Here is a 72089-nt window from a genome sequence, read left to right as displayed (position 1 = left end):
AGGTGCAGCACAGCCTTAGCTCCTGGCATGGTTCTTGCCTGTGACTAAGGTAGAACCTTCTGTACTGTTTACTGAATGCCCTGCCTGCTTGGTGAGGTCTTCTGCCTGGCTGGGCAGAACCCTGTGTTCTAGCAACTGTCCAACATACTGACTGCCACAGAGTTCTTCCCTCCATAGGTAGATCCTGGGATGTCCAGCACAGTGACAGGGTGGCCCAAGTGGCTCCGGGCCCATAAAGCCCTTCGCTTTGAGAAAGTTGAGCCATAAAGCTGCAGGTAACAATGTTAGACTCTTGCAATTTTCCATACCAAACCAGACATTCAGTGCTGGCGTATGAGATTATATATATATATATATATATATATATAAAATATGATGACTGTTTTGATCCTCTAAGCAGTTCTAATCATTGCTGCTGCCGCTGCTTTAAAGGACATTAATAATGTAAACAGAAGGCCCAGCAGTGAAGAGCACTGACTGCTCATCCCCATTCAGGTACCACACAGCAGCCCACAACCATCTCTAAACTCCAGTTCCAGGGGGTTAGGATGCTTTCTTCTGGCTTCTGCAGACACTACACACATGTAGTACCTAAACATACATGCAGGCAAAACATCCATCCATACAATAATTTAAAATGATGAAAGAGGTGAAGAGGTGGTAGAGGGCTGGCTGAGTTCTCTGGAAGAAGAAACTTTCTGGCCAGTCAGCACTGGCTGTGGCCAGTTCTTCACATTAGAACAGTGGTTCTCAACCTGTGGGGTTGGCCCTTTCACAGATATCTACATTATGATTTTAACAGTAGCAAAATTACAGTTATGAAGTAGCAATGAAAATAATTTTATGGTTGGGGGTCACCACAACACGAGGAACTGTATTAAAGGGTCACAGCATTAGAAAGGTCGAGAACTGCTGCTTTAGAACATAACCACTATTTAGACCTCTCAGTGTAGACAGCCCAGCCGCATGTTCTGCCCATCCTCTCTCACTCCTTTCTCCTTTCTTTTCTTCCACGTCCCTTTCTTTCTCTTCACACCCTGCCCAATGCCGTGTTTAGTGTACCCACCCCTGCCCCTTTGACTGGCCACCAGGGATGTGATGGGTAGGAGAGCCAGACAGAGCCTCACCCAGAGTCTTCTGGGGAGACAATTTAAGGCGATAGTCTTTGCGTAAGAGACAAAAAATAGAAAGTGAGGTCACTTCCCATGGAGCTAGAAGGGCTTTACAAGCAGAGTTGACCAAGGCCAAGGCTGGCGAGGTACCCTAGGGAGCTGTAGGAGAAGTAGTCACCCACAGGAGGGTGGGAGTAGATGGAAGAAGAGCCATCTCCGTGGTGGTGACTGCCTCCTTTGGCCTTCAGGGTGGAGTCTGAGGCCAGAGAATATGGCTTCCAGGGCTTGGTGTTCTCAGCTCTCAAATGTGACTCTTGTGGCTTCACCTGGTCCCCTTAGGAGGCCCTGCTCTGGAAGAGGCATGCAGGATGACAGACATGGCTTTGGTTCCTGTGTTACTTGTTAACAAATTCAAGACATTTCTTATTGAGTGGCTGGAGTCGCTCCAGGCACCATACAGGACTGTATGTAGGCTGACTTCCATAGAGGTGCTGGGACCCCTTACACAGCCCATCTAACTTCTGATGCAGCCCCCTTCAGACACTTTAGGCTTCACAAATCATTGGTGGAAAATCTAGTATATTGTAAAGCCTCACACTACATGAAATATACCTCCTTTAAGATAGATTAGAGCTGCGATAAAGATTTGTGTGAGAGAGATCCCGATTCCCAATTCACCCTCAGAGCCTTAATGCAAGGCTGACAAGCCCCAGAGTTACAGCTCTTCGAAAGTGCACAGCTGTTCCCTTGGCTGTGCAGAAAATATAGATCAAAAGTACTTAGGATGATTTAAAAAATACTGTCTTGTGCAGTCGTTAAAGGGATGCTGAGCCTGAAACTATTCTCCAATAATTTCTAATGAAAGACTGAGCCAGGAGTCATGCATTTTGAGTTTCTTCTCTCAGAAACAGCGGAAATTTTACTTTTTTTTTTTTGACTATTTTTCCAAAGATAAGCACAATAATTTTTCCCTCGTACATTATAGCCCAGGCTGGATGATCTCCAATGTGCTCAGGACAGGCATTATATTGTAATAAGGGGACATTTGAAGGCTGCAGTGTCCAGCTGTATCTCTTTAAGACTAAAGATCTTCCAATTAAGATTCCATAGTTAATGTAAAGAACATGGAAGGGAGGTGGGGAGAACGCTTTTAAGTTCATGTTTGAAATAATTTAGCAGGGCCTGCTGGCACAGGATTGTAATCCCAGCCCTCAAGAGGCTGAGGCAGAAGGATGGCTGAGAGTCAAGGATGCCTGGGCTGTAAAAATAGAAAATCAAATTTCTGTTGAAATGTCTATTAGTTAATGGTTTCTTGGTCTTTGGGAAATTGTCACATTAGACAAATTTCCCCAGAAAATATCCCTAAAACCTTCTTCAGTGAGTGGCCCAGCAGAGAAGTTCATGGGTAGTTTGTGTCGGAGGTGACAAAGTGCCAGGCTCTGAAGAGGCTGGCTTCTGTCACAAAGAGGGCCTGCCGCGGAGCTGAGAGCATCATGGGGACAGGAAGCAGCCTCCCTCACAGACTGGATGTCCATGGAGGGGGTTGTGCCGACGTCCTGTGTGCCTTAGACACCTGTTCAGTGGCTTGGAGAGTTTTCCCAGCTGCCCTACTGCTGGGGAGGGGGCCTTTTTCCCCCTGGAGGACCTAGTTAGGAGACAATCCAGCATGCGTTCTCGGACCCGGAGGATACCCGGTAAAGAACTTGAAGAAAGGCCACCTGGCTCTCCGTGCCATGAAGAACATGAGCAGAGCGAGGTCTGCCTGGGGACACGTTTTTGGAGCTGTTTGTTGATAGCAAAGGCAGGCTGAGCCCAAGACTGGGACTTTGGCTGCCTGCTAATGGACCGAGCACATTTGGTGATTGTATATGTTCTTCTCTTGTGTCTTGGGTTTTTGTTTTTAATACATTTGGGGGCTGGCAAGATGACAGGTAAAGACGCTTGTCACCAAGCCTGACAACCCGGCTTTGATCCACGTGCTGGAAGGAGAGAACAGACTCCTGAAAATTGTCCTGTGTTCTCCATGTGTGTGATGTGGCACAAGCTGTCTAGATTAATTAATTAAATAATTTAAAATACACATTTATATATAAAAGCCTTTTTTTTTCCATTTGTATACTAGGCAGGATGGAGCTTGCCTATAGATGCAGCACTCAGGGAACCTGAGGCAGGAGGATTGCTTAAGGTCAGAAGATAGAGACCAGCCTGGGTAACACACTGACATGCCGTCTGAAATAAATAAATGAACAAAGAAAAAGAACAAAGAAACAAATGGGCATGGAATAAAATAAAAGTAAAAACGCATTTTGCTTTTGTTGGGAATCCCTCAAGATGTCTCAGGTACCTCTTTCCTTTTTGTGTGACCTGGACAGGAACAATTAAAAATCACACATTGTTCTCGACAGTCACAGTGAAACCATGAGTTCTGACCTCTGGCCACAATTGGATTCAGTTCTCAGGCCTCGTTCATCTTCTGGTTCACGCTTCCCAAACATGTGAACTCTCTTCTCTCCTGGTTGGCCAGGGAAGCCGATTTGTCCTGCTGCCCCCTGGCCCCCAGGTCTTCCCTTCCACACGTGCAGAATCCCTAGTAGTTTGTGGTGACATTCTGAACCTATGCTCCTGCCTGAGAGGCTCTGACAACCCCAGCTACCCACTGCATGGCCCTGCCAGCTGCGATGCCATGGGGCCTTGGCAGAGCCTCTGTGGCACAGTCCCTGCTTCCTTGGGAAGGACAGATGGGGCTCCTGTCTGGAGGTGCCCAGCCACCTCCACCATGGAAGGAAGCCATACCCTGTGGATGAACGAGAAACAGAAGGCTGGCCCCTTAATCCAGACCACTCACCCTCAGAGGCAACCAGTTAGTTGAGAAAAATGTGTCCTTTCATTCACACAGCTGCTCTGGGTACCAGTGCCATCCTGACAGCTGGCAGAGGGCGTTCTCCATGGGCAGGGGGCACAGATGTATGGATGGAAAGTCAGGGGTGCAGGTGGACTCAGCCATCATGAAGCCTAGATGCTTCCAGCTGCGTCTAACTTCAGCTGGCTGTACAACCAGGGAGACAGTAACCTTTCTCCCCACACCTCTGCCTCTTCCCCAGCCCTCGGCTAGCAGCCAAGATTTGTGGATGCTGAATCTGTTTGAGTCTCTAAAAAGCTGTGAGTATCCTCAGAAGACAGAGACCAATGTAATATAAAATTTAGCATAAAATGTGTGCACCATTTGGGGGTTTTGCAGACCCCTGAAAGCCATGCACGGGCCCTGGATGGGAGAATAAAGAGCCTTGTTCTAGGCGAATACGCTTGATTTTGATTATCTGTGGGTAGCTGCCCGCTTGGTTGATTAGCAGCATGTAAATTAGATACTTTGATTTTTAATTTTGCAAATTGGGGTATTCGTTCTATTTCTTGGGTACTTAGAGCCAATTGCAAATTGCTGTCATTTCATAAATTACTATCTGCCGTATCTGTAGGATTAGGGAAATAGCATTGGCTCAGAGTAAGAAACTAAGGAGCACAAAGAAGGTACAAAGGAGGCTGGCTCCCCTCAAGATGCTAGTCTCCCACCAGGGCCGAGTATCGCAGAGGCCCAGGGCCCATATGTGTTCCTTTTTTATATGCGTGAGTTTTATACTTAACGCTGGATTAGTTCCTCTACTATATCTCGGTGAACACTGACTCCACACCCTTTCCTTGTCATTGCCAAACTGTCCTGTGGGCACAACTGTGTCCTGTGGGCACAAACATGCCACAGCCAGTTTTCTTACCCAGCTATGGGTGGATGACATGCTCCCCCAAGTCCTAGGAAGTCCCCTCAGCTCAGGCAGCCTTATGGCTGTCTCCTTGTCAGCCACCAGAGTGTGTGGACAGACATTAAATCTGCCCCACCAGAGGAAACTAAAGTCAAAAAAGCCAGGGGCCTGGAGAGATGCCTGAGTGGTTAAGAGTGCTTGCTACTCTTGCAGAGGACTGACATTTGATTTCCAGCACCCATATGATGGCTCACAGCTGCCCGTAACTCCAGGTCCAGGGGACCCAATGCCTCTTCTGACCTCCCTCGGCACCAGGCACATGTGTGGGGCACAGGTGCACATGCAGGCAAAGCACAATAAAATAAATTAAAAAAAATAAAATTAAAAAGCCTATGGTAAACCCTTCTTTGGGGCTGAACTAGATGATTCAGTAAGTAAAGGTTTGGACTGTGTAAGTCTGGCAACCTGGGTTTGATTCCGAGGATCCCACACAATGGTGGCACATGTGCACGCACACACCTCCCAATAATAAGTAGAAACTAAAAAACCCTTCTCTGCTTCCCCTTCACATAAAGCATACCAAAGCTGGATATTGCCATTTGCCATCTACCTTGCCTTTACCTTTGCATGAAGCACTTTTTGTTTGGTTTTGTGACTGTGTGTATGTGTGTGTGTCTGCTTGCGTGTGTGTGTGTGTGTGTGTGTGTGTGTGCCTGTGTGTGCCATCTATGTGTTTCTGTGTGTGCCTGTGTGTGTCGTCTGTGTGTTTGTGTGTGTGTCTGTGTGCCTGTGTGTGCCATCTATGTGTTTCTGTGTGTGCCTGTGTGTGTCGTCTGTGTGTTTGTGTGTGTGTCTGTGTGCCTGTGTGTGTGTCTGTGTGCCTGTGTGTATGTGCATGTGTCTGTGTGTCTGTCTGTGTGTACATGTGTGTGTGCATATGTGTGGATGTGTCTTGACGTTGGTATTAGGTACCTTCCTCTGTCACTTTCCACCTTCCATATTAAGTCAGGCAGGGTCTTTCAGTTGAACCTAGGGCTCAGCCAGTCCTGCTAGCCAGCTTGCTCCAGGCATTCCGTCTCCACCACCTTTGAAGGGAGAGGCCAGGTGAGCAGCCATGCCCTCCCAGCTTTTTATGGGAGCACTGGAGAGCCAACTCCAATCTTCCCGCTTGTGTGGCAAGCACTTTGCTCAAGGGCTTCTGGATCACCAGAAGCCTGAGCACGCTGGCTGTGGTGCTTTGAGTAAGAATGGCCCCTGTCGGCTCATGTATTCCAATGCCTGGTCACCAGCGGGTGGAACTGTTGGAAGGATTGCACGGATTAGGAGGCGTGGCCTTGTTGGAGGACGCTGATCTGGGGGTGGGCGTTGAGGTTTCAAAAGCCTAAGCCAGGCCCACTGTCTCTCTCTCTGCCTGCAGATCAGGATGTGGAGCTCTCAGCTTCCTCTTCAGCACCATGTCTGCCTGCATGCCGCCATGTTCCCTACCACGATGACAATGGACTAAACCTCTGAAACTGTAAGTCAGCTCCCTGTTAAATGCTTCCTTTTGGAAGAGTTGCCATGGTCATGGTGTCTCTTCACAGGAATAGAACAACAGTGACTGAGACCCTGAGAAAGGAATGCAGCATGCTGTGGGAGACAGGCTGTCCACGTTTGAACTCCAATGCCATACTTTCTAGCTGTGTGAGCTTGGGAAAATTGCTTAGCCTCTCTGTTTCCTTTCTTACTTATGAAACAGGGACAATAATTGTGCCTACCACATAGGACATTGTTAGGATCCAATTAGCGAATGTCTCTGAAGTGCCGTGGCCAAGGATGGGCATTAAGTAAATACTAAGTAAGTGTTTGAAGTTTGTATTAGTCTGGGTGACTGTGAATAAAACTAAGAGGGGTATAGGGGAGAAGGTAGGAGAAAATGTAGGCATGCCTGCTTGGCACACTGTGCTTCTAAATAAGAAGCATGGCACACCATGCTCCTGACACTGGAACACTGAGTTCTGAAATAGTGTAAGTGGCTGGTAGCTGGCCTGTTAACGAATCTGCACTCTCTACATCTCTCTTAATGTGTTTCTTCCACATAGAGACCCCGGTGGTATGCGCGCTCACTGTCCAATCCGAGATAATGTGCTCACCACTCATAGTTGATAGGTGTCCACTATATAAGTGGTTGCTCATGTGAAATAAGGAGGATGCTGTTCCCCTAAACTACCTCTGGAGTAGTTTATCTCCTTGCTCTTTACCAACACATGGGAATTGCTGTCTTTTGTCGGGGGATGCACATTCTGAAGCAAGTGAAGCCAGTTTGCCTTGAGCCGTCCTGCAGAGCTGCACAGACCAGTTCCTTCCTGAAACCAAAGGCCCGCTGAGCCTGCCTCACTGTGGGGAAGTCCTTCCTTCCACAGAGCCCCAGGTGCAGACTGGTCCACATCAATTTCTAGACCTGTACAGCTAGCTGCTCACACTGGGAATCTAGTGAGAGGCCACTGTTCCTGAAAATAGCCTGTCTGTCAGTCCTGTGTTCACACCATGTGGTGGCCTCTCTCCTCCCCTGGCTTGGCTGGAAGCTCACTGTGCTAACGGGAGTCACCAGCAAAGGCCCTGTTGCCAAACACTGGGGCCATCTCTCCCTCATATGGGGGCAGCCCCCGAGGCACAGTTATGTAGTTTGTATCAGGAAACTTTCAGAAAACAATGTCCTGGGTGTAATTAAAGCTCAGAGGCAGTGGCTGGAAGTGGGACAGGAAGAGAGGGCTGCAAGGGCTGTGGAATCAGGAATCACAACAGAGCGCGTTTCCCACCCCTACCTAGAAGCACACTCTTTAGCCTGCTTTTTTTCTTAGTACTGAGTTAAAACTAAACCTGTCCTCACACCTCAGTGCTCCTAAAAATGTGATGGAAAAACTTGCCACGTGCAGATTCCCACCCTCCCACCCCCACCAGAATCCAACGTCATTGCTTTTTCTTATGTACGTACCTCCTAATGGGCCTAATGGCCATCTGTGATCTGCACTGCTCCATTAAAAAGAGAGATAACGGTCTTGGTTGGAGTCCCTTTGTCTTCTCCAGGTTACCAGACTGGTGCCCAAACCTGACTCCTCCCACAGCTGCGAGAAGAAACTATCATAATTACATTTTATATCTAGCCAGACATCTGTTGTCATATGAATATTTAGCAAAGTAAGACCAGATACTGTAAGCGGTTTTTGTTTGCTTTTGAGACAGGGTCTCTGGATGTAGCCCTGGCTATCCTAGAATTCCTACCACACTAGCCTTGACCTCACAGACATCCACCCACCCCTGCCTTCCAGAGTGCTGGGATTAACCCTTGTGTCACCATGTTTGGCCTTATATGCAGGCCTTTTAATAATTTAAATAATGTAATTTAAATAAGCATTTAATTTAAGTAAGCATTTAAATAATGCAAAGAGAGGTAGTGTGTGCTGACTGCATCTTGAAACAATCCTATCAATAACTACAGAAAAAAGCTGTCTGTTGGAAGCACCACATGAGTGCAAGGCAAAGCTCACCACTTTGACCTTCTCAAAGTTACCCAGTAATATTTCAAGCAGAATTCTGGAATATAGTGCATGCGTGACAAAACTGAGTTCCTTTGATTAGTATCAATTTCTGGTTTTGATTTGAGAGCTTTTATATCTGAAGTATTCATTCTCTATTTAACAGGATCGACAAAGTGCTAAGGGGGCATCTCTGCCAGAGACCCTCCCTCTAGCAAGCCTTGGGTTCTTGGTAAAAGATGCATTCTCTTGATTTTCTTGAAAAACAAGGAAATATGAAGAGCAACTGCTTGCACACACATGGTCTGTGGTCTCCATTGTCCCTAAGGCTTCATGGTCATGGTCACCATCAAGCCTCATTTGGCACCAGAGAAAAAGAGCTATGATTAATGTACTGGCTAGTTTTAGCCAACCTAACACAAGCTAGAGTTGTTTTGGAAGAAGGAACCTCATCAGGGCAGAAAACACTTTGCCAGATTGGCCTGTGGAGAATTTCCTTGATGATGATTGTTGTGGGAAGGCCCAGCCCACTGTGGGTGGTGTCTTAAAAAGCAGGCTGAACAAACCATGAGGAACAGTCTAGTAAGCAGTACCCCTCTGAGGCCTGTGCATCAGCTCCTGCCTCTGGGTTATACCCTGTTTGCGTTCCTGCTCTGACTCTGGAATTGGAGAGCTTTTTCATGTGAAATATTCATTCTCAACCAATAGGCTCATGGAAGCGCTAAGGGGACACCTGTGCCGGAGAGCCGCCCTCTCGAAAGCCTCAGGCTCTTAGTAAACTATCCATTCTCTTGTTTTTCTTGAGAAACAGTGGAACCTGACTAGCGACCACCTACACATACGTGGTCTTTGGTCTCCATTGTCTCTGCCTTGATTTCCCTCAGCGAAGAACTGTTACCTGGAGGTGTAAACAGAATAAATGCTTTCCTCCCCAAGTTGCCCTTTGTCATGGTGTCTTATCACAGCACTAGGAATCCTAACTAAAACAACAGACAAGGGAAGAGGTAACAAAAGGCCTCAGTCAGTTCTGCAAAAGATGCTTGAGGCTTCATGCAAAACACATTTCCTCTTGTTTTGGTAGCTCAGGATACGTGCACACAGCACAGCGACTCTAGCCATCAGAACATCACTGTATTTTGTACAAATCTAATATTTGAGAAATGATAGTGTCTCCCATGTCCTGGAAATCATCTGTAAATCCTCAGGTCTGTGTGAATTATTTTTTAACTAGGTCAAGTACTCCGGAGTCTGTGGCACACATTCATCACCTCTTCTGCCTTCAATTTCTCAACTTATCTGTCAAATGGAGAATGTGATAATTAGGGTTACATACAGGTGTTGAAAAATGCCTCAGAGAAGGGTAGCATGATCTTCTTAAGATTTTAATGCATAATTACATTCCTAGGAATTCACTAGCTGTGTGAAGAATCCGCCTCCATAAAACACTTTGATTCTCGTGCACAGGGGTTCGTGTGTAGACGTCAATGTCACAAGTTGCAAGGCTGACTTCTCAGTGTGGACTTCACCACAAATTTATCCTGTATCTTTTTTTTTTTCCAACTAGGAATGAAACAGGAAAGAGACTAAGTTCTCTAGCTCTCTTTTTTTTCATAGACAAGAAAGCAGGCAGCCATGTTGGGGTTGCTAGGCAACTACCTGCACTCCCACCCCACCCCACCCCTATCTCCTGATTGCTTGGATGTGAGGGGTCAACACTCAGAGAGGGTTTGGCCACTCAGAGCTGACCTGAGTGGCAGGGGTTGGCCAGAGTTATCATACCTGCTGTTCACACCCCCAAAGTATAATCTGCACCCTGGGTGTGAGCTGACTTTGCACTGGGAGTGCAGAAAACTATGTGGGTGTGTGAAAACTAAAGCAAACACTTGCTATCCCAATGTGTGAACCTCAGCTGCTCTGAGCATATGCAGTATTACAGCAGAAAGACCAGGGAACCAAGACAAATAGACACAGAGTTGTATAGAAACTGTCTAGTTATCCGCACACCCCCTACACACATACACAAAACTTACACCTGTTTAACAAAACAAAAAGCACCACCAGGTGTACCCAAAGGTCTCTGGGCATGGTAAGATTTTTATTTTATTTTATTTATTGGTAAGATTAGCTAGATTGACGCATCAGTATCTAACCTCACTGTTCCTGCTGTGACTGTTCAATCATCTAAGAACTGGCCACTTGGGTGTTTAGATGTTCTGACTATCCCACTCACAATGTGGGTTGCACCAAGTTTCTGTGGAGCAGAGGCAAAAAAGCTGTGGAAAACGAAGGGAGGGACTTTAGCCTGGAAAGGGCACCACAGAAGATGCCCTCAGAGGAGCCTGACCAGCAAGGCTGAGATGGAAGCCCACAATCCACAGGCGACCCTAAAGGCAAGGGCTGACTCACACTGGACTTCCTGAAAGGACACCTCCTCATCATTTTTTTTTCAAGACAGAGTTTCTCTGTGTAGTTTTGGTGCTTGTCCTGGATCTCGCTCTGTAGACCAGGCTGGCCTCGAACTCACAGAGATTCACCTGGCTCTGCCTCCCAAGTGCTGAGATTAAAGGCGTGCACCATCACCGCCCAGCTCATCCAATTAAATAGCCAGGAAATGTCTATAACTGTCTTTGTGAGGAATGTACTTCTCTAGCAGGCCTGCCAAGCACTGGGGAAAATTGTAAATTGCCACAGTCTAGTGTGACACCATGGAAGAATCACCTCACCCCCATTGGGAAGCCAGGCACTTCTGCCAATTCACTTGCCTGCTCCTATGATTTCTGGCTTCCAAATCAGAGCTCCATACAGTGGAAGCTGGTTATTCATGTGCATTTAGCTGCAAGGGAAGCTGAGAATCTGTTTTGAGGAGTCCAGATAGAATAAGAGTGTTTGCAAGATGCAAGACATGCATACAACAGACATGATCCAGAACGCAGAGAGCTGAACGTGAGGCTTGGGGAGCCATGAAGAACCAGTTGTCCCTTCTGATGACCACAATCCAAATCTTGAAAGATGTGTGATGCCTGCCCCCAGCCAGCCTTCCACATTGCCGGGTAAGACATCAAAACAACTACCATCACTGCCACCCACTGTCAACCAACATCAGTCCCCAGTAGAAGGTATGCCATCACCAAAAATAAACAAACGAAAGGCTGCATCTCAGGATTAGGACCAATGTGTCAAAATGTGTTTCAGTGAAAATTACAGTGAGAGTCCAAACTCTCTCATTTTATGTGCACGGGTGGAAGTCACCCTGTGCCACCGGCTCCTCTGCTGGAGACGAGGGAGTGAAAAGAGGCAGAGGAACACAGGCTGATTTTCAGAAGGACCATTCTGTTAAAGAATGAGCTGAGGGGACAAGGCTGGCGTGACAGCCACAGGGAAGACGTGGTAGCTGAGAGAGAGCAGAAAGTGCAGTGGCTGATTTTGAAGCTTACCAGCTACTGTAATAGCAGTGACAAGAGAGTCCTGCACCCTACTTCCTACGCAGGGTTACTGGCTTTCTTTCGGGTCTAAAGTCTTCCAGCTTTGCTGCCCTTCAGTCTTTCAAAGTGGAGCTGAAATTCCAGATACACAACACCCCTCGTATTTATGTCTTAGCTGGATTTCCTCCCCAGCCTCTGCCTCTGGCCTCGCTGCCCCCACTTTCCAGGAAACTCTGCATTGATGCTGGGTCCCCAAGTCCTGGGACCTTGACACTCTTTCAGAGGCCCACAGCTGTCTGTCTAACGGAGCGAAGATGGAGTGGATTCTCCTCTGACTCCCATACCCTCTGAGGCTCTCCTGTTCCCAAGCCTCTCTGTCCAAACCAGGTCCTTCTTTCATAGCCTCATGGCTGCTTCTCCCTGTGAGCAGATGCTGGGCATCTGCATCTGATGTGGGAGGCCGTTCACCACTTCCAGATGTTCATCCGGCGGACTTTACTCTTTGGGGGACAGCTATGATAAAATACTGAAGACTTCCGTACAATTCTGGAGATGGAAGTTGAAGGTTAAGGAGAAGATCTGGTCTCTGCTTCCAGGATGGAGCCAGGAGCATGGTGTCCTGCAGGGGAGAAGAACACTGTTCCCACAGGCTGAAGACAGAGGGTCAAGTGAGATGAATGTTATGTGAGAAGCTCTCATGATCCAGCACTTCTTAAAGATGATTAATACTGTTACACTGGCCATTATAGTTCACATCTATTTTTTAAAATTTATAATTTTTAATCATGTGTGTGTGTGTGTGTGTATGTGTGTGTGTGTGTGTGTGTGTGTGTGTGTGTGTGTGTAGGTGCCCATGGAGTGCAGAAGAGGGTACCAGATCCCCTGGAACTGAAGTTGCAGGTTTTTGTGAGCTGCCTAATATGGGTGCTGGGAACTGAACTTGGGTCCTTTGCAAAAAGCAATATTCATTCTTAACCAGAAGGCCATCTCTTCAGCCCCATACCTGAATTAAAAAACACAACAAAACAAAGCAAAGCATTTTCTTTTTGAGATGGGGTTTCATTATTTATCCCACACCAGCCTCAGGTCCATGATCCCCCTCCTCAGCTTTCTGAATACCAAAATCACCTGCATGGACCACAGCACTTGGCCTACTGTTTGACATTTTGAGCAATGCCTTCAAACCACAACACATCACACCTTGTTTCCACTTGGCCATTTACTTACTTGTTTTTTGGTGTGTGTTCAATGTGCACGCATGTATGTGCATGTGTGTGAATTCAGGCATGTGTATTATATTTTGTGCTCACATGCATGAACTCAGGTCATCAGGTCTGGTGGCAAGTGCCTTTACTGAGCCATATTGATGGCACCATTGTTTTTAAATTCCCTTAGAACTGCTTAAAATATTATTTTTTATCTCGTGTGTATGCTCCTTGTGTGTGTATGTGTGTGTTTACATACCAGCTATGTGCAGGTACCTGCGGAGGGAAGAACAGAGTGTTGGATTCCATGGAACTAGAGTTACACGCAGTTGTGAGCAGCCATTGTGGGTGCTGGGAACTGAACCCTGGTCCTCTGAAAGGGCAGCCAGTGCACTAAGCACTGAGCCATCTCTCTACCCCCACCCTTACCCCTACCCCCCGTAACTTCTTTTTTGACCCAGAGGTTTAAATGGGATATTGTCATTTCCAAGCACTTGGATTTCTTTTACAGGTGACTTTTGCATAGTTACCTCTCAGTATCTGCAGGGGGCTGGCTCCAGGATATGACGACACTCAGACCCAGGTCTCTTCTGCAGAATGGACCAGTAATCCTAGTTGCTCAAGAAACTCAAGGCCATCCTGGGTAATTGAGTGATAACCTGTCTCAAAACAAAAAAATTAAAGTCCTAGGAAGGGGTCAGTGAGTTGCTGCCCCAGTGAGTAAAGGTGCTTGTTGTCAAGCCTGATGACCTGAGTTCGATCCCCTGGACCCAAATTCTATAAGTTGACTTCTGATGTCCACACTTAAGCCACAACACATATATCCACCAACAAGGAAACATACACATACCCATACACAACACACACACACACACACACACACACACACACACACACACACACGCACGCGCACACGCGCGCACACACACACTGTCTTGGGGTTTTTATTGCTGTGAAGAGACACCATGACCATGGCAACTCTTAGAAATAAAAACTTTAATTGGGGTGGCTCGCCTGCAGTTCAGAGATTCAGTCTATTATCATCATGACAGGGAGCACGGCATCACGTAGGCAGGCGTGGTGCTGGAGGAGCTGAGTGCTACATCTTGCAACAGGGAGTCAATTGACTGTCACACTGAGGGAAGCTTCAGCAAAGGGACCTCAAAACCCATCCCTACAATGACACACTTCCTGCAACAAGGCCACACCTCTTAATAGTGACACTGCCTTTGGGGGCCATTTTCTTTCAAACCAACACACACACACACACACACACACACACACACACACACACACACACATACCACACCACACCACACCACACACACACACACCATACACACACACACACACACACCACATACCATACACATACACACACCACACACCATACACAAACACACACCACACACCATACACAAACACACACACACACCACACCACACACCATACACACACCACACACACACATACACATGACACCACACCACACCACACCACACACACACACACCACACCACACACCATACACAAACACACACACACCACACCACACACCATACACACACCACACACCATACACAAACACACACACATCACACCACACACCATACACACACACCACACACCATACACAAACACACACCACACACCATACACAAACACACACACACACCACACCACACACCATACACACACCACACACCATACACATGACACCACACCACACCACACCACACACACACACACCACACCACACACCATACACAAACACACACACACCACACCACACACCATACACACACCACACACCATACACAAACACACACACATCACACCACACACCATACACACACACCACACACCATACACAAACACACACCACACACCATACACAAACACACACACACCACACACCATACACACACACCACACACCATACACAAACACACACATCACACCACACACCATACACACACACACCACACCACACACCACACACACACACCACACCACATACCATACAGAAACACACACACACACACCACACACCACACACACACACACCACACCACACACCATACACAAACACACACACACACCACACCACACACCATACACAAACACACCCACCACACCACACACACACCACACACACACACACACACACACACACACACACCAAGAAACTGGAAGGACTTGGAGAATTTTCGCCATAACGTAGTTTGTCTGAAAGCTGGGTATGGCAGTGCACACTGTCAATCCCGACAGCTGACGGTAGAGGCAAGAAGGTCAGGTGAGCCCAGGGGTTTCCTGGCTACATAGTGAGTTTGAGGCCAGCCTGGGGGTACATGAGAGCCTGTCTCAAGAGAAAAATGCTTGAGATAGACACTTAACTGATTCAACAATGCAGTGTAGACATTTATCAAAACCACATGGTAGTCTCTTTTTAATTTTTAAAATTACATTTAAATATTTTGTCATGTGTGCCCATGGGGGTGGGGGTGTCTAGAGCCATCTGTAATCACTGTTCCTCACACAGCGCCTCCCCCTCTCTTCTTGCCCTGGGTTGGGGTCTCTCTCTTCAGCACTGGCTTCTTTCTGAGCTGACCCTGGATATTGATTTGATAGACTGCTGGGTCTCCTCCCTGGGCTCTCCCTCCTGCTCTTAGTAGAGGCACAGGTATGCACCTCTACAGGTGCCTCTTTCCTGCTTCTCTGTGAAGAGGCCTCTTCAGTTGGCTCCTCCCACCCTCTGCTTTCTCCGTCCACTCTGACGACAGCATGCCAACCCCTTTGCCAACCCCTTTAAACTTCACTCCTGTGTAAGATCTTCCCCAAAGAACTGACTGTCCCCTGCTGGGGCGCCCTTGAATCCTGTGTTGCTGACAGGCACTGTTCAACATATATGGACTCCATCTACCCTCAGAGCTTACAGGGCCAAATGATGCTCTCTGAGAAGTTCTTGGCTGCCTTCTGAAATGAAAAATACACTCAACACTACACACACACACACACACACACACACACACACACACACGAATGTATAGATATTTTAAGACAAATCAATTAAAATGGAGAATTAAGAAAAATGACTTTAGATACTTAGAATGTCACCTTGCACACTAATTAATTTTGTTAGGTCTTCCTCTCTCTCCTATTAGGCAGAATATTAAATTAGATTATCAAAAATTTAAAAACATCACCCTTCCTGTCCTGGAGCAAAAAAAAAAAAAAAAATGCTAAGATAGGAGCTTTTAAAATAATGTGAATAGCTGATATGTGGGAGGCTGGCTTCTTTAGAATGAGAGGGGTTTTTTTGTTTATGAGGGGGAAAATTGCATTTTCATTATCTTCTACATTTCTGTCAAGAATTTATATAGGCAAGGAACTAACGTTTTAGATGCTCCAGAGAATTCTCAGACTTTTATGGCTGTGAATGTTTTTGTAGCTGTTTAAATGCTTATCACTACGTTGAGAGTGTGGTGGGATGAGACCCCCTATTATTTCATGTCTGACTGGATAAAGCTTCCATCAGTGTGTCGTCTAGCGTGGATGAGACCTTCCATTACTGTTTGGAATGTCTGACTAGGCGAGACCTTCAGCGGTGTTTGAGTGTCTGGTGCTGTCGAGACTTCCATCATTGTGTGTCTGGTTGGGTTAGACCAACTGTGTGTTGCTGCGCGTGGTTCTGAGACCTCCAGTCACTGTGGTGTCTGGTGTAGGAGCATGCTCTCACTAGGTGGCGCTATTTGATGGATAAAGGAACATGCTTAACTCCCCGATTGTACTCGTTGGTACTTACAGGTAAAGAATGCCTTTCTTTGTTCTCCCAGGATTTCTTTGATGCATTTATATAATTCCGAGGCGTCTCTTGCCTCCCTCAAATCATCAAAGGTTCCATGGCACAAAAAGCTAATTGAGTCCCTTTCAAGCCAGTTTACAAAACATCCAGTTTTGTGACAGCATCAGGTACAGAATGAAAATGTTTCCTTCGTACGACTCTTCTTGGCATGCCCTTCATCGAGTTCCAATCCTGCAAGGTTTTTTTGGACCTCTTCGGGTCTGAGCCAGTTCTGATGCATTCGTGATTCAGGTTCCTACTTGCTGATGGTAAACATAGCGTGAAGCCCGTTATCCACTCCCACAGCCACATCCGCCTCAGTTTAAATTGCATCTCTGCTGTAGATAGGAACGACTGCCTCGTACAACAAACATCCCGGGGTTCAGAGACAGCCAGGCTGCTTCCATCACAAGTCAGTGTGTGACCCGGCCAGCTGGGAGGGAAGGGTGAGGCTGGGCGGTAAGGACCTCTGCCAGCCCAGGGATCCCAGCTATGGGCAGAGGAATGCAGGCAGGGCAAAGCCTTGGCTCCACAAGGGATTCAAGGATGCCCTGGGCAAAAGAAACTGACTCATCTTAAAAAGTGAAGAGAGAGCAGAGATATTAGCTCAGTGGTAGAATGCTCAGGCTTAGCATGTGTGAAGGCCTAGGTTTGATCCCAGTAATCCTCCCAGATAGGAAGACTCCTGTGTTCCATCCGGGAGGACAGAGGTAGTAGCAAGTGTAGAGGAAGAGGATTTGGAGTATTTGGAGAAGAGGGGACATGGGAACGGTGGTGGGAGCAAAGATCTCACTTCTGGCCCCACTGCTTGGCTTGTTAGACTTGGTGAGAACTAGTCCGGAAGGTCCTATGACCAAGGTTGAGTCTGTGTGTTATGGCCAGGGAGTAAGTTGCTGGGGATGTCTTTCTGTATGCTGTGAATGTGTTGCTCTGAGTGGTTGATAAATAAAACACTGATTGGCAGCTGGGCAGAGGTCAAAGCAAGAATTTACCCTGAGCCCAGGGTGGCGCATGCCTTCAATCCCAGCATTCCCTGCACTCGGGAGGCAGAGGCAGCAAGATCTCTGTGAGTTGGAGGCCAGCCTAGTCTACAGAGTAAGTTTCAGGACAGTTGGAGCTGTTACAGAGAAACCCTGTCTTGAAACAGCACCCCTCAACCACCACCACCACCAAAAAATAGAATTTACTATGGTAAAACTCATTTTTCCCCTTGGAAATCAGAGCCTTTTTTTTTTTTTTGAGACAGGGTTTCCTGTGTAGCTTTGTGCCTTTCTTGGAACTCACTTGGTAGCCCAGGCTGGCCTTGAACTCACAGAGATCCGCCTGGCTCTGACTCCTGAGTGCTGGGATTAAGGGTGTGTACCACCACCGTCTGGCTCAGAGCCTATTTTTAAAGAAGCTTTGTTATTTTATTTGTAATTGTGCATGTGTGTAGATATGTGTGTGTGAATGCAAGAGCCCATAGAGGCCACAAGTGTTAGATTCCCTAGAGCAGGTAGCAGTTGTGAGCAGCCCAATTTGGGTGCTGGGAAGTGAACTCTGATCTGCAAGAGCAGTACACACTTAGGAACTGAGGATCTCTCCAGCAACCCCCACCCCACACTTGGCTTTGTTGTTGTTTCGTTTGAGACAGGGTCTTACCATGTAGACTAGGCTGGCCTTGAACTCAGAGATTCGCCTGCCTCTGCCTCCCAGGTGCTGTAATTAAAGGTGTGTGCCATCATGCCTGATGACTGTTTTTTACATCTTCTCCTCTTAGTATTTGGTCCCAGAGGGCACCAGTTTCCAAACTGTGTGTCAACAGCTGAACTAAAACACTGTTTTTCACCAAGCAGCTTGGAAGGAGGGAGACAGCATGCTGGGTGGTTTGGGTGTCCAAAGCTGAACTGAGTTGAACCTGGGAGTTAGCTGAATCAAAGTTAGTATAGATGAAACCACATTAGATTATTGTGGGACCTAAATCCAGCGATTGGTGTCCTGCTAATGAGCGAATGGACTAGTTAGGTCATTTGATACCTTCATTTTATACTTCTGGCCTCCATAAGGGCGAGAGAATGCACTTTTCAAGTTCAGATGATGGTTACGGCTGCTTCTGGGCTTAGGCAGGGCAGGGGCATGGTTCTGTACCACAGCACTTGCCTGGCATAATAAAGGCCCTGGTAATTCCCTTGCTTAGCACTAGGAGAAAAATCCATTTTCCTACTAGCCACATGTAACGGGTGAGTTATGGGGCCATATGTCTTCAACTACAAAATAAGTGAGTAGTCAGCAAATCATCCTAAAATAAGAACAGGGTTCTCTGAGCTCATGAATTAGGCGTTGATGTCCATGACCAACTGATCTTGCCGCTATGGAGCCTGTGGAAGCGTACGTCTACACTAGGGGAATGCGTGGCAAAGGAGGCCATTCACCTCATGGCCAAGTACAAAAGCAAGAGGAAGAGTCTGTTCCCCGACTCGCATCCAGGGCACACTCCCAGTAACCTAGCCTCCCTACCTCTTAAAGGTCCCACCCCCAATAGTGCCCAGCTGGAGACTAAGCCTTAAACTCCAAGGCCTCAGGGGGACACTCAAGATCCAAGATAGAGTAACCAGAATGAACACTGGTGTAGAGGTGGAGGGGGCCAAACTCACAGGGGACTCTGGCCCATTTGACAAGCCCAGGCTGTGCAGACTAGGCCTCCCACCCTGTCTGTGCTGCTCAGGTGTCAATGCTATAGACACTGTACCCAGGTCTGGCCTGTCTTTGGTCCAGCTGGCTCCTATTCAGCCTGTGGATTGATTACACTCTCTAGAGCAGGCCCCCCATGGGCCAGGCTCCTCCCCACCTCCTCCAATGGGGTTGGTCCCCCGGGCAGTGACGACACTTCTTCCTCTATTTCCCCCCCCCCAGCCCCCGACAACAGGAAGGGTACACCCAGAGGAGGCCACTGCTTGCTGCCATCAGGAGGCCCAGGAAAATGCCCAGCACACTCAGAAACTGTTGGGTCTTGAACTCCAATGCTGGGGGATGGTGGTAGCAGTTCCAGGTGGTAGAGACCGGGAACAAAAAGAGATATGGACATCTGCCTGCTTTCTTTGGGTGCCCTGGGTGACACTGACCCTCATTTGGTTGTAATGAATGATCTATCCACTCAAGAGCAATTAAATTAACAACAAGAGAAAAAAAAATCCCTACACCAACTGCCACACCGTCATTCAGGGTGACTGACAGGAACCTAGCCACTGACTGATCTTTATGCTGGGTTTCGGTTAAAGTCTGGCTAGGCACAGAAAGACACATACACACACACTAACCAGTTAAAATATCCAAATAAAATTTACTACAACTTTTGTAGAATTTCATTGTGTGCTACAAGACTTGTTGCATAGGAAAGTATTCAAAGCCCCTGAGGAAAAAATATCCGTGGTTTAAGGTGCAACTGGTTTTGTTTCTTCTTTGGGGAAAAAAGTAAAGAGATGTTCTCTGGGTAAAATGAAGGTGCGGAATGATGGGCGTGTCAGTGCTGATGGGGGATTCGTGTGACTTGGTTCTTGTGGCATTAATACCTACTGTTTACTTTTAAGTCTGTTGGTCTGAAGTGTCTGAGTCGGAAGCTAGGGGACATTTCAGCTCAATGTGGGGCTGTACACTGGTCACAAACGAAGTCATTAACTGGGCCAGGAAAGCAGATGGAGGGCAGCCCCAGGGTCTGGAACTGCCCCTGGAGACCTACAGCCTGAGTCCCGCCCATTGCTGGGCTCACTTAACCGCTGATCTTTCTGGCATGAGTTCTACTTCCTGTTTCCTCCCCAAAGGCCACCGCTACTGTGTGACCCACCACCCTGAAGCTGAATACAGTCCTCTGGAAACTCCCACCTTTCACTTAGGGAAATATTCCCCGTGCTAATATTTATGCTGTGAGATAACCAGTTAGTCCCATTCCTAAGGAGATGAAGCGCACCAGGAGGAGAAGGTTAAACGTGAGAGATGAAGTGTGGAGTTTGGCAACGGCAGACGGCACTTCTGCACGCCAGCATGTGACATCGCCTGAAAGGTGACCGTGATGGACACAGGAAGAGTCATGGGCCACCAGGCTCTGGCTGGGTGGTGCGGCTTTCCTCCCACCTCCCACCGAGGCAGAACCACCCTGAGGGAGACGGCATTCATGCCCGGAGTGGCAGGGACCACCTTATTCTCAAGGGAGCATTGTCCTTCTGAATGGTGACCGCATACACCCAGGGGTGACAGGGACCCCCAACTCCAGCTGATTTCTTATTTGTTGGCAGAATCTCAATGGCACTGAGCTGCCACATGGGGGCTTTGCTACTCACCAAAGCACACAGAGCAACAGATCCTGTGGCTGGCCAATCTGGACAGCCGGGAAGGAGGAGAAAGGAAGGGTAGGGCTGCGGGTACCCCCAGGGTCCACCTACTGAAAGCCACCAGGCCCACGGACTTGCCTTTTCACAGGCGATGTGTGGAAAGTGTCCACACCGAGCAAAGTGCTTTCCACTCTGAGTGTCGAAATGCAAAGTATGCCTGGGACTCACAAACACCTGTGGCCTTTAAATATCTATATACACCTGGAACATAATTTAAAAAGGCCTTCAAAGAACATAAAAACCTCAACAGCATTTGCCTTTACTAAGGAGATTTTTTTTTTAAATAACTTTTACAGTCCATTAAAAAATTAGATACCACCTTTCTTATGTCCTCTCTAGTCTTTTGTTAAAAAAGAGATTTTAAATTTAAACATACATTTCAACAAATAGAAAGCAACATGATTGGCAACAACCAGAAGTAGAAAGCCCCTGGGGCCTGCCCCTGGATCGAGGGGACGGGCAGAGAGTCCAAGGTCCTTGGTCCCTCTTGGGTGTGGCTGGCAGATGGGCCTCTACCTGAGCAGCCAGCCCCCTGCACCACCCGGCGCTGGCTCGGCCCCCACTGTGGACAGATGATGGGGGGGTCCAGCTCTGGCGAGGCGTCAGGCAGGGGCCCCCCACTCAGATCACAAAGTCATCATGGTCCGCGGGGCTGAAGGCTGCAGCCCGCAGGATGTCCAGCGAGTTCACCAGGATCAGGGTCCCCGTGAGGTGCTTCCAGCGCCTGGTGATGGGGTTCTTCATCTTGTCCAGGCCTATGTGCAGCTCCTGGATGACATCTCGGTAGCTGTCCCCAATCTGGTGGCTCCAGGTGAGTAAGAAGTCATAGGCGGGTTTCCACATGGCCTGGGTGATGGAGTTACCAAAAAGAGAAAGCAAGGTCAGAGGACAGCGAGCTCTGTCTGTCCGTCAGTCACTCCTGTGACACTCACGTTACAGTCACAGCAGCAGGTGGAGCAGCTGTGCTGGTCAGCCTACAGTGGGGAAATGGTAGCACCCTCGTGATTCTGAGCCACCGAAGAACAGAACCTCTCCTTCCTTATAGTGCCTGCTTTCACCCGTGCCGTGTATTAGAAACAGATCATGCAAAGAAAGAACACCTTCAGGCTCGAGACTTCCCTGTCTTGTGAGTCTGAATCAGCTTCCAGGGACACACCACAGTCACCCTCCACAAACAGGCAGCCAGTCTTTGGGCAGGACTCCACCATACCCACCTTGGCCTAAGTTAGGTAACACAGCGGACGTTCAGCCAATACAGGGAGCCCCCCCCTTCCATCCCCGCTCACCCCACCCCACCCCCAGTTCTGTTGATATATTTGTTGACCTTACAAGAGGCAATTTAAACGTCAAGTTAGCAAAGGAGGGCAGCCCACCCTTCCCAGCTTGTGGCAGAGCACCCTGGTGACTACTACCGTGGGTTCTCAAGGCAGGATCCTTACCCTCCTAGAGTGTTAGAAAGCTCGTCGTTTATTACTGTACCCCAAGGGTCCCAGGAACTGAGGGACAAAGTAAGTAACCAAGGGGTTGGAGCCCCACTCACCTCACTGTCCACCACCCCATTCCTGTCTCGGTGGGGAGACTCATATGCGTCCATCTGTTGCTTGGAGACCTTGGCCAGTTTCTCAGCCAGTTCCCTCCAGCGCTGGGCCACCTCAACAGCGGTGGTCAGGAGCACAAAGTCCTGGATGAGTCTGACCACCAGGCCCTGACAGTCCATTTTCAGCAAAGCCTGGGAAGATGAAGAAGCAGTGTGAGGCCAGGGTAGGCTTGGCTTTGGGGGGAGGTCAACCTGCAGGTGATGCTCTTCACCCCATGAGTTCAGGGCCTATGCAATGTCCAGGGCCCTTACCTAGCACACTAGTACCATCCATGTACAAGAGGAAAGAGATGGCTGACAGGGTGTATGGGTTGGCACCATCTCTAAAACTCATGCTCAGGACCCCAGAGAGTGACCTAGCTTGGAAAGAGGCCTTTTCAGGTGTACTAAGACAAGTAAGGCCATGACAGGCCACCATGGCTGATGTCCTTACAAGAGGTACTCACTTGCAGGGCTGGATTGGTATTCTCTCCACAGGGAAGGTGAGTGGTGCTCTCAGCTGTGGGGAGGCCTGGCTCAAGCTGGCCAAGCACATCTGTTGTGCAGATAGCAACACACACTGGGAGACATGGAGCAGCTCAGTCCAGAGCCCCTCAGCCAGAGATGACAGAGGCAGAGGCAGCCCCAGCTTCTGGAGGCTCTTCCCATACTGCTGTCATTTCAACTACTTAACATATTTCACAAAGTGGTTGGTTGTAATTTGGATTTTTGATATCTGGAAAGAAACTTTAGTTTTTAAGAAAACTAAATATGTGTTTATGTCGCAGAAAAAAAGGCATGATCATGTATGTAGTAACGTGTGTGGGAGCGGGTGTCAGGTTTAAGCTTTGTTTGATGTGCTGTGAGCTTAGGGATACACTGAGGCAGGAAGGGTCCCCTCAGCTCTATGTGTTGTCCTGGATGAGAATGTGAATGAGCACAGGGCTGAACAGCAAGTCACTCAGTCATATCAAACAAACCCTGGTGTCTGTGCACTTGGCTGCCTGGCTCTGAGGTGGCCTGGTGTTCTAGGTAACAGCGTGAGTCAAAATCACCTGCTCTGGATTCAAGTCACTCTTGGCAGGGGTCAGCTAATCCGTTCTCTCCCCAGGTGCTCCAGGCATAGACGACAAAGGTCCTGGCACATTCAGGCCACTCTCTGGCCTCTGATGGGCCACTGCTGACCAGGAGAGCACATGGCCAGGTCCAGGGCAGCTGAGGGTCCATTTCTGGGAGTGTGCGTGTCCACTCAGCTTTCCTCACACCCCTTCTACTGAGCCCAGCACTGGCTGTCTGTTACCCAGCTGCTCATACCACACAGTGTGTTTGAGCGCCTTCTCCAAAGGGGTGAACTTTGGATACATGGAAGTTCTGGCAACGGGAAGTACACCCGAGGATTCCAGCTCTGGGGATTCCTAACCCTTATATAAATTGCTTACTCAGGTATACACAGACACACTGGGAAATACTGAAGGAAATAAAACACAATCCAGATTTCAGATAGAATGCTACTAATGCAAGCGAAGGGACAGATTTAAATTGTGGCTTGTAGGGTACATGGTTTCGGTCCCAACTTCGGGGGGGGGGGGGGGGGGGTTCGGGGGGGGGGTGCGAGGGGGAGAAAGACACTGCCTAAAGGCAGCTCTTCTACTTTTACTTTCTTTGCTGTGATAAACACCCCGAGCAGAAGCAACATGGGAGGAAAGGGGGCTTACAACTCCAGGTTACATACAGTCCATCACTGAGTTGGAAGTCAAGGGAGGAGCTCGGCCGGCGAGTGACGTCATACAGCAGAGGGAAACAGATGTGCCCATCCTGTCTGCTTGCTGCTTTCTACCGTTTTACACAGTTCGGGGTCCCGTGCCTAGAGAATGGCACCACCCACATGGGCTGGGTCTTCCTATATTATCATCAAGACAGTCCCCTGCAGACATGATCAGGCCAACCCGATCTAAACAATTCTTCAGTTGAAGTTTTCTTTATAGGTAATTTTATGGTAAGCTGACTTTAAAATTAACCATCACAGCACTGTAGACAATCAGGAGGTGAAGGGACATGGCTGTGTCTCTATTTACAGTAGCAGGCAGCCACAGGCTGTGTGGCTGCTAGCCTGTTTTTACAAGCTCTTAGGAAAATACAGTAAGCGAGTATTTGGGTTTTTGCCATTGGGTTTGTTCCTGAGAGGCTCAAGTCTGGATGGAAAAGCTCTCCTATGCAACCCAAGGGGCATGGCTCATGGGTTACCCTCTTCACCCAGTTAGCCACACAGCCAGCAGCTCTCTCTCTGGTGGGTTTTCTCCTGATCCATTCTGAGCCCCTTTTGCCACCCTTCCAGTCTAGACTCTTCTGTCTTCTTGCTGGCCGCCCACCATGGAGTCTTGGGACACCTCAATCCACTCCCCTCCTAGAGACAACTGCCTTCCTGGCTTGCACCCTACAAACCCACTCCCTTCTTTCGCACACAAACTCCTCCAAAGGGCCCACTGTAGTCCACATTCTGTAGGTCCCATGCTGCGACCGAATGGACAATTGGAGGCTTGGTTTTTGTGGTGGCTCCAGTACCGGAAGAGACTGCTGACCCCACCCTCAGGGGCGGGATTTTCACAAACTTCCCAGCGGTTCAGTGAGTCTACCATGGTTGTTTCTAAAAATCTCTTTTGCTCTTTCATTTTCAGCCAATGACTCCTCCCTCCCCACAGGAACAGAGACCACTGGGCCCATGCAGGGTGGTGTCCTCAAAATGGGAAACAGCGTCTTACACCAATGGCATGCTGTCTGGGACTACAGAGATGATGGCTCAGTAGCTGAGAGCATTGCGCTGTCACAAAGAGCGGAGTTCAGATCCCAGCACCCATATCAGGTAGCTCACACACGCCTGTCACTCCATCTCCGATGGAACTGAAGCCCTCCTTTGGCCTCCAAGGGTACCAGGGCATGTGTGTGAACACACACACACACACACACACACACACACAAAACTAAAAAAACCTTTTTCTTTTTTCTTTCTCCTTCCTTCCTTCCTTCCTTCCTTCCTTCCTTCCTTCCTTCCTTCCTTCCTTCCTTCCTTCCTTCCTTCCTTCCTTCCTTCCTTCCTTTTTCCCTGAAACATAGTTTCTCTGTGTAGCTTTGGAACCTGTCCTGGAACTCACTCTGTAGACCAGGCTGGCCTCAAACTCACAGAGATTCACCTGCCTCGACCTCCTGAGTGCTGGGATTAAAGGTGTGCGCCATCACTGCCCGGCTCAAATCCTTTTTGAAAAAGTGTATTGACTTAAACTAAAAAGCATATTACTGGATTAAACCCATCACAGTCCCTAAAGAGCTGGTTCCATGGGGTTCTGCCTATGACTCTTTCTCCCCAGGCCAATCTGCACAGTGGCCACCTCAAACCTTCCCACTTCCTCTAGTTAGAGTTGCCAGCGCAGTGATGTCGATGATGCAAAGGCAGCTTACAAACAGAAGGGGATGCTGGTCTATTTGTGCCTTGCTAGGTGAGGCAGGGGAAAGGTGGGGCCAAGGCTAGAAGAAACCCCACTGACCCTCGGTCATGAATCCATGAAAACGAAGCAGGTTGCCGATGCTGGGGTTAGCCAACCGTGGGTTTTTGAAGTTTGGCCAGCCATTAAAATTCAGCTATTCAAGAGGCAATGCTCGAGATAGCTGGGGAGAACAGAACTCGGAGGAACCTGTTTTCTTTTTATTACAAAACTGCCTTTGTCCCAGGGCCAACTCTCAGCCAAGGCCCAAATGCATCTCCTCTAGGTAGGAAGGCAGAGGAGACCCAGAGGTACACAGGACCCTCCTGACTCCTCCCATGGACCAAAGAAACAAAACTCCTCTCCAAACTTGCCACGCTGAATAAGAATCTGACCTTGACTAGCAAATAGGAAATGGCCATGATGTTTGCCCACAAAGGAAGGAGCTGGGCCTACTCCAGGTAAGTGTCCTTCGCAGCAGGACGGACAGTCCATGGAAGGGACAACCACGTGGTTTACGTTCCACAGAAGCACCTGATTCTGCAGTCAATGAAGGATGCTGACAGAGGGCTCCCAGGAAACACATGCTCCTGCCCTGGGGAGCTCCAGTCAGCCAGGGAGGCCAAGGCAAGGGGGCTCTCCATGACCTTCAGGAGATCTGTTTCACATGGCGAAAGCTGAGGGGAGAGACCTGTTTGACCCCTGTGCGTGACCTACATGCAGAGTCCATGTCCCGTTCACTTCTGGCTTCTTTCCCAGTGAAACAGCCATCAAGGCTTACTGGGGCCTAACTGTCAAGGGCCCTCATAATTCACACTGCCATCTCCCTTTCTGGGGGAGTCTCAGGCCTTTGGTCCCATACTGTGTCACAGCATGTTACCACGGGCCACATTCAAAGGGTCTCATTCCTTGCTGTTCCTCAGAGAGATGTCTGGCATGTCATACAGAGGGGGCAGGTGGGGATGGGATGTGGAGTAGGAGCCAAAGAGCAGGAAGGGTCAGGAAGAGGTCACCAAGGGCTTCTGTTGGCAACAGTGATCACCAGAACCACACAACTGGGGTGGGTTGCCTGAGGGAAACCATGGGGATGTTCCATTGCCTCATCCTCCAAAGCCCAGGTTGCTGGAAGAACCAGAAGGCCTTGAAAAATGTTCCTAGCTGGCCTGTGGTCAGTGTGCCTCAGAACCAATATGGAACTTCTCTTCCCCAAGCATTGCTTAGAATGCCTATTCGGTTTATACTGACCAAGAGCCTGTTGTCCCCCGTCCCCGGACTAGAATGAACCCAGGCAGGGAGCAGGTATTGCAGTAGAGACAGATGTCAGAGGCGCCAGGTAACACAGAGCAAGAACTTACATCAAAGCAAGACCAGGCTTTGGGGCTGAGGCTTTTGCCACTAAGTCCCAGAGCTTGCTGCAGACCCAATGACACACGGGTACCCTCCAAAGATGCAAGCAGAGGCTTCTGGATCACAGCCCTATTGCCTTCTTCCCTCAGTGTCTGGTTTGCTTTCTGTTGCTGTGATAAACATCATGACCGAAAGCAATGCTCCCCTCCCTCGGGGGTAGGGGAGTGGGTGAAGGGGGAGGGAGAAAGGGTTTATTTGGCTTATACATCCTGATCACAGTCATCACTGAAGTAAGTCAGGGCAGGAATTCAAGCAGGAGTTGGGAACCACAGAGTTGGGGAGCACAGAGGAGCGCTGCTTATGGGCTTGCTCAGTTGGCTTTCTTATACAACTCAGGACAAACGGACAGGAGGAGGGTTCCCCACAGTGGGCTAGGCCCGCCCACATCAATCATTAATTAAGGAAATGCCCCCCTAGACTTGCTCTTCAGCCAACCTGATGGAGGCGATTTCTCAATTGAGGCTCCCTCTTCCTGGGGACTCTAGTTGGTGTCAAGTTGACAAAACTAATCAGCGAACACAGGTCCACCCAAGACCACAGAGAGGCTCATAAATGGAGATGAGGGGAGAGACACCTTCCGTGGGGGGGGGTGGTCCTTAAGTACTGGACAGCTGCACTTCCAACACTGTCCCCCTGTGTGCTGGCCCGATACGACCCATGCTTGTCTGCCTCAGGAAGCTCACCCCCAGGCATGGGCACCTGCCGAGCACTCACCATCACCAGCTCCTTCTGGAAGGACTTCCGGTCCTTGTTGTCTGGGTTGTTACAGTCTTCCTTCAGCTTTTCCAGAACAGACGCCACCCGCTCTGCCTCGCTGTCCAGCTCTGCCCGGCAGAAGAAGGTGAGCGGCAGGTTCCCATAACCCAGGGCATCAGCAAAGGCCCGCCAGCTGCTGATGTTCTCCATAAGCAAAGTCCGCACGGAAGCATAGATGTAGGTGAGGAACTTGCAGGGCCGGAGGATCTGCTCCAACAGCACTGATGTGCTCAGCTCAGGCCCCGCGAACATGCTGGGCCGGGCCTTGCCCACGACCAGCACATTCTTGGTATGCACCAGGCCCACCTTGCCCTGATAGTAGCCAATGTACCACTCCTTGGTCCACAGCTGCCCCTTGAGGCGGATGCGTTCCTCACTGAGCAGGGCCACTGCATCCCCCTTCTTGTACTCCAGCAGGTAATGGCTCTTGTTCTGTCGCACCACAGTCTTCAGGAGCTTGCCGAACTTGAGACTAGACACAGGGCGGTCCTGAAATGTCGGGTACTTGGTGGTGACCACAAATGGGGACAAGATGATCTTCCCGACCTCGTTCTTCTTAAGGAACCTCCTCTGCCCAGAGGGCTTAATGGCGCTTTTGGGGGGTGGCTGCGGTGTCTGGACACAAAACTGGGTGAGGATGGTGTCTTGATCGTCCTTGACCTGTACCCTCAGTGTGAAGTCGGACAGCTCATTGGGGTTCTGGGAGATGACAGAGTAGATCAGACGGCTAACCTTACCGAGTTTCATCTGGAAGCCTCTCACCACTTTGGCCTGCTCGCTGGCCTTGACCTCATAGTTGGTCATGTTAGAGAACATACACACTTTGAGATCCTGGGGTCTGGACAAGACGAACTGGTGCCTGCCCCACAGTTGTAGGGCCACTGGGGCAGGACCGGGAGCCTGCCGAGTAACCTCGCTGACCAGGAGGGTCTTGGGGGCACAATCATGTCCAAAAATGGTCACCACTGTCTTGAAGGATGGATGGATGTGTTTGGGACCATAGAGCCCCACAGTGACCCTCTTATTGATGAAATCCCACACGGTGGAAGGGTAGAGGATGTTGGGGCCCTGGGCAACAATAGCAAGGTACATGCAGGGCTCTAGGTTGTCCAGCTGTACCTGTATCGTGTCCCCGTAGCTGAAGGCCAGGGGGATGGGGACATAAGGCCCCTCCTTTGAGTCACTTCTGAGGCACTGCAGGACCACTGTACTTTTGCTGAAGATGTCGCCCTTCACCTCGGCGGAGACCTTCATTTCCAGGATGATGAAGGTACTCACCTCCAGGTTGCTCAGCTTCACCTCTACCACGGGGCTGATGCTGCTGGATCTATCACTGTTGAGCTCCAGTGGGGGGTCCAGCAGGGCCTTCATGGAGATCTGCTGTGTCTCCCCAGGGGCTACATGGCCCTCGGGCACGTGGATGCTGATGTTGGTGTCGGGGAGCTGCACGGAGCCCCCGGAACTATCCAGCTTGCACACGATATTTGTTTCCACTGCTTGGGTCTGGCCCCAACCTGGGCTTTGGCCGAGCAGGTCCAAGTCATGACAGGACCGGGCCAGCTTCCGGTGATTCAGCCAGGCGGTTCGGAAATCTTCTCGGCTTTGAAACTGTTCTGGGGCAGGTGACTTCAAGCCTGTGAAGAAACTGGATGTCGTGGGAGCATCCGATTTGGCTTGTAGGACGGAGAGTTCTGAAAGGCTGTAGGAACGCTTACTTCTGAAGAAGGGATTGTCCCGCTTAACCGGCTGCTCCATGTGGAGTCCATTAGTGGCTGGGAGCTCGTCAAAGATGTTGCCGGTGCTGTTGGTGGTTGCCGAGCTGGATTCGGTGAAGGAAGATGTGCCCGTATCAAAAAGGAGCAAATCCACAGTACTCTTGGGGTTCAGCTCATCCATGCTGGGTTGTGCGTTCCCGTTCAGAAACGGGTTCGTTTGGACTCCATTCCAGAAAGGGTTGTTACTATAGGGTCTGCCAGATTCTTTCTGGTCATCTGTCCAGCCCCCTAGCAGATCCAGCTCCTTGGCGACTTCCTCAGGGCTGTCTGGGAGATTATCGATCATGCCACTGTCACTCAGGGTCGAGTTCCGGTAGTTGAGCGGCTGCACGTAGGAGGAAGGGATGTAGCCCATCTCGGTGGTGTTGTGGGCGTACCACCACTCTCCGCCAGCCGTGTCCAGGACGTAGAGGCGGTCGCCCTTGGAGAACTTCAGGGTGGTGAAGTTGTTTGGGTAATAGTCTTTGATTGCAATCACCTCCTTTGCGTTTCCAAAAGGCGTGTGGTTGTCTACTAGCAAGGCACTGGGGGAAGGCACTGCACGAAACACAGAGAGAGAGAGTGTGTGTGAGGCCAGGCCTGCAGGCACAGGAGACACTTCCAAATTGGGGGCAGAGTAGGTAGATGAGGGGTGGGGTGGGCTAGAAATGGATGGTGCCATTATATAGTCACCAACCCAGACAGAAAACAAGAGAAACCATCCAGGTAAAGATTCATGTGAGCCCCACGAAGCCCATGCAATGACTCAGGAGTGCTCAGGTGCTCTGCCACTCAACCACTTTCCAATTCAACCTTCTAACTGAGGCAAAGGACCCAGAAGAATGTCCCGAAACCACCCTAGAAAGGCAGATCACATGATAGGAAGTGGACATGTCCCTGATTCTGAACACCTCATTTTGATAATTTTTTTAAATCTAGTTTCTGTCCAGGACTGTCACTATTATGAAAGGGAGGATAAATGTAAAATGACAGGGTAGGCAGTGGCCCGGGGATGCTACGGGCTAGGCAGTGGCATGCTGCATGTATGACCGGGAATGAGGAACCCTCAGATCCAGCGACAGATCAGTCTTTGTTCTCTTTTGGCATGGAAGACAGAAGAGGAGGGGCAGGTCTCTGACACCCAGGACTAGTTCAGTTTCAAAATCCAGCCATTCCTCACTCCTCTTCAGCTGACAGTGGTGTGTGTGTGTGTGTGTGTGTGTGTGTGTGTGTGTGGAACCATTTTAAATATTATTTGAAGCACAGAACCCCCACACCTTGATAATCGGAGGTTTGTCTAGCCATGCAGTGTGTTACTCTCCAATAATTATTTGAACACAGCTTGAAAAGCCATCACTTTAAAAACACATCAGGGTTCTCCCCATCCCACCATGCCCGTGAGTACCACAGACAACACCTGGAACAGACAAAAGAAGTCATCTAAGCAGAGTGTGTGCTTGGAAAAATAGTGGATGTGTTCAGCTCCCATATGAGCCAGCCCCCGTGAGACGATTGTCAAGGGAGAGAATGCTCTTCCTGATGGAGGCAGACACGGTACATCCCCTGGGCAAGCCCTCCACCATGGCCTTACTGAGTCTGCAGACATCGGGTCTCTGTAGCAAACAGAAATAAACATTCTTTCCTTTTAAATTAAACTGTGCATGCTTGCACGAGTGTACACACACATACACACTGGCGCACATGGCATGGATGTGGAGAACAGACGGTCACTTTTAGGACTAGGTTCTCTCCTTCCACTGTGAGACCCAGAAATTGATCTCACGTCCTCAGGCTTAAGGAACGAGCTCTCTTATCCACAGAAGCATCTTGCCAGCTCAAATAAGAACTTTTTCTAAAACCAAGTGTATGCAGGAACAAGCAAAAGGACTAAAAACTTCCCAGCTAAACCAACCTGACAGCTGCTCAATACAGGATGAAGCCCACGGCCATTGGGTCATCATCTATCCCACTGGCTGCACGGACACCATTTCCTGCCAGGTTCCTCTCTCTTTGAAAGGGGACACAACAGATCAAAGTCTGTCTCGTTGGCCAAGCTTGGGAAGCAGACAAGGAATCGCTTCACTTACATTCACAGCTGGCAGAGGTGCTCTTGGCTTCCTCGGGCCCTGGAACCCACCCTCCCACTCGTTTAAAAGGATGCAAAGCCCTGCTGCAGTGCCCCGCTGCTGTTGGCTTGCCAGACCTCCGCTGAATCGCCTTTTGGAGCCATGTAAGCATGGGGCCCCCTATTTTTCATCATGGAGAAAAAGCAACTTTCTTAGTAGGCTGTGGTGAGGCCTGGTGGTGTACAGTCTGAAGTCAGGAATGTAAGGAGAGCATCAGGTGTAGAGTCCCAGGAGGCATCCTCCTTGTGCCTGAGGCAAATGTGGCCTGAGACAGGGGACTCACGCAGTTGGGCTTCGGTACACTTAGCTCATACCTTCTCTCCTGCTGCCTTTCCCTATGACTCCTCACGCATCATCAAACCTGCCTAGAAACATTCCAGTTTAGCCTAGAATTTGGGGTCTTCACTTCCTTTCAAAAGGTTCCCATGTCATGATAGCATGCGTGTAATCAGTCTGTGTGCATTCTGCTCGATAATCTTTGTTAAAGAGGCCACGTCTGCAAGGATGGAAGTCTTCATGCCTCAGAGGTATGGTAAGTACCGCAGGAACCTGGCACATAGTAAGTGGGCAGGGGATGTTCATGAGCAGACAGTCACACGTTAGGACTAGAACCGCTGAATCACGGTGCTGGCGGACGCGTCACAATTCCCCGGCCTGTGCCCTTCTGCCACCAAATCACAACAGTGACTAAACCTCTGGCGAAGTCGCCTAAGCAGAGGGAGGGTAGGGTTCTTCTCACAGTTAGAGGGAAGCATGGCAGAGATCGCAGGGCTAGCAGAGTGTGAGGAGGCTGGTCTGCCACCAGGAAGCAGGGAGAGATGAATGTTGGGGCTCAGCTGGCTTCTTCATTGTCTCCTGCATTATCCAGTCCCTGGGACGAGGCTCCTCACATCTAAGTTGGGTCTCCACATCTCAATTAACCCAGTCTGGGAACTGCCTCCTTGACTGGATCTGTCTCCTAGGTTGAGTCTTGATTCCGTCAAGCTGAAAATATTAACCACCACACAAATCCTGCCACTGGAAGATGGGAATGAATAAAGACCCCCGGCAGGGTCAGGCTAGCTTCCTCTCTGGAGGTGTACTAGGTGCAGGCCACAGGCAAGCAGGACGGGAGTGCACCATTCCACATGAAGTTGCAAAACCACACAAAGCCTTCAGGCTGAAGAGCCCCCACCCCAGGGAAACAATAGCTGCACAACCCTGGGTGGCCACGCCGAGAGATGACACTGGATAAGAAGGGTATGAGCCACGGGAGAGCTAGAGAGGGCTAGGCCCCAGTAAGGCGTGTCTGGTCCTGTTCTTCCTAACTTCTGGCCATTTCCCCTCTCCCTGAGGTGTGGGACAAGGCTGCTCTGGAATAAGTGTCTTTTTTTTTGTTTTGTTTTTTTAAAGATTTATTTATCTAGTATACAGAAGAGGGCGCCAGATCTCATTACAAATGGTTGTGAGCCACCATGTGGTTGCTGGGAATTGAACTCAGGACCTCTGGAAGAGCAGCCAGTGCTCTTAACCTCGGAGCCATCTCTCCAGCCCTGGAATAAGTGTCTTAATTCCCTCACTGACTATAAGCAGAGACTTGGGGAGCTTAGGTGGGAATTACTGACGTTCCGGCCTGCTCAGAGCTTTCCCTGACCATCTGGGAGGAAGTCTTTCCTTGATGTGTCAAGAAGGGGTAGAGACAGAAGGGCAGGTCACACTGTGCTTCTGAGGACTCGTTCTGAACCCCAAGAAGCTCTGGAGGAAAAGTGGGGAAAGGGAAGGTGAGCCGGGCAGGGTTAGAAATCACAGAAGCACTTCTCCCCCACATCTGTGGCCAGTCATGTCCTCACAGGACACACATTTTCTTCCTCGATGCCTACACTAGAAATAAAAGACAAACACCAAATAACAAAAAAAAGAAGCCCCTCAAAACCAAAACACAAGAGAAAATTAAATAGCGTGTGCCAGCCATTAAAACCTTGTCGGAATCCCTCCAAAGTTATTTGCTGTTGTGTTCCCTTCAAATAATTAATTCCCCTACAGCAATATTTTCAGCTTTCAAAAAAGCCAATGCACTGAAGGATGCTTATATACAGTCTGAAACACATCCACACAAATTATCATCTTAGGTTTACTTGGCTGAAGGTAAGAACGGTTTTACTTAACATTCTGAGCACCCTCCTTCGAGGAGACGTGAAAATCTATTTCACTCGAGGATCTGGCTCCTCCAAGGGGCAGCAGTCTTCCATCCCTTGGGGAACCACCATGGTGGAGTGTGTCATCAACTCCCTTCATGGGGACAAGTCTCCATCATCTCCTCCACTGCCGACACCAAGCACAGGGAGGGAACAAGAGGGGTTGGAGACAGAGATCTACCTCACCAAATCTTCATCGAATCCGCTCCTAACGAGACATGGGGAGTACTATCCAGACTGACAACCACCTTGGTTATAACACAACAAAAAGTATTCCCCGGGTGTTTGCAAATTCAGAGTTCTGAATAATACATGTTCTATCCCCTGGCCTAAGATTTTGTACAAGCAAGACATGAATCAGAGTAGAAGAGTCTGCAGTGGGTGTTGCGACAAGACCCACTTGCCCTTTGATGCACACAGTCAGAAAACGAATGTGATGCTGCCGGCTGGGGTAGTCCAGCATCGAGGCCCAGGATCATCTGTGCAGACCAGACTAAGACTCCTCAGCCCTGTGTGACTTTGGATTCTCAGACGCCCTCTCTGAACCACACTGGCTCTGCACACTCTTCAAGCTTGGTTGCTTTCGGGTCATGACTGTTATTTTCAAGCCCTCAGCTCTCATGTCTGTGTCTTGACCACAAACCAGGCAGGTTCTGCTCACCTCTTCTAGCCTCCCCCACCCCAAAGCTAGAAATAAGAACATGCTGCCAATTACCCGACTGCAAAAACACAAATGTTCCCTTATTTATAGCAACACCCACTAACTCTGTTGCTATAACACCTTCCAGATCGTTCCCTTTCTTTCAAAGAACACGTGAAATGGAGCTCAGGACTGCATGCAGAAGCCAGGACCAGGGAGCAGGTGACTGAGCCAAAGGCTGAAGACACTGGGGCTGTGGCTTCAGTCCAGCATCACTTGTTCTGACTTTGCCAAGGGGAAAGGAACAAACAGAGATAAAGTTCTGAGTGCCTAGCGTGAGAGGGGGACAAGGAGTGGCTTCAGAGTAAGCTGTCCTTTTTAACTCCAAGGACGTGCGTGCGTGCGTGCGTGCGTGCGTGCGTGTGTGTGTGTGTGTGTGTGTGTGTGACATTAGCAGTGAACTGTCAATGCTATAAGAAGGCTGACCACAGCGATACAGCTGACCAGATGCATCCCAAGGCACAAGTGACTAGAGATGGTCCAGCAAGGTCTGAGTAGCTTTTCAGGAATCAAATGGCATCCTGGCATCTATGTATGTATCTGAAAGATAGGTTTTCTCAACAGCCTGATACTGTGAGCTAGCCAGCCAGCCTGGTGCACTTGGTAAGTTCCACGTTCAGGAAGATACCCTGTCTCAAAAACCAAGGTGGGTGGCATCTGAGTGTCATGTGGCCTCCAAATGAACTTGCGTCCATGTGTACCCCCACCGCTGTGCATCCCTGCCCCTATAAATTAGTAACCGCATGGTTGTGCACACAACCTTCTTCCTATACATCCAAAATGACATTGTTTTGAGGAGGAACCAATAGCATGGTAAGAGTTGGAGGGCCGAATTCAAAACTCACTGCCTGTACACCCAAGAAGCTCCAGGGTTAGGGAGACATCAATATCCCACTGTCCCCTCAGCCAGGGATTGGCTAGGATCTTACCTTTGACATCATTAAAGCTTGTCTCTGAGAAGCCCTCGCTCAGGTCAATCAGAGTCCCCTCTGACTTGCACCGAGGGAGGCCACTGGAGTTGGCCGCCCGGATGCGCTGGGCCGCCATGTTGAAACTCGTGGGAGGATGAGGCCCTATGGAATCATATCTTCTCCCCCAATTCCAGCAGGGACAGCAGCTGCTGTCTCATAGATTCATGTTGCACGGGAGGGTCAACTTGGCAGTGTGCTTCTTCCTGAACAGAGAGAAGAAATAATTTCCTCTGAGCAAGTGGAGGATGGCTTTGAGGGTAATCTTACAGGAGGAGGGAATCCTCTTCCTTCCAGATCATTCCAGTGAAGAGAGGAGCAATTCATTGCTCTGGCTTGGGGGCAGAAGCGGCATGCTGCCCGGACTCTGTGCCCAGCGAGCGTGCAGAGACGCTCTTCCTAGGGCACAATGGGGTCTGTGAAATGTGTCCCAGCACCTGGATGACTATACAAAGCAGTCAAAGAGGACAGCCTGGGTCTGTGGAGCACACGGCCACTTCCAGGACTCAGGAAGAAAACAGCCTCTGTCTGTCCAGAGTGGAGGACAGACCACTGTTGGAGGGCAACTGTGGGAGGCTTGGCACAGGCAATAGTGAGCCAGGGGCACGGTTTGTTCTCCAGGCCTTTCCGTGGTGGCCTGGGGGGCTGATCCCTGTCCGTGCATACCCATAGTCTCCACTGGACCACAAACAAACATCATAAACCCAGTCCTCGGGGGCCACCAGGTATTTGATGTATAGCTAGTACATGTGAAATTGGGCCCACTATTGAACTGCTATTACTAGGTAGGTGTGGAGGACATTATCATGAAGGAGGTTTGCTCTGCGTGGGGATGGGGAGAGAGAGGGTTAGGCACCTGTGGCGAGATGGGGGTGTGTTTCATTGGTTTGGGGCAGACCCTAACCCAGGACTGAAGGACAAGAAACAGCAACAGCAAAGAGCTGATTTCAGTGTGTGAATTTTGCAGCTTCTCGAACAGAAACCAATAGATACTGCCTCCACTGGTCACCATCAGCCACAGCTGGCCCACCGCACTGGAAGAGGAGACAGTCAGATTTCATCCCCAAACAACTGGGCTCTTATAGCATGACCTGAGTTCCTTATGGCTTAATGCCCCATCTAGAACATGAGTGGGAATGTGGCCTCTGACCAGGTGTGAGGTCCTCACACCATTCTATGAGAAGGTGGTACCTCATGCCCACTAGCCCCAGGCTCTGCATCCCCAGCTCAAAGGCCCCATGCAGTAAATGAGCAGGCTCCATCCACACCTATCTCCTGATGGCAGGGTGACCTGTACACAACCTGAATCCTATTCAGCCCTAGTGTTTGTGCCCATCACCTGGGGTTAAAACCCCATTAACTAGACTCGATTTTTTTTTCTTTTTAAGGAATATACATGATGCTTCACATGGAATGAGCTAGAACATGAAGCAAGGTTTCCATGAACACCAGTTATCACCACCAAGCATCAGAGGCCAGTCCTGGCTCCAGTCACCAGTGGGCAGAGGTCCAAGAAAGGCTTCCAGCTTCCTACCGACCTTAAGACTCCAGAAGATCACTCTTGCAAGCTCTCTATGCCAACGACTCAGTGTCATTTAGGGACACTGGGAGAATCATGGCAGAGCAAACAGAGGCTTGAGAGTGGAAGGGGGATGTCACTTCAGGCATGGTTTGGAGCCCATACATAACCTGAGCTGGCAGAGGGGGGGCTGGGGCGGGGGGTAGTGCTTTCCAACTGCACAATGCCAAGTGTCCCCTGAGACTTAGGGCTGGGGTGCCCAAGGACAGGCAGCAGATTGTGCAGCTAACATGGAGGGGAAGGTGAGGTGGGGGATGTTTACTGGCTGTGACAACTGATGGCACACTTGGCTTTATCCGGTAGACGCTGGTCCGTCCAGAGCTGCTCTGGGGACCCCATGCAAAGGAAGGGTCTGCTTTGGTTCTCCATCTGCTCTAGGGACACAGCTATTTACTACTGTGCCTGCTTTCCTCTTGTGGCGAACATGTCCCTCCAACAACAGGAATGAATCGGTCACCTCTGCCATCCCTCCCACTTACTCCTTTAAGGAAGGGGTCTGACGGACTGCCCCACTCTTAGCAGCGAGGGCCGGTTTTATAGAGGGTTGAAGAACCAAAGGCCAAATGGCCGGAACAAGGGGCATGAGCGCTGATCTCCGAGGTAAGCTCTTGGCTTTGGAAAGGCTATAGGCAGAACCTTGTCCAGGCTTCCACGTAAACGGCCTAGGGTGTGATGGACCATAAAAGCTGGAGTTCAGTATAGGCCCGCTCAAAGGTACCCGAGCCTGGTACTGTAACAGGGGTAGGTCCTGGAGTGCCTAGTGAGTGGGCACCAGGGCTGGACAGGTCAGCTACACCTTCCCCTGAGGACTTTTGGGGTTTGAATGAGGAATAATGTCTCCCACTTTTGGGGAGTTTTAGGTGGTGCAGCTTTGCCAGAGGAGTATATCAATCACCAAGGGTGGCTTTGAGATTGAAAGGTCATGATACATCCAGTTTACGCTCTGCTTTTGTGCTTCTGGTTCAGTATGTGAGCTCCCAGCTGCCTGCACCTGCTACTATGCCTAATGCTCGCTGCGCTGTCCTGCCTCCCTGCCATAATGAACTCTTATCCCGCTGGAACCATGAGTCTAAATAAATCATTTCTTCCACATGTTGCTTTTGGTTGTGGTGTTTTATCAGAGCCACAGAAAAGTAACTAATACTCCTGGCTGGCAGCCATCATGTGATGTCGTTGAGAAAAACAGTTTCCTTTGAGAATGGTTACTGGGGGGTTAGGAAAGCTGGGTGCTGCCAGCCAGGTGCAGGGACAGACGACAATATTGAGGGATCAGACGAATGACTTCTCCTCCCCCCAAATCTTGAACAGAGGGCGAACTTACACAGAGGTACTGGGATATTTCTAAATGGGCAGCTTTATGGGGTGGGCCGGGGGTAGACACCAGTGCGTAGCATCTGCAAGACTGGGGCTCTGCAGTTTCCCCATAATCACCACAAAGGGCTCAGAGGTGAGTGGAGAACACAAGCCATCAATACAGAAAGGTGGTTCCGGGCCCTCTCATGACCACGAGACCCGGGGTCAGATCCAGGCCTCAGGAGTGGGCACAGATTCTAAGAAGATGAAACACAGCTGTCTGTTATGGAGAGGACACAGCTAGTGTCCCGAGCCAGGGAAGAGACGAATACTGTGGCAGCAGTTACACAGGGACAGCAGGATAAATAATGACACCCTCAGAGGCGACATTCAAGAGACAAATAAGTCACCACCTAGGGGTGCTCCATCGCTCTGTGCCAGGTCCACAGGAGAACGGCAGCTAGCAGCACCCACAGCTGCCCTGCACCCTGTGCCCTCACCCAGAAGATTTCCCCCTACCTGGGCCTCCCACTGTGCTGGCCTGACCCTCCAACTCTGCTGACAAGGCATGGGTACCAACCCTCAGTCTCTCACTCACCTTGTGGAAGCCACTGACCTCAGGAGGCCGTGCGATAGCCTCGAGGCTGGCCCTTTCTTCCTGAACCTCACAGCCAGTGCCGTGAGCTTACCGGTTCTTCCACTATCTGTTCAGGTGAGCGCCTCATTTTCTCCGAGGTCACACCATCTCAATCCCTCAAACCTCTGGGGGTTATTTCTAGTCTCTAAGGAGGCCAAGTCAGCTCTCCAGCCCAGCATGCAGAGCCCTCGTGGCTTAGCTGCACCTCACCTCCAGGTGTGTGGCCGGCCTCCCTGCTGCACACCCACCCTACTACAGACTACGTTGCACCTGCTGTTTCTCAGGCCTGCCTAGAGTTGCAATTTCATTTTCTAGTCCAGGCCCAAATGAAATCATGAAGGCTCACCTGGGCTTCCGAGAAGCCAGGCTTCTCTGCATCCCCTCCCTCTTGTCTCCACCCACTTCCCGGGGTGCTGCAAGTTCTAGGTGACTCATGGGCACTAGCTCTCATCAGATCAACTCAGTTAACCAATGTCTCCAGAACTCTCTTCCCCAGTTACTACCATGTTTTTGAACTGTTTATTGCACTCTGGGTCCTTCAAGGCTCAGGTGGACATGGCTGGGCTCCCATTCAATACCCACCTATCTTGGATACAGGACCACAAAGGTGTCCAGGGTTTCCTGAGTCTAAATCCAACCCAACACCTTCCCCAGTTCTTAACTGCCATGGGAAGTTCCATTTGACCAGCCAAACATCCAGAGGACCTACTATATCCCTCAGTTACACACACACACACACACACACACACACACACACACACACACACACACACAGACAGAGAGAGAGAAGAGAGAGAGAGAGAGAGAGAGAGAGAGAGAGAGAGAGAGAGAAGGGCAGGCAGCTCCATTTGATCAGCCAAACATCCAGAGGACCCCTATATCCCTCAATCACACACACACCCCTCCACCATTAGAGTAACCTCCATCTGACCTTTCTCAGCACAGGCACATCACCTCAGCTCAGCTCAATTACAGAAATTGGCGCCTTCCCTCCAGGCTGCTTGCATCCTGTAGTCCACACCTCAATCAGCAGTGGGAGGCTGCCAGGCCTCTCCACCCACCCTTCTGCACTCTCCGGAGTGTTTACACTACCTCCAGGCACTGTACTACCCGCCCTGCTGTCTCTTGGATCAGTTTCCTATATGTCTTGCTCTCCTCCCACCTGCCTCCACAGTCTCTCCCACAACAGGACCCAGCATGCCAGCATATGCTGTTTTGGAGGGTGGCCTGGAAGGTTCTCCCAGGCATTCACTAGACTCTATCCTCCATCCATCCATCCATCCATCCATCCATCCATCCATCCATCCATCCATCCACATACCCACCCACTCATGTATAACATCCGATCCACAGCAGGAGGAACATCTTTACCACACACTCTTCCTGGACTTTCCTCATCACCACTAAAGTCCTGGTATCTCACAGCAGAATGCCCATGGAATATAAGCTTACTCAGCCTTTCTGTTCCCGTTGTGCAAGAAGGCAGGAAGTTAGGAATTTCTGGACGTGGGGTCAGGGATATTTTATAGGTATCCTGAATGATTTTATAGAACCCAGAGGCTGCTGTGATTTGATGACACACAGCATGTTGAACTTGGGGAACCCACCTGTTCCACCCTGTACCACCCTGTTGACTCTCCCCCTAAACACTGACAGACTGCCTGGGTGGGCACCTCAGACGTACTCAGGCCACCAGGCTGAGCAAAAGAAGACACCCACATTTCCCCAAGGAAAGATGCCTCCGTTTCTCAGGCTCCCAGCCATCCTTCTCCAGGGCAGCCTGTGGCTGCCTACCCTCTAGGTGAGTCTCAGGACACTGAGAGGGCCAGGCAATAGCTCCACTCCAGCCTTCCAGGCGGTGCTTGGGCTTGGAGGCACCCCTTTGTGAGTCTCACTCCTAACCGACTTTTCCTTTTCTGTGTGTCAAGGCTGACTTGTTCAGAGACAAGACCCCGGGAGCTGGGAGGTTGGCAAGCAGTCTACCAGACAGACCTGCTGACAGATCCCGCTGGCAGCCTCAGGCGTTCCATGCCCTCCCTGCCGCTGCCAGCCTGCTTCCCTGCACCTCCCAGTCACGGGATTTGCATGTGGCGTTCTTTCTGCCAACACCCTGGCTCCAGGAACAATGAAACAACCCAATCCAGAAAAAGGCACCAAGATGGGGAGTGTCTTGGGTTCATGGAACTGTGTGTGACTTGGGCAGGAACCAGGAGTCGAAGAGAGAGAGAGCGAGCCAAGGCCAGAGGAGACCAGGGCATGAACGCTAGCGGCACCTCCCTTACCAATTCCGGCTGGATTAAGGCGACCCACCTTTGACATCTACCTGCAGTCTGTGGAGCACTGAGCTGATTTCATCAGATTTCTTCCAGGTTTAAACAATAACAAAAGTAAGCATCCTGACCTGTCCCTGTGACTCCCATCCCCAGCCTCATTGGCCCCCTTTGTGGTTCCCCCAAGAAACAGCTGTACTGGGAGGTCGCTTGGTTTCCTAGGAGTCACTCTGAGACTAGAAGACTACTATGGCCTTAGTGCCCTAGCACCTGAACTCCCAAGGAAGGCAAGCCATGGGAATTTGCCTGCAAGCCTCGAGCAGACTGACCTAGGCACTGTCCCAAGTAGAGATGGTACGGCTTCAAGGAAGGTGCTTCTGAGAGAAGCAGGTGAGGAGAACATACTCAGATGTCTCCTCCTGACTCCTGAGGGGGTCAAGTCTGCCCAGGAGGATGGAAACCCTGCCCACAGCTTGGCAGACAGGCTTCTGTTGCCACCTGCTACCTGTAGATAAAGCAAAGCGCTGCCCTGTGGCTTCCAACGGGGATCCGAGGATTAGAGTCCTGTGTGTTGTGCTTCAGGAACATGTGAGTCTGTGTAGTAGACAGCAGCTACAGGAAGCCTGCGCTCTGCCACTGAGGGAGTGGGGACAGACCAAAGAGCGAGGCATGTATACCCAACAGACTCTGTCTCAAGGGTGTCCTTCTCATGTCCTCCTCAACCGTGGCGTAAAGTCACCATAGTAGAAACCACTCAGCATCAGCTTCTAGAAAAAAGGCTCCTAAGACTCAGAGGAGAACTGTGTCCCTCGGGGATGAGGTAGTAACTTAAAAACACTCAAGGACTCTAGTTGGTTGTTTTTACTTTTCAGCTCTTTGGGCGCCACCCAGCGCCCAAATAATCACACATGGAGACTTAATTCTTACTTATAAATGCCTGGCCTTAACTTGGCTTGTTTCTTGCCAGCTTTTATTAAGTTACCCCATCTACCTTTTGCCTCTGGGCCTTTACCTTTCTCTATTTCTGTATTTCTTTCTTTCTTACTTAGTTGCTGGTTGTGTGGCTGGCCCCTGGGGTCCTCCTCTCTTCCTCCTCTTCTCGTTCCTTGATACTTTTCTTCCCAGATTTCTCCCCCTATTTATTCTCTCTGCCTTGCAGCCCCACTTATTCTTTCTCCTGCCTTGCTATTGGCTATTCGTCCCTTTATTAGACCAATCAGGTGTTTTAGACAGGAAAAGTAACACAGCTTCACAGAGTTAAACATATGCAACATAAAAGAATGCAACACATCTTTGCATCATTAAACAACTATTCCATAGCATAAACACATGTAACACATCTTAAAATAATATTCCACAACAAAGGACCACTCCTGCAATGCTGTAGGATTCACTAGAGAGTTGAAGGAGAGCCCAGGGGCCAGTGACAGCTGGAAAGCCTTGCTTGTTCACAGAAATGGAGATCAAGCCGGCAAGAATGAGCTGGGACAGTGACAAAAATACAGAAATTGAGTTGGGAGAGCACAGGGTTGTGGTAGGGATCAAGAGTGCTTTCTAGTCACATCGATTGTTCTATAGTAGACAAAGCATTCCCTGTGCCCCATGCTGCTGAAAACCTTAAGGAGTTTGGAGCCCAGCCAATGAGAGTACAGCAATGCCTGTCTCCTACAACCTCAGAGCCACTCATCATAACCAAGTCTGTGGTCTGCTCTACGGTGCCATTCGGGAGACCAAGCCAGTGTGTGGTGTAGGGGATGGCAGACGGGGATGAGGAAGACTTCATATACTTCCAAGCTCTGATCTCTATTCAGTGACAGGGAAGAAAAGGCACAATTATCTCTGAAGTGTGGTTACAGCATCCAGAAAGAGAGAGGTTCATTCATCTAACTTGAGTCCAGACTCCATCTGACACATTACTCAAGACCACAAGCCAGCAGGATGTCACAAAACAAGCAAAAAGCCAACCAATGAACCAACCAACCAAACAAAATAGCTAGATGTGGCGACGCAGGCTTACAATCGAAGAAATTGGGAGGCTGAGTCAGGATTTCAAGTTCAAGGTTGACCTCAGCCTTTTTTGTTGCAAAAAGCCAAAAATCAGATGCCCCACCACATATGTGTAATTTAATAGCACTCTTTAAATACATCAATCCACTTGGGCTAGAGGGGTGGCTCAGGGGTTAAGAGAGCTTGCTGCTCTAGCAGAGGACCCAGGCTCGGTGCACCTATAAGCACCCGTAACGACAGCTTCAACCTGTAACACCTCCTTCAGGCCTCCGTGGACAACCACACACATGTGGTATTCTCTCACAGACTATACACACACACATAAATAAAAATCAACCCACCCGACAGCTGGCTTTGTTTTAAGGATACTTTCTGAGTCTACCCAGGCAGACTGAAAGCATCTTTTCTACTACCCACTGATCGTGGGATTCTTAGGATGGTCTTGGGCATTACTCTTGAAGGCTCAGGAATGGCCAGTCTGTTCACTCCATAAGTGAGGGAGCCCAGGCTCGGCCATATTAGAAAGGATGTCCCTGAAGCCAACAGGGAGGCAGCTACTGTAAGCAGTCCTCAGTCTCCTGCATATCTTCAAGAGTGGTCCACATGTGCCATGTTTGATACTCAGGTTTAGGACAGACATTTAATTCCAGAGACACAAAGCAGAAGTCACGACAACTCAAGCAGATTCACAGCAGCCCATTACAGTCCCTGCAAAAAGCCAGGGCAGACAGCAGAGCTGTGCCCACCAAAGAGAGTATGAGAAAAACCAACATGGGCCACACTGCCCAGTGCTTAATAGCATGTACACTGAGATGCTGCTCTGGCAAGGGGAGGAGAGAATGCCCAAGGGCTCCCTTAGCCTCAGTTATTCCTAGATTAGTGTCTGCCTCCTGGCCAGAAGGCCTCCAGCCAACATGTCACCTACCAGCATTATTAAGTAGCTAATACTGAGCTAGGTCTCTATGCCTGTATTCACAGAACCAGGGAGGCTGAGGCAGGGGAATTACCTCAAGTGCAGAGGTCAGCCTGGGATACAGAGTAAGACGCTGTCTCAGAAAGAAAGCAAAAGAAGAGCCATTTAGCATAGTGAGCAACTGATAAAATTCCTGGGATGAAAGCACATTTCTTTCCTGGAGAACAAGTACCCATGAATCACTGACCAGATAGCCAGATCAATGAACCAATCAGAAACCGAGCTTTGCCAAGGCTTATTGGAGGGAAATTGAGGAGCACAGAGCTCTTGTCCCTCAAGACATTCTACTGTTCTTCCTGCCTATTTGTCCTCAGGAAACTAAGGATACAGACAAAATGTCCATGATGCCATGGAAACAGAACCCCCTAAGTGCCCAGCATGAGCTACGGGGTAGCATATCTCTTTAAAGGTACCCTTAGCCTGCATCTCCTTAGGATTGCTCAAAGAACAGAAAAATCCATACAATGTAACATGGAAATAAACTAAATCAGTAAATTTAATGGTAAGATCCTAATCCACTTCATTTTCAGAGGTACACAATTGACAGAAAAGGAAAATGTTGACCTTCGGCAGTAAGGGACTCTTCCCTTTCACAATGTTAAATGTCCTTGTTTTCTTATTTTTGATCATTTAAAGACACTTTATTAAGTCCCATTCTAGCCCAGGGTGGTGGTACAGGATCCCATTCTGTAGCCCAGGCTGTTCTTGAACACATGGTCATCCTCCTGCCTCCACTTCCCTCTTGCTGGGATGCCAGTCATGTGCCCCCACACCCAGCTTCTAAATTATTTTCTTAGGACAGTTTTCTAGATGAGAACAACAAAGGCTTGGTTTGCTGGAAGGTTCTGGAAATTCTTCAACCTCTCAATGGCAGTGGGAGTTCATTTCTTGCTCTTCTGCAGCAGTGGAAGAGACACTGTAACTTACCAAGTAGGAACAGAATATTCAACTTACTTCCCTTCACCACCACCCAGAACTCAGTGTCATGACCTGTGACAGTGACAGTGGCATCTGGTGACATTACCGCATCAGGCTTCTGTTTGAACAGTGACAAGATGGCCTCTCATTATATGTCTAAGAACAGACCCTTTCATGTAGCAGCCTCCCCATTCTTCCTAAGATTTATTTATGTGTGTTTGCCTGCTTGTATGTATGTATGTGCACCCCATGCATGCGGTACCTGAGGAATCCAGAAAAGGGCGTCAGATACTCAGAACTGGAACTATAGACGATCTGCCACATGGGTCCTCTGCAAGAGTGGCCAGTGCTCTTAGCCAGTGAGCCATCTCTCTGAGCCTGTTTCCCACCCCGAGGGCTCTCTCACCGAGTCCTTTGCTCAGTCTGTTGCCGATATCCTCCCCACCCTCCTGCTTGCGCTTCACCCATTGGCTGGCTTGAAGCCCGAATTATGCAAACATATCAATCTTTCCCGTTTGGTTTTCGCAGGAGGCACTGCATGGCCCCTCTTAATGAAAAATTTGATGAGCACTTCCATCTATTTCCCTTTACTTAAAAAATTGGTTTGTGTACTGACATCAATGTACAAAGAATTTATTTTGCTTCTCTGTGAGGAATGCCACAAAATTAATTAGCAAAGAACTGAGTAATTACTTCTACATGGTGTTCCTGAATAACATGTCCCCTACTGACTAATCCAATGTCACCGTCACACACTTTAATGCACACAGACATGAAGGTCTTCACTGGAGCCTTTCTGTGTCAGCAGCCTGCCAATTTTTGTGATAATTCCTTCTGATGTAATTGTGACCGTACTTCCATGGGCCACCCTTCTGCAAAATCCTATGTTTATTTTTTTAAACCTATTTTTTTCCTTCTATGAACTTTAGAATAATTTAATACAATGTTTCCTTACCACTTAATCCCCTCAAAAAGAGAAACCCCAGTAGAGTTTTTTTGACATTACATTGATGAGAACTAACATCTTTTTGTATTTCATCTTTTCATCAAAAGTGCAGTGGATCTCCATTTATTTAATTTTCAGTAAAGGGGCAGAGAATAAATTGAACTCTGGGGACCACATATTGTTACAAAGACTCAATTCTGTTCTTTGGGTCCACATAAATGGCAGGCTTAAGAGCCTGGTGCTCACCAAACATCAATCCCTGGCTCGGTGTGTTAAAAGATACAGAAATCATGGCCAGCCTTGCCTAAACAGCAAGTCTGGGGCCAGCCTGAGCTACATGAGACCTGTCTCAAAGAGCCAACTCACCTTCTGTCCAAAAAACATCTCAGGAACAGTTTAAACTGGGTTCTGGTGTGTTTGCCACTGTGGAGTACAGGTTTTTTCTCTTGTCTATTCAGGGAGTATTTCTGGAAAGTCACTGACTTCTATATCTACCCACTTTAAATGCATTAGCCGAAACCCTCCTTTAGAGAAACCGGTGTACAGTAACAACTTGTGCAGACCCAGGCTCGGTGCCCTGGCCTGCCCGCCTGTCCCAAACGGCACGGCTATCTTCGCTTTATTCCTCATCAATCACAGTCAGCCTCTTCCCAGGCACACTGATTCACCCAGGCTTCCTCTCTCATAGTGCAGTCAATAACTGATGTAAAATGTTACATTTCAAACTGGGCACGGTGACTCATAAATGTAATGCTAGCACTTGGGAGATGAGGTAGGACAAGTTTGATATCAGCTGGGGTTACACAGTGAGTTCCCGTTACCCTGCCTCAACACCCAAACCAACCAAACAAAATACCTGCATGTATGGGTATCACGCTCCACATTTCTCAACACAAATTTTAATTTGCCATTCTTTCTTTTAAAAATTCTCTTGGGGCTACAGGAATGACTTGGAGTTGAAGAGAACGTGGGTTTGGGTGAGGTTTGGTTCCCGGTGCCCACATGGCGGCTCACAATCAGCCATGACTCTAGTTTCAAAGGATGTGTTGACTTCTCTGGCCTCCACGGACACTGCACACACGTGGTGCACATATACACACCCAGGCCCATATTTACATATTAAAACAACAGCAAAACCAAAAACTTTGAAACTCCTATTTTTAGGCCAGTGAGATGTCTCAGTGGACAACCTGAGATGGATCCTGGGTTCATAGGGTAAAGGACAGAAGCAAGTCCCAGCACCCTGTCCTCTGACCCTCACGGGAGTAATGTATTGCTGAGCATTGGGTGAGTGGAGGTGGGGGCAGGGCTGACCTCTTTCTAACAATAAATCTTTAGACTCAGTGCGACTCCCTCTTCCCTAAGGAGAAGGGATGCAGCCTGGGAACTCGGGCCTCAGACTGCTCACCTGGAACACAGTACTGCAGGATGTGATTCCTGGCACACTTGGGGACCAGCCTCTTCCTACTGGCAACAGTAGGTCTGGGGATGGTGACAGCAAGGTCTGCCCTGCCTGCCGGCAGTGCCACATGCTCCAACAATTCCCTGCTCTCCTCCCCTGTCCGGGGGGGCCTCAGGTACAGCCCTGGTCAGGCTGGAACCTCCACCTGACCTGGTTTCTATTGGTCCCTGATCCTGACAAAGTACTCGGGCTCCAGCAGGGACCTCTCATCTGCTCTGTCTCTCCGCCAATCCCCTGCTCCGGACTCATGGCAAACAAGTCTCCTTTGAGCAAGGGGCACCTCGCTGTGCTTTTAAGAACTCTTGCCTCCCTAACGGAGACCGCCACCCCTCCCCCACCCCGCCACAATACCCCAGGCTCTCCTTAGTGCAATTTAACTTCTTTCTGCCCCGGGAACTATGCACTGGCAGTTTCCTCTGGCAGGCGAGCTCTGTCTCACACAACCTCACACGCCTCAGTTTCTGTGTTTGAACCTCAATTCAATGCCCATCTAGGAAGATCCGTCAACCTCCCACCCAGGCAGCTGCGCTCACCCCTCTTTGGTGTTTCCTTCCTATCTATCACCTTCCTCAGTCTGGCTGGTTTCCTAGCTTCCTCATAGTGCTTGGAGCAAACCCTGATCCTGATGCCTCTGCCTCTGCTGAGAGGTACCCGCCACTCAAGGGAACAAGCTAAGGAAGGTGGGGGTGGGGGCGGGGAATGACAACATGAAGTCCGGTGCTGAGAACAAGCTATAACCTCCCAGGTTCCTCCACCTGAAGACAGCACCCTACCCCCAACCTGGGGACTCTACAGCCTCTGCGGCCTCCAGGTACTCTGTGGTAGAAACTTTGAAAGGTATCCGAGCCGCTCCCCGTTAAGAGCATGGCTCACAAACCCCAGTAGCTTTTCCGTGCCAAGACCATGAGGTTGGAGGAGGAAATTCTTGTCAAGTGACAGTGCAGGGTGAGCAACAGGCTCTGGAAGTGTACCCACCAGTTCAGAGGAGGAACCTGGGAGGTTGTAGCTCATTCCCTGACAAAATCAGGACTGCATGTTGTCAATTCTACATTCTTCACCCTTACTCCTAGATGCATGCCCTGTTCATGAAAGCCCGCCCCCACAGCTTCTTGTAGAACACACTCACTACACGATTTTCTTTTATCCACTCCCATCTCTACCCCTAGGGTTTGGTACCAAAGCATCTAGACAGCTTGATGCAGATGGCTTGAGTTTTCTCTCCCCATTTCCCACATGAGGTATGTTAAGAATTTAGATGTCGGCTGTCTTAATATTCTAAGATGGCCTGTATTTCCTTCTTGTGCATTTTAGAAAGGAAGATAGAGAAGACCACAGAAGTGAGCTCCAGGTGACTCAGGTCTTTGTCATTTCTCTGTGTCCCCCAAGTCCATATCCTTGTGCTCCGCTCTAGGAAGAGGCCCCATGTGCGGCTCCCCAGAATCACAATGCTTTTTGTGGTTGTGCTGAAATGGCAATGGCTGCTGGAGGGCAGCAGACAGGCCAGCCTTGCCCCACAAGGTCTGCAGCCCTCCTGGAACCTTGGGTCAGAACAAGCTGCTTCTACACTTAGCAGGAAAATTCTTTGATCCTCACGGAATGACCTTGACTTCTAAGACACAAAGCAACACACAGGGCAAATCTTATTTCCAACTTGCAAGACATGTCAGGACATGTGCATTCCTCCTTACTGGCTTCCTTCCAGCCCTGCAAACCTCTAGGGTCCAGGCTGCCCTGCCTTGAAACTACCCCCACATTTGGGGATTCTGCCAGGGGCTAGCCTCAGCAGCTAGGGAGCTCTGCCACACCTTTGCTCCCCACCCTCCAGATGCCAGCAATCTTCTCCCCTCACCTCTTGGTGTGAGGATACCAGTGTTGCAAAAGTTAATTGCAAGCCTGACAAGTGTCCTCAATATAACTATGACTGACGAATGTCAGTGCGGGAAGCCCATGAAGCTGTCCGCCTGCATCTCCCACAGCCCTGAGCTGTGCCAGCATGACACCATGAGGTACCCTGGCATGGTTTCTCCTTGCAGCACTACTCAGGAGGGCTGCCTGGGCCCAGGGACTCACAGGAAGTCCCGCAGCTTGAGATAGGCTTCAAATCACCCTCGCATCCCCTGGAGTACCCCCAGAAAGGACCCCCAGGATGCATCACATTTACTACAAACTCTGGCCAAGTTCATGCTCTTTAAGTCTTAGCTGCGTGGCCCGAGAGGCAGGCAGACCCCAGTGCCCCAGGGTCTCCTATGAGCCATGGGTGGAACAAGAGAAGACAGGTTCAACGCCTGAAAACGCAGCCTGGTGTTAAGCTCAGGCCAGGACAGTGAGCGTCTGCAGAGGGCAGGGGCTGGGCCTGACAGTATGACAAAGATTACGGATGGGCCTTCTGCTTTCCCCCATGCCCAGGGTGCAGTGGACTGCTTTACAGGGTATCCCCAGGTGCTATAGACTGCTTTATAGGGTACCCCCAAGGTGCTGTAGACAGCTTTACTGGGTACTCCTGGGTGCTGTAGACTTCTTTACAGGGTACTCCTGTGTGCTGTGCACCGCTTTACAGGGTACCCCCAGGTGCTGTAGACTGCTTTACAGGGTATTCCCAGGTGCTGTGGACTGCTTTGCAGGGTCCTGCTACCTCCCAACGGCCTCGCCCCACTGTGGTTTGAACACAAAGGATTTTAACTGACTAGGGTTTCTGGATGCTTTCATTAAACAGGCAGACTGACTTCATAAAGCATTAGTCACTTTCTAAGTGTGACCTCCTTTGGCCTTTCTGCCAGGGCAGGATGTGTATGTACACTGAGGGTTTAAAGATACTCAGTGTGCCCGCCCTCTTAGCAGCTTGAGATGTTTAAGAACTGGCTGAGAGGGTTTCAGATTTAACAAAAATGCAGCACCAACAGCAGCTCTGGCCAAAATCTAAACTCCAGAGCAAGTGTGGAGAGGCTAGCAACAGCGCATTGTCCTGAGGCCTGTACAACCTTCCTTGTGACAATGTCTTTAGGGTAGCCCTAATCTAGCATGATGGGCAACCCTTGTTTATAAAAAAAGAGGCAGATGTGGACACACACAAGGAAGAAACAAAAATCCAGTTTAGTCAGGAAACCTCCTCCGAGTGCCAATGATGCCATGATACTGGAGATGGAGATGTGGGAAAGCTGGCACTGGGCTTTGAACTTCTGAGGACTCTGGGATTCAGAGAACACTCTTGTACTGGTTAAAAGCCATCATGTGCTATGGCCACATGTCATGAAACATTTTGGGGTCAATGAAGGACTGCACATGTGATAATGATCTCATAAGGGTTGGTGAGATGGCTCAGAGGTTAAGAGCACTGACTGTTCCCCAAGAGGTCCTGAGTTCAATTCTCAGCAACCACATGGTGGCTCATAACCATCTGTAATGGGAACTGGTGCACTCTTCTTGTGTGCAGATGTACATGCAGACACAGCACCATACATTTAAAAAAATTTTAAAAAAAGAAAGAAAAAGAACATATTGCCTATACATAGATGGCCTAATTTATGGACACACTCTACCACATTCACACAAGATGTCACATTTTGCAGAACCACCTTCCTCGTCAAGCGACCTGTACCTGGCTATTCCTTGTGCAGTTCAGTGAGCCAACACAACCCGCTCAGGGGCTAAAAACTATAATTTGTCTGCAGAACTACATTCCATTTCGGGGACCCTGGGTGGCCCCGCTCCCCAGCAAGCTCCTCTCCACCAGTCACGATTAATTCAACAGAGTCTCCCAGACACATAACCCCCACATGGAGAGTAAAACTTCTCCTTGCCCACACTTTCTGAGTGTATTTTTCAAAACCACCAGCCACTGCCTGGTCCTGCTTGGCACATTCTTGAGGGATGAGTCTCACATGGGAAGGGATCCAGTAATTACACTTCTGGGCTTGGAGTGGCATTTAAAATATCTTGCTATGTTACTTCAAGAGTCACAGAAGGCATGTGATGGTAAGCAAGATAACTGGGCCTCTGAGGATGGCTATGGAAGATGTTGGCTGCATGCTGGGATTCAGTAGGAACATACCACTCTATTAGAAATTAGGATGGGGTAGTAACAGGACTAGAGAATGAGGCCCCCAGACCCTGCAAGAATAGCTCAAGGGTATTTTTTTTTTTTTTACCAGAAGTCCTGTAGGGCCCAGCCAGCTGTAGCAGAACAGTCAATGACCAACAAAGCCATGTAAAGGGACACCCGCATAGGTACCGAACTAGAGCATGTACAGACAGACCCACAAAAGGAACCAGTGGCACAGTTTGGAGAAGAAGCCACGCCGACAAAGAAAAACTCATCCCTTCCCATCCTGGCTAGTCATGCCCTACAGTGGACACTCAGGGTCTTAACAAATGTCTCCTGGTATAAACTGAATCTCACCACTATTCAAGAGACAGAAATTCAGGGAGACCAGAGAATTGGGGAGCTGGCTACAAACATACACCTCTTGTCTGGGTGTCTCTGAAGCCTGTGTGGTAAGCAGACGATGTCACCACTACTCTATGAAAAAGGCAAGACCCTACACACTCAGCCCGGGGCCCCAGCATCAAGGTTTAGATCCATCAGGATCCATTCTGTTCCAAAGACCAGCACGGTCTTTTTGCATGGTCCTTGGCTTCTTCACCTGACTGTCAGTGGAATATAAATTACCACTAGAGTCTTCCCCAGACTCTAGTGGGGACTGAGGCGGAGAGGTGGCTTGGCAAAAAAGGAAATGTGGGAGTTAACTTGAGTGTGAACACATCCCAGTGAGCCGGGGGGGGGGGGGGGTGCAGAGGAAACTGGTAAAGAGCAAGGCTGTGGACTCACAGGTCCCTGTCGCCATGCTCAGGGGTACGGTTTCCTCTCACACACTAAGGTGTGGACTCTGCCAGGCTGTCTTTTGGAAGACATGAGTGCGTGAGGAAACAATCAGGAGGAGGGAGGTAGTGGGTGGCTCTGCTCTCCCTCACAGCACTTCACGGGACAGAGCTAGTTATCCCCAGTGTTCTTCATGGTGCATGCAGAGTCTGCTCAGCGGGACTGTCTACCACTGACCAGTGCTGAATATAAGAGGAACCCTGGGAACCTGTCCAAGAAGGTCCAGGGCCATTCATATCTCCTCTTGGCCAGCTGTCCCCAGGGTGCTCCGAGTAGCAGCCAGCATCCCATGACACTCTCACTGCAGCAGAGAAGAAAGTGCCAGGGTGTATGGGACATCTTTCAAGCTGCTCTGGGCTGACACTGAGGTTGTGGTCATCTGCCCCAGGGCCGTGTTTTATTGAACCTCATTGGAACTGCTGATTTTACCCCATGTCTTTCTGGCCACAGCAGGAGCTATGTCTGCTCCCCAGCCTCTAGCATCCACCAAAGACCTGGGACTCAGCACCATCAGCCAGCAAATAGCACATGCAAGTCTGGGGCTGTGGGTGATCCTAACACCTCCTCAGATCAGGAGTGCTTGTGTGCCCAGCTGACCGGCTCCTGTGTGGTACAGGCTGCAGATCTAAAGACTCAAAGGCTGCCAGAAGCGGGGGCTCACTGAAGTCACAGCAGTTGGACCGGGCATCTACCAGACACACAGAGAAAAGCCAAGCCGTGTCTTCTCCTGTCTTGGTGGAAGCCACAATATAGGTGATACCACTCATAAGCTGTACTGTGCCTTTCATCAATAGGTCCAAGTCCTCCTCTGTGGGCTGTGCATATGAGCCTACTTGGTCAAATTCAGGCAAGCGCATATGGAGTTAGGGTGGAACCTCCATCCACTCATGGAGTCTGAGATGCAGAGAGAGAAAGGGGATCGGCAATGTGAGGGTGGAGACAGGAAGTGGAGGAACGCAGCAGCCACAAGCCCAGCAGGCCACTGGGGGCCGTCACCTGCTGCCACCAGAAGCCAGGAAGAGGCGGAAGTACAGAGGCTCCCCAGGAATCCTGAGAGGGAGGGGGACCCTGCCAACATCTCTGGCGTTAATGTCTAGGCACCAGATTATGAGAGAATGCATTTCTGTGGTGGTTTAGTCTTCCCTTAGCATCTGAGGGTACTGGTCCCAGTACCTGTCAGACACTCAAGGTCCCTATACAAAAGGGCATATAAAAGGTGCAATGTTTACAAACAAACTAAACATGCCTTCTAGTACCCTTTAAATGTTGTTATGTTGTATTATTCAGGGAATAATGACCAGGATAAAACTCAGCACAGTATAATTTTTTTCTACAGAATATTTACTCTGAGGTCAACTGGATCTACAGACCAGAATAAAACAGGAGAGTAATTTTTTTTCCAGAACTAGAGTTGGAACCTAGCACATTGCATATACTAGCTCAAGCATTCCTACAATTGATCCACACTCCAACTACAATTAACTGCTAGAGCAACCACCTGCAGGGTGGGTGTGCACTAGACTCTAGCCCACATGCTACTGTGTGCTAATTTGCTTAAACACCGTGGCCATTGCCACAGACTCATTCCACATCCACAGATGAGGAAATGGAGATGCAGAAGAACCGGCCCACCTGGCCAAGGTCTGGCAGCCTCAGTGGGGTATGGATAAGCGACTGAAGGGCCCACTATTGGGACCTCACTCCCCCATCCCGTTCGCACAGAAGCAGGCCAAGCTGAACACAGAGAGCAGGGAGCCTGGCCTGGTGGCTGCAGAAGCTTCCACGTCGTGTGGCTGAAGGGCCAGGAAACCCTCTAGGGGTCCATCCGTCCCCTCCCCTCTCCCACAAGCAACAGGCCTTAAAGCGCTCAGGTCTTAAAACACTCTAGAGATCGGTGGATTCTAAAGGAACTGTTTCTATTTCAACAAACGCAGCAAAAGGTCAGTTGTGAAGACTTGAGCTCTCAGCTATGGGAACAAAAATCTCATGCAAATCAGATGGCTTCCAGTCCTGAAGGATAAATTCAAGCTGCTCCTTCCAACGGTCCCTACCTCACCGGGTGAAGGGCTTTGTTGTGACCAGGACGCGGACCCCAGGGCTGTGTTGGTACAGGGGCGCTAACAGGACACTTGGTAAACAGACAGATACCTTCCTGCCTTATCTTCTCTCCTTAGAGTTAAGGCACAAAGTGATCCCTGTGGGAAACTACCTGCTTTTCAGGGGAACCTCTGCCACAGGCTGGAACCCAGCAGAGAATGGGCAACCTATTGGACAGGTTTTCTCGGGACAATGGGCCCAGCCAGGTCTGGGGCCTTCTGGGAATCATGACTTGTTTTCTTACAACTCTTATGGAAAGGAACAAGGGGAGAGGTTCCCGGGACTAGGGCCAGTGTGACCTAGAGCCAAAGGGCACAGGGCAGTTTCTTTATAGCTTTAAAGTGCCTGAGGAACAGGGCTATCCACAACAGGGGCGGCAATGGGTCCAGCAGAGATGTAGCCCCCAAAGAAGTAACACTTCAAAGTGGCTCCACCCCTGCCAGCTGCTCCTTAGTCCTTTGCTTTAGGATCTTGTGGTCTCTCAGGTTCTTTGGACCCTCCCCTTGGGCCCTCGGGGTAGCTGGAAGCTTGCCAGCTCCTGCAGCAACAGGGCCTCCCTCTCACCGGCTGGCTGGCCCAGCCCTGCAGTCTAGCACACTGACTGGAAATCTCCTTCCTCCAGGCTCACAAACATCCTCTTTCCTGCCTTTCTGAACCAAGTGTCCACCTCAGGCCTCATGAGACTGGAGAGGAGAGTCAGGGGACATTTGGAGGTTCAAGGACATCTTCCCGGTGCTCTTCCTGGGGACCCCATGACCTCCAAGCCGTACAGTGGCCTCCCTCTGCTCCCTCTCGCTGTTGTTTTGAGAGTTCATCTCACAGGTGTCTCCCCAGCACCCTTCCTGGGGACCCCTCATCTGCCTTTGGTGACTTCCCTCTCCTGCCTGTCTTCAAGAGTTCCAAACCCATGTCCATCCTGGTCCAGCCTGTCTCCTCACTGGGGGCTGGATCACAGTTGGGAAGCAAGCAGCCCTAAGGTATCCTGAACACAGGCACGTGCCCCGGAGGCCAGGCATGATGCCAGGCGGCCCCACCTATCTGTTCCTGGTGTCCTTTTTCTCTTTTGTACCATAAACAGCATAGGTTGGGGCCGGCACATGCTCTGAGCACAGAAACAGCACCACATTCGGCTTTCCTATGCACCAGCCGGCCTAGCACAGGGCCAGGACAGGTGGCTAGAGCCAGGATTAGCCGTGGAGCCAGGAGGTCCAGATCTAAACAGCTGCAAAGGCTAAGGCCTGCTTCTCCGTCACTGGAGGCGCCTCTATGGCCAGGAGCACAGGGTGGACAGACAGTGGATTCCGACAATAGACGCTACAAAGAAGTGGGATGCCTGCATGAGAGGACCCTGTCGGGCAGTCCTAGATGTCCTATGCTGACTGGTGTCAGAGATGGACTCATCTTTCCACTCATAACACACTCATCCTCTTCTCTTCCTCCCTGCAAGACAGTGTGTGTCAACCTTTGAAGCCTCAACACTTAGGCAGAAGGCTGGCCTGGCCTGCTGAGGATCCCAGGGTGGCAGATAGACTCAGAATGCAGCTCTCAGCCCCATCTTGAAGGACTTTATCCAGTAAGGACAAGAACAGCCATCATCGAGGCCCAAGAAGGAAGGAATGATTTACAAGCTGTGGGTGGGAAGGAATGAGCTGGGGGCGGGGGGGGGGATGATGGAAGAGACAGGGAGAAGGGGAATTAGCTACAGGAGACAGGGACCCCCAGGAGAGAAACCTGGGTTGCCCCAGGTGTGCCTGAAGGGAGGCCACCATGATTCCTTCTTCCCTCACTCCCTCTACCCACTGAGCTGTCTGGGAAGTCTTCTCAAATGGACCCACAGCAGGAGCAGCAAGGTTAGACTCAGGGTAGACTCAGATGTCCCAGCTCAAAGCATGTCTAGGAAGTTGTTTCCTTGCAGCTTCCTGTGAGATTTACCTTGACGGCACACCTGGTCTCGGCTTGTCCTGAGACCCTAAAGTGATACACACAGTAGTACACGGAGGACAATGGCGAAGGATGTGTCTGACCCACACGGGTCACAGGACAGCTGGAGTTCAACAGCAGACCAAGCCTTTGGACCTGGAGATTCATGACAGACTAGGTAGGGTCAGGCCTCGGGGAGGATGCAGGGGTCAATGGCTAAGGATCTCCGAGAACTTGGGCATGAGAAGTCAGCTCTTCACAAAGGAAAAGAAAACAACTTATTCCACATCATTTGCCACTGCCATTAGCTGAAAACGGCCGATGGCCACAGCAGAATGAGCAGACAGCCACGGAAAGATATGGAACGCTCAGGCAGACCGCAATACAACTGAATCCCAAAGTCATGCTAAGTGGAAGAATCCACTCACCCAAAGTTGCAGAACATATTCCTCACATGTTCTTGGACCTAGGCCGTCCTGAAACACCCAGTGTAGGCTGAAAACACGAGTGAACCATTCTAAATCTATACACTTTTAACAGCTTACAATGGGCTGAATCGGATAAACATGTCACGGAGCTGAGAAATCCTTACACAAATGTGATGAGATGGTCAGCAGACCAAGCAGGATCCTGAAGAGTGCGCGTGCCTACGGCATCCCCTTCAGGAGTGCATGTAAAGTGTGTTGGGGGGAAACTGAGGCAATGGCTACTCTGTGACTACACTGACCATCCCTTTTAGATGGTTAACGAAGTGACTCTCAGGAGGTGCAGTGCACCAGGACTGTGATGGATTAGCGACTGTCTGTTAGGTACACACACGAAGGACGGTCTGAAATGTCACTGGGACTGAGAAGTGTGTGCCATGAGAGAAGGATTCTGCTCTCAGGACTGAGGCACTGATGAGCAGGAAAGAAAACCTGTAGCCAGATACAGAGGTGGGCCCTGTTGGTTTTAAAAAAATATGCTACACTGGTTACCGTCTGAGGAAGGTCACTAGGCACAAAGCACGACAAAACCCAGTAACAGAGCTTTATTGGCGGGTGGGTGGGGAGGTGGGGGGGGGGGGCCAGGCCTGGGTAGAGACACTGCAGGAGAGAGATTGGGGGTGGGGAGCAGAAGAGGAGGGAGGAGTCTGTGTCTGACTTTTTAAGGATTCCCCTGCACATGCGCATATGGCCACATATGCGCTGATTGCGTGACCACGCTGCGCACATTTGCGCAATCACGCAGTACACTGATGACGTAAGACCCCTTACTTAGCTACTGAACTGCGCATGGGCGGTCATATAGCCGGAGTGGCAGAATCCTAACAGGTCCTACAAAGAGCAAATGCTGGATTCAGGAGGTCAAGGCAAGTGTCTCTAGGGTGTCCCCAGCAAGCAGCAACTGGTTAGAGACACTGACTAGGAGCCACAGTGTCTGGTGGTTACCCCGGAACAACACACTATGAAGAGAGGCAGATTTCTGCAGTTTCTGCACTTGCTTTCTAGGATCCTATAAAACCAGTTCAAAGGCTGAGCAAACCCTGACCCAGCTAAGAGAAGGTCCAGAATCTGGCCCAGAGCCACCTGGGTACAGACGTTTAAGAGTGGCAGCCTCCGGCATCTTGTTACCCCACTGTGGGTTCAATATCTTTTTACTCAAGGTTCATCCCACCTGGGCTCTGAGCTGAGCTTCTCTGTCTGAAAGGAGCAAACTAAGGCAGAGCAAGTCAGTGGGCCCACTCAGTGTTGGAGGCCAAGATCTGAATTCAGACCTAGGCTTGACCCCCATAACCACTGGGGTAGGAGAAAGGTCCTCATAAAATATGGGAAGTAGGTTGGAGGGGAGGGGTCTTTCTCAGCAGATAAAGACAGTATGTACCACACACTCTGCTGCTCAGTGGGGATTCCGCCCGTCCATCAAGTAATACTCTGACCTCTATGGCCCGAGCCTGTAGAATCCCAGGCTCTGAAGGTCCTAGCCAGAGCACAGTTATGCTAGTCAGCTATCCTTGGCCCCTGGGTGCTTCCTGAACCACTACTGATAGAGCAAGCCCATGAGGCAGCCCCGGGGCTGTCCAGAGGGAGGTGGGTGTTCAAAAGACCCTTGGGGTGCTCAATTTGAAGCCCACTCATATGTAGCACCTGAAGAATTTCCAGGTGTTATCTGGAGTAAGGCCAAGTTAAACAATCCACCGAAACTTAGCGCTTAGGCTGGGTCAAGGACTCCACAGTGACCTGTACGCAGACCTCCCTGCAGAGGATGCCAAGCTCTTCTGAGATCAAGGATCAAAGATGCGCGGCAGTGGGGAGCTAGCTCAGCATCCCACCATAGTCAGAGGCTCTGCGTTCTGCTACCGGCAATTTCTTCTTGTGCTGGGCCATTCTAGAACCTTCTTTGTCTTTGTAACATCTGAGCTCATGGATATTTGGGGGATCCTGGGTAATGGTGCTGAGCTCTGCTGACTCAGTCTGGATGGGTTTCTCCCAGTCGCTGACCTTGGTTTAACTGCTTGCTGTTCAACCTGAAGGAACAAGTTCCTCCCATGTAAAATGCAGCTTGAATGAATGCTAGGCCCAAGCCACCCATCCTTGAGAAGATCAAGGGAGACAATCTATTGGAAAGCACAGTGGCAAGCTTAATCATAAACCATCGGCAGAGGAGTTTCCCAACACGGAACAAAGCCCGGGCTGGCTTCCCACATTCCCCTTGTCAAATCTGTAGAGGGCATCACTTAAACCTCACCGCCTTGGCGAGTTCTCTCACAACTCCTCAAATGACACCCCACCACCTCAGCACTAAGAGTTTGGTCAGCTCAGAGGAACCACTGCCTGTCACCTGTCCAGGAACCACCCTCTAATAAGCAGCTGCTCCAGGACCTGCTCCCTGGGTCTGCAATCATCACCGGCAGGCACCTCCACATCCAGAACAACCAATTCAACAGCTCTCCACGGGGATTCACAAGGCAGGTGGTTCCAAAAGTGAGCAGATTAACATGTGGGCTTTAAAAGGCCAAAGGAATAAAATCTATCAAGTACATGAGCTTGATGACAGCTTCTCTCGGTGGCTTCTGGGAGACATTCAATCCCTTCGAGTCCCTGGATCATGCTCAGCTAAGTTCCACAGTCCTGCCTGGGAGGCCTCCTTCCAAGACCAGGTTTTTAGCTATTTTTACAGCCAATCCTTCAAGAATCTGGTAAAGGGGACTGGAGAGATGGCTCAGTAGCTAAGAGCACCGGCTGCTCTTCCAGAGGACCCAGGTTTAGCTCCCAGCGCCACACCGCAGCTCACAACCATCTATAACTCCTCCAGTCCAAGGAGATGTGTTTGACAGCCTCATTTGGCCACAGGGTTCTGCACTTACATGCTGTGCAGACACACATGTAGGCAAAACAGCCACACACACACACACACACACACACACACACACACACACACAGATAATAAAATGCAAGTTTAAACTGTTTTCTTTTAAACAATCTTATAAAGGTGTGTAGGAAATCACTGTACCTGTGAAGGTGTGCAGGGACAGCACTATTTCGAACCCTCTGTGAACCACCCTAGGGGGTCCTGAGCCCAGGGTACACCACGTGTTCTCTGTGTGGACAGAGAGTTTGCAATGTCAAGGGAGAAGGAACAGACCCAAGATGTGTTCACTGAGTGTACCATCCAGGGCTGCTGGCAACACTGGCAGGGCACTGGACAGGGGCAGGAGACGTGACCCCTCAGTGAGACTTTGGACAAGCCGCCAATCTTCAAATCTCTGCTCCCTCCACTGCCAAGTGCAGTGTGGTTCTGTGGCTTTTCAGCACATCTCACTCCAGGCTCCAGGACCTGCCTCTACCACAACCTGGTGCCGCACACCAGGACAGCAGACTACACTGCAGGGGCAGAAGGTCCAAGTGTGTCCCTTACTTATGAGCCTCCACAGCTTCCTCAGGGAACTGAGAAATCCCCAGTGGCCAGGGCCATGTCCCCCAAAGAAGTGCTGTGCAAGGGCTGGCAGCCATCCCTGGGTCAGGTGTTCCTTGAGTGAGAAGCAGAGAGCCGGGGACAGGGCAGGATGCACAGGCAAGGGTGAACACAGGATTCTGCAATTCCTGAAGGGCAACCTCACTTCTCAAGGTCTGGTGCCCAGGCCCTGCTGTGTTAAGACTCTGGGTCTTACCAACTGCCTAGTCCCCTTCTTCTCCATCAAGTCTGAGCACACATTCAATGCCCCTGAAGTCCTTGAGAATCTTCTGAGACCCTGGCTTCATGTTTATTGATGGGGAAAGAAATGTGCTCGGAAACTAGTCTATGAAAATACTAAATTAATCTACGTACATCAATACTAATTTATGCAAATGCTATTGTGGCTAGAACCAAAAAAATGCCTGTGCTTAGAGGATAGTTTTGTTCTGTTTTTGAGACAGTCTTACTATGTAACCGTACCTGGCCTGACCTGAACTTGCAGTGATCCTCCTGCCTCAGTCTACTAAGTGCTGAGATCATAGGTACGTGCCATCACACCTAGCTTTGAGAAGATCAATTATAAAGTCTTTACATCAATAATTTTAAGAACTCAAGAATGAGATACAGGGCTGAGTATGAGCTCAGCTGGTGGGGTGTTTGTCTAGCATGCACAAATCCCTGGGTTCAATCACGGACCCCCAGTTCTGCATAAACCCATCTTGGTGGTGCGCATGACTATCAACACAGCATGCTGGAGGTGGAGGCAGGAGAATGGGGAGTTCGAAGTCATCCTTGGCTACACAGCCAGTTCAGAGCTAACAATGGACTATGTGAGGCAAATAAATACAGTCTGTCTTTCTTACCAGAGCTCCTGCATCCACGAATCCAAACAACCACAGATAAAAATATTTAGACAAAAAAATGCTGTCTGGGGCAGAGGTGAATTCAGACTCATCACTTGTCAATGTGCTGAGAGAAACTGGCTATGAGAAGCACCCATTTCGATCAGTCTTCCCCGAGGTCCGGGAACAGCACCGAAGAGAAGGGCAGAAAGAATGTACGAGCGGGGAAATGGAGTGGGGTGCCGTGAAACGCTGCTTTCCGGCCATCACTCAGTGCACCCAGGGGTTCACAGAAGCTGCCGTTACCCCTACTGACAGGCTGGACATGCCCCAGGGGCTGGTCTCACAGCATATAGACAGCACTAACTGGGCTCAGTAGATTATAAAAAAAAAAGAAGAGGACTTGACGTTTGAAAGAGGATGTGGTAGTGGTGGTCCAAGGGGTCCTGGAGGGAGTAGATGTGATCAAAATACACTATACACACGCATGCAGTTCTCAAGAACAAATGAAATATTTTAAAAGCATATCAGGGGCTAGAGAGTTGTTAGGAGCCCATAAGACCTGAGTTCAGGTCCCAACACACAGGCTAGATGGCCCATAACCTCTTATAGCTGCAGCTCCAGGGGGACCCAGCATCCTCTTCTGGATTCCAAAGGCACCTGCACTCACATTTATATCTACCTACACGTACATATAATTCAAAGTAAAATAAATTCTTTTTTAAATCACGTCTGCACTGAACATGTACAGAGTTTGTCTTCACTGTTCCTCCCTAAAGAATAAATACACTGTAAACTAGACAGCACCCAGCCTGCATCGGGTATTAAGAGCCACGCACTGCTGCAGGGGAGTACATACAAAGATGTGGGTAGGTTATATAGTAAATATGGTACTGAGGTACAGGACTGGATAGCCTGAGGGGATCCTGGGGCTCATTCCCCATCCCTGTGACTACTAGGGGTGCTGTGCATTTTGTCCATGTGCTTTCCCTAAATGTCAGTCTGCTTGAAGGGACTCTAGGCTCAGGGCTGGGGAGTGAGTGGGCTTCTGATTAGACTGGTAGGGTCTTCCAAATCCAAGTGTATTTCATTAAGACATTCCGAAGACCTCAATATAAACAACGCTGGAATTTTTCTTCCCTGACAACCTGTCCCTGGCCCCGCAAAGCCTCAAGTATGATGAGAATGTCTTACCTGTCCCCAGGGCCACACCCGCTTGAAGGAAGATAAAGCGGCCATTATGAGCCACTTAAAAACCATGAGCAGGCTCAGGCTCCTTTCTCTGTCCTGGCTCCCCAGGTCCCCTTCACTGCTGCTGAACTTGTCTGCCTTCGGCTGAAGCCCTTTCCTGAATGAAGATGCACAGATTTCACGGCTATTTCAGGCAGAGGTTTTGGAAGATGCCAAGAACAGCCTCCTGTAGCCACTGTGGGCCACGAGCCTCCTTAATCACTGGCCAGAAACTATGAGATCACACTTGACCCCAGACAGGCAGGCCCACAGGCACCCTGGGGGAGACTCAACACTTGATTGTCCAGCAGGGGTTCCAGGCTAGTTAGGTTGTGGGCATTAGTTACTGAGACTCAGTCTGCAAGCCAGTGTCTGGGGTCCTGTGTGTCACTTGATCCTAATTCACTGCTCAATAGTGGGCCCATAACTTCCTCCCATGAAGCCACACCTCCTAACGGTTCTGTCGCCTTCCAGTGGCACCCCAGGATGATGGCCTCTCAGGGGTATTCGAGATTGAAGGTAACACAGTCACAATGTGTAGGTGACACTCTACAATATTCAGGCAGGCGGTAGCTGCACAGAATGGCTTTCCCTGGACCCCTAAAGAAAATGTCTCACCATCACAGATTGATGGAACCCTCCTTTTAGACCATTTAATTTCTTAACTGTATATTTGATTTTTAAAGAAACTTATCATCCTAACATGAAGTTCGCTCATCAATTTCTACTTGGCGGCTCATGTTTGTGGTTCTCCCTAGAGGTCAGTGAAGGGATTGGGGATATGGCACATGCCCAATGGCTCATGTGCCCTTCTAGGTACCAGCTAAGGAATGAGTCAGCAGCAGGCGGATTGGAGGGCACACAAACCTGGTGGAATTCTAGGCCTTGGCTTTGCTATCCCATAATAAGCTGGGCTAAACCTGGATGAGGTCCTCTCAGAGGCTACAGAGTGCTCCTGGGGCCTAAGACAACGAACGTGAGAACAGTTGGTGATCATGGACGCTGCTGTGTGCTGGAGCCCACTCAGGCTTGGAGCATGGGGGAAGGACACCCAGGACAAAGAGTTCAGGCTCATGGCAACCTCGGGCTCCCTACTTAGCTGCTGGGCTTCACTCTTAACTGTTCTAGGTGAGAGACTGAGTTCAAGAGACGCCCTGGTGGACAGACAGGGGGAGGGACCATGACTTGAGACAAAGGTCTGGCAGCTTAACCAAAGGCCTGGTGGGCTTTTGTCTCCCTGGGCCCCCTGCTGATGGTCTGGCTCAACAAGTCCAAGGCTGGATCAGGACGTGTTACACAACAGCTGTGGGCCTATAAACCATGCTGGCTTCAAACTGATTAACTCAAAATTAGGAGGAAAAACTTCAGAGAAAACAAACAAACAAACAAACAAACAAACAAACAAACAAACCCAGCCCTAAAAAGACCCACCTTTGCCTATGCTTTGCAGAGGGCCCTTTTCCCTGTGCGTCTGGGTGTGTTCAAACCCTCAACAAATGCCTTTCAACTGTTGATTCTCTCTGCTCCTGCTTTTGGTGCTTGAGATTTCTCCCATGCAACTTGTGGCGCTCAAGATTTTTCCTGCCTTTTAATTCTTTAACTGGTAGAGCACTTATCAAGCAAGACCCTACACCGTATCACAGGTACATGGCCAGTCACACTGGTCTCAAAGATGACCAGACCCCTGCACACCCTCACACGGTCCATCACTTTGAATAGCAACGTGCATGGGAATAGGGCATAATATTTCCAGGCTAAGCTTTTGAAACTGTATTTTAGGTGCTCCAAGTAAACCACAGAAATGGCCACCAGCAGAGCTCTGGACATAGAAACTCTGGGAAGCTCTTTATCACAGTGACCTCCAGGCTGGTCAAGTTGTGAATTTAAAGACCAAGAACGTGGGACATTTGTTTTCTTGGAAAAAAAAAATCACAGGAACTGACCCCAAGGTATCACAGCCACCGGGTGCCGGGCTCTTTGAGTGATGTGACAACTGGCATCTAGTCCCTGAACTTCACCCAAAGATGTATGACCTCAGGGTGAGCAAACAGAGCCCGCCTCACCTCACTGAGTTCCCAGGTGGGAGACACCAAGTCCCTTGTGGCTCATTTGAGATGGCGAAGCCACCCTAGGGCACAGCTCCTATTTCCTCTTCCCTGACATCTCGCTGGCCCAGTGAATCTGGCAGAGTGCCAGAAAAAGCAAACCATACAAATGCCACCCAGTCTCTTTAGTCTCCTCTAACATAGATCAGGATGAGGCCTGCTCAGCCAAGCTCTTCCCTATAGCCAAGACCAGCAAGTCTGAGGTGGAGGAGGGGAGAAGCAGCCCCCTCCCCCATTTTCTGCTGCACAGCCCTCTGGAATCACCAAAGTTCATCCCCAGAGAATCGCGGGGCAGCGACTGATAGTATTTTCAAGGCCTGGCCCCCCTCTGGCCAATGCCAGGCCAAAAGAACGTGAGGAATGTGAATGGCGCTCAGCTTGTTTCCACAACCCAAACAGATCAACGCCTACAGGGCAAGGAGCTGCACTTATAAGGAAAAGTCTTGCTGCCGGCCACTTCCTGGGCATTAAAACCTCAGGCCTCAGGAGCCTGAACACTGACCCCGGGACTGATGGTGCCTGCATACTTTGTGGTATCCTAGGACGCCCAGGCATTCTCCCTACTCTAGTAGTGCACTTGCGGACTTGAACAGAGATAAGACAAAAATGGTGAGGAGAGACACAGAAAAAAAAAAGATAGCAGCTTACTTGGCTTCACAGAAAGCACTGTGGATTTAAAGAGTACCCCCTACCAACCCCTGCAGTCGGCGGTAGGCTTTATTTAAACCCATACATGCTCCAGAATGGAAGATGACATGACCCAGCAGCTGTTTTTCAAACTCCCTTTTCAGCCTTCAGAGCAGCAAGTCTTGTGCTCAGTGGAGCCAATGTTTCCCACTGGGCAAGGAAAGACACAAGGTACCTCCATATCACATGGAAATTCCTCCCCACTGACTCTACTGGGGACAGCAGGGAAAGATCCCAACAAACAGGAACTAATCCAAGCACTCACTAATCCTCTTCCTCCTGACACCCCTGGAAATGGGGTGGAGGGGTGATCTGCAACCTGAGGGCCAATGGAACCAACTGCTCAACACTGGGCTCAGGCAACTCATGTCAGAATAACAGCTCCTTTGTGCAAACGCAGGACAGGCGACTGGCCCTGCCTTCTGCTGTCACCAGGGAATAAGCTGCTCCACTGGTCTGTCCACAGGACATGAATGGGAATTCACAGAAAGTAAACGGGAACGTGGCCATCCTGGAAACACACAGATGCCAGCTTCAGACACCTGACCTTTCCCAGCTGGTCACACTGTGAGCTGACGGTAACTTGTGGAAGTTATTGCTCCCTCCTCTCTACCCCTGACATACACTCACTGGTCTGGGCATCTCAGGCACCAAAAGCTGCTGCTGGGCAGCGGGGAAAGGTAGCAATGTCAGCCAGGGTCTGCTTACCTGCTGGGGGACGTTGGCCTCCTGATGTCAGAGGAAGAATTCCGAGACCTGCCCTTTCATTCCCGAGAAGAGGGGTGCCCTGCAAGACACAAAGGGCTGTGTGAGCAGATTCTGAGGTGGACTCTGTTGTAAGGGTCTTTGCAGGGGTGAAATGGGGACACAGGCGTGTGGACTGTAGATCCTTCACTCTGGGCCTCCCAGAGCTGCCCTGCTGGAAGGATCACAGCAGCCCCCTCTGGGCTAGCCTGCCCTTGCTTCCGCTCTAGCCACTGGCTATTATCAGCAGCCAAACCCAGGCAGATTCCAACCCAATGGAGCAGTGTGGTCCCTCCTGACATTGTGGAGAGGAGCGGGCATCTTGGTGACACAGTAAGACAGCCACAGAATGACCACCAGCAAGAGTAGACTTGACCACCACACAAGATACAGTGGGGCTAAAGGCTCAAGTCCACGGCGCAATCCACCCCAGACCAATGTTCGAGAACTGAGGCAGTTGTACTGCTGTGGACATTTATAGGCATGCAGTCCTGGGCAGGGTAGGAAGAGAAGAGTTCATTCTGGACACCTTCCTACTCCAAAAGCTACTCCATCTGCAACAGTGCTCATGCGTGCAGACTCATATCCATGTCCCACACCTTCACGGACTAGCATCTGTGTCCCTGACCCACATCTATGTAACATACAACCCCTCCCTGTGTAGCCAGGACACATGCTGAGATTTCAGAGCACAGACCTCACCCATGAGGGCTTCAACAGAAACACAAACCTCAGATGTACCAAAAGGCAGGAAGCAGAGGGAGCTAAAGCACCCCAGAAAAATGCCATGCGCAGAAAAAGATGGGCCTTGTAGACACACAGGCAGTGTTTGACATCACGGGCACCATATCACTCAAAAAGGACAATGGAAGAAGACGTGTTCATAAACAAGAGAGACAGACCGTAATTCTAAAGGAGACCCACGGGAAGGGCCATGCAGGACCCGGGAGCGGACACCACAATCCAGCCATCAGGCTTGCTGGAGAACGGCCAGCCATACTGTTCTTAGGTCAAACAAGTCCTCAGATCTGGGCAAACCCTGTCAGAGCTCTTACAGGATCCCACAATCAGGAAGCTCATGTCAAAAGGGGAAAGACCGTGAGCACAGCAAAACCAGGCTGACTCATAGGTACCCCACTAACCACCTGCCATTGCAGTGCTGAGGAACGGAAGGGAGAGGTGGCTATGCAGAACGCCCATCTGACAGGACCAGGTGACCCCTGGCCATCTTCCTTCTTCCTGCTCTAACTCTCTGGAAACCCAAGGTCTCTGCATAATGAAAGAGAAGATGTGTCTAGGGAGCCAGGGCCCATCAGTGGTCATGACTCCAAGGACAACCATACTGAGTGGATGGAGCCGTCATAAAGTCCAGAAGATTCTACATCTCCAGTGGACTCAAGAAACACCATTGTCATCCTCGGGAAGAATCTGGGGAATTCCCTGTAAATCCAGTGTGGGGAGGACAACATTATCTTGTTTTCAACAGTCTCAAAGGATCAGTATTTTCTCAAGCTGCTGAACAAGAGGGTGTCCAGGCCATGATGGTCATCTCTCATGGTCCTGGATGACATGACATCTCACAGCTTGGCCCTAGCTGAGTGCTAGAAAGCTGGGTAAAGGCTCATGGCCACTGTCCCACCAAATTCAAACAGTAAACTACAGAGAGACAGACTGTCCACACCCCATTCCAGGACGCTTAGCAAGTCCCTCTGTTTCCACATTCTTAGAGGACCTCCCCACCAAATTCACAGGCCGCAGTATCTCAGAATATGACCTCATCTGCAGGGAAAATCTCTAAGGAGGTAAAATGAGATTAAGGCCCAAATCCAGTAAAACCAGGTGATTTGCTAAAATGGAAATATGGAGAGGCCCTGCCACCATTACAACAGATGGACGTGATGCTGGCAATGGCCAAAGGCCTCCAGTAGCCACCAGGGCTGGGGCGGGGCCAGAGGGCAGCCCCCTACAGTGACCCCTGAGGGAACCTCCTCTGCCTCCGCTCCACACCATGCTGGACTCCAGGCACCAGAACTGCAAGAAGCGTAATTGTGGTTCTGTGTTAAAACTGCCCATCAATTAATCCAGCACATCTCACACGCTCATCTGCCAAACAAGGAGAGTGAGTCTCAGGGCCTTGCCATTCTGGATGCTGCTGTGGGAGACAGACTTGAGATGGCTAACGTCCTCACCCACCTCACCTATTACAAGCCTTCAGAAAAGGCCCCCACGGGGCTCTCTATTCCAGCCAATACCCCAAGGTCTGTCCTCTATCTCAACACCCTGAGATAGTGCTCCAGCAGATAGCTGTGGATCCAAGTAAGTCTCATACCTGCACATCCAGCCCTCCCATGGGCAAGTGCTGAGATGCCAGAGTGAACACACAAGACAGAAACAGGTGAATCCTTGCCCTATACCAGGAGCAAGCAATTAGCCTGTGGGCTGAACCCAGTGTGGTCACCTACCTCTGTAAGACCCACAAAAGCAGAGTTTATGTGTGTTTAAATAGTTGGGGGGTGGGAAGAAATGAATCAAAAGACCAGTATCTCACGAGGTGGGCATTACATGAAATTCAAATCTCTGTCCTTACACTGACGTCTTACTGAATAAGCCAACGAATCAGCTAATGTCTCCTCTAGGGCTTTGGGGCTAAACCATGAGGCAGCTTCAGAGACCTTCTGGCCCACAAAGCTGAAAGACCTGTTTCCTGGCTTTTCAGAGATGTTTACAAGCCCCTGTTCCATGCCAGGCTACTTACGCAATGGGCACAGGGCCAGGCGGCTGCAGGCTCAAGCCAGAGGCAAGTGGGCCCCCACCCACAGGTGCGGGCGGGAGGCCAGGAGTGGTGCCAAGGGCAGCAGGAGCGAGGGCAGGAGAGGCACAAAGATGAGGATGTGGCCGCAGAGGGAAACAAGAACCGACCCAATCCACCTTCAAAGTTATTATCATGAGCTGGTTCCACCCTGGAAAGGGAAAAAGCAACCCAGGGTTCCTTCACAAAGGAGATGGGCAGTCCTGGTTCATTCAGAGGCATGGTGCCTCCAAGGCAGGTCAGTGCTACAGGTCCTGTAGCATCCAGGAGTGACTTGAGCTTCCAGGGCCTGGATGTGCACTTAAGCCCTGGCCCACTCTGGATGCTACTAGCAGAAGAATTCTTATCTATCTTTGGTTTCTTGAGACAGGGTCTCATGTAGCCCAGGGTGGTCTTCACGTTTGCTATGTAGCCAAGGGTGGTCTTGAACCCCCATCTTCCTGCCTTCCCCTGGGGCTGAAGTCTTTAACCTGCTTTATCTGTGACCACCATCTAAATGCTACTGAGGAAGCCACTTCCTCAGGTAGGGTGCAGCCTGTGCCCTGATTATGAGCTGGAAACCTTCCTGGGGAACCAATGAAGGACCACCCATGGAGACCATGGGAATAAATGAGCAGTTCATTTGCAGGACTTGGTGTGCATGTGTAAACATCCTGGAACAGAGGACTGTTGACTGTCAGTCACACATGTATGTGTGCATTCAGATAAGCCCTGATGGGTTTAGCATCATCTTGTTTCTCTGGACCTCCATTTCCCTGCCTGTTAAAACAAGGCTCTCCATTGCATGTGAAAAAAACTCTTATGTGAGTTGTTTCCTTCCGGCTTTTCAATAAACCCATATAGACCACCTGGGAGAATGGACCTTGTCTTTTAATTCTTTGAAACAGAAGATACTCAGCACAGCACCAAGTACACCGCAGAAACTTCCCCAAGTGTTAGAACTTCATTTCTTACATTTGAGTAAGGCTGGGGTTCCCAAACATTGGCGTCTATCAGAGAACTGATTACCACAGACCAGTGCCTGTTCCCACCCTGCCCAGGTTCCTGGTTCTGAAGTCTAGGGCAAGCCTGAGAATGAACACTACTCACAGGGTCCCAGCCAATACTTTGAAAGTCACTGGTATAGTGAACCCGCACTGTGTTTTTCCATCCATCATCTCAGTTACTGTCCTCAGCAAGCCTGAGAGGCAGCTTGACTGGTGTCCCCAGCACACTGAGCAGGAAAGGACTGGAGGTGGACCAGGGAGGGCTCAATGACCTCATCCCCTCGAGCAGGATGGGGAAGAGCAGAGCTGGGATGGTGTACAATGCTGTAACCTCGATAACTAGAGGAGCGAGATGTAAAGGCAACAGCCCTAGACAAAGCAGGCTGCAGAGACCGGATGTCTGCAAGCAGGGACATAATGCAGTCCCATGTTGGACTTCCTTCCTTCTCTGTCCCTTACAGGTGACAACCCTCCCTCCCCCAAGTCTAAAAGTTGGATAAAGTTAAATATCCTGCAGATGAAGGCGGCCGTGTGAGAATTCCTGCCTCCACAAAACATGAAGGGGGCTGCAGAGCCCGAGAAAAGGTGCTGAAGACTTGGACTTTCCACGAACAGGGACTCAAATCCAGCTCTGCCATGGAATACAGAGAAATCCTCCCTCCCAGATGCTGGGCGTGGCAGTAAGATAACATCACTGGTAGTTTTCAGAGTCCTGGCCCCACCTTTCATAAGGCCTACCAGCCAACTCTTCCAACAGGGCACAGCAGGGGCAGCAGGGAGAGCTGTGCCCTGTTGACCAAGGACCACCAGCATGGGGCTGCCAGCTGACCTCTCCAGTGCTCCTTCCTACAGGTCAAATCTACTCCTTGGCAACAGTCTAAGAGTCAAAGGAGAGAGAAAGGCAGCCAGAGGCCGGGCCTTTCAAATTCTTTCCATGCCTGACTCATTGTGGACTAAGAGCCCTCTTCGGCTTTGTGTGTGTTTGTGGGGGTTGGGGGTGGGTGGGTAGAGGGCTGGGGTGACAGTCACAATTGAGAAAGCCCAGACAGACAGCAGAGCAAAGTGGGTAGGGGGACTTGTGGTTCACTTATCCGAAGGGTTATCTCAGACCACTCCTTTCAAATCCACCACGCCCCCAAACAGATAGGGAAACCGAGAAAGGAAAGCCAGTGGGGGATGTTTGCTGGAACCCCAAACCTGCATCAACTTATATAGCACGAGTCTCTGTGTTAAATATTTCTCCCAAATGAAACTTCAGTGTCTAAATCCCTTGGAGATGACCACAGCGTTATCCAGAACATCAAGCAACGCCCCCATCGCAAGAAACACCTTTCATTTACTTGTTTATTATGTGTGTGTGCCTGCACATGTGGAGGCCGGAGGTCAACCTTCAGGAGCTGCCCTTGGCTTTTGAGGTATGGTTTCTCACGGGGACCTGAGGCCCATCAATGAGGCCAGGCTGACTGGCCAGTGAGCCCCAGATATCTGTGGATCTCCACCTCCCCACACACCACACCCACCTTTTAAAAATGGGTGCTGTGGACTTATAGTTCCTGGACTTATAGTCTAAGTATTTTTAAAGACTAAACTATCCCTCCAATCTGTAGGAAATACCTTGTTT

The 72089-nt window shown here is 49.9% G+C and overlaps 1 protein-coding gene across 1 annotated transcript; it reads right to left on the bottom strand.

Moving 5' to 3' along the window:
* Positions 1–20149: 20149 nt before the first annotated feature.
* On the bottom strand, positions 20150–36354 carry Sh3bp4 (SH3 domain binding protein 4). The gene is made up of 4 exons (XM_036173488.1): positions 36113–36354; positions 28388–30741; positions 22755–22943; positions 20150–22060 (listed from the first exon to the last, which is right to left on the bottom strand). The coding sequence occupies exons 1-4, from the start codon at positions 36228–36230 to the stop codon at positions 21836–21838; spliced, it is 2886 nt and encodes a 961-aa protein (XP_036029381.1). The 5' UTR covers positions 36231–36354; the 3' UTR covers positions 20150–21835.
* Positions 36355–72089: the final 35735 nt, after the last annotated feature.

This window comes from Onychomys torridus, chromosome 23 (assembly GCF_903995425.1).
Source record: "Onychomys torridus chromosome 23, mOncTor1.1, whole genome shotgun sequence".
In the NCBI taxonomy this organism is placed as follows: domain Eukaryota; kingdom Metazoa; phylum Chordata; class Mammalia; order Rodentia; family Cricetidae; genus Onychomys; species Onychomys torridus.
Note: the sequence above shows the minus strand (reverse complement) of the source record. Positions and strands in the feature narration are given on the sequence as shown.

Bases quoted from the DNA above. Each gene is read 5' to 3' on its own strand.
- Sh3bp4 (XM_036173488.1), bottom strand. From the start codon at position 36,230: ATGGCGGCCCAGCGCATCCGGGCGGCCAACTCCAGTGGCCTCCCTCGG. The intron at 30,742-36,112 runs GTAAGATCCTAG...TGTTTCGTGCAG, and splicing joins AAGCTTTAATGATGTCAAAG to TGCCTTCCCCCAGTGCCTTG. The intron at 22,061-22,754 runs GTGAGTGGGGCT...TCCATCACCCAG, and splicing joins ATGGGGTGGTGGACAGTGAG to GCCATGTGGAAACCCGCCTA.